Source organism: Thrips palmi, unplaced genomic scaffold (assembly GCF_012932325.1).
Source record: "Thrips palmi isolate BJ-2018 unplaced genomic scaffold, TpBJ-2018v1 HiC_scaffold_8, whole genome shotgun sequence".
NCBI lineage: Eukaryota > Metazoa > Arthropoda > Insecta > Thysanoptera > Thripidae > Thrips > Thrips palmi.
The window spans coordinates 3,509,191-3,578,757 of NW_023144635.1; the positions used below are offsets into that span (position 1 = coordinate 3,509,191).

General features: G+C 62.8%; 1 protein-coding gene across 1 annotated transcript; it reads left to right on the forward strand.

Annotated features, from left to right (window-relative positions):
* The first annotated feature begins 709 nt into the window (after positions 1 to 709).
* LOC117653412 (amyloid beta A4 precursor protein-binding family B member 1-interacting protein-like) lies at positions 710 to 50,865 on the forward strand. Its single transcript, XM_034399068.1, is given in 11 exon segments — positions 710 to 1,075; positions 41,486 to 41,582; positions 42,424 to 42,675; positions 42,865 to 43,004; positions 43,496 to 43,724; positions 43,948 to 44,138; positions 44,705 to 44,854; positions 44,856 to 44,897; positions 46,441 to 46,611; positions 46,803 to 48,365; positions 48,452 to 50,865. Coding segments are annotated over 11 exon segments (3,357 nt in total). The 5' UTR covers positions 710 to 865; the 3' UTR covers positions 48,764 to 50,865.
* Positions 50,866 to 69,567: the final 18,702 nt, after the last annotated feature.

Genomic DNA, 69,567 nt, shown 5'->3' on the forward strand with positions numbered 1-69,567 from the left:
CCGCGGTGTCGCCCCGGGCCACGTCGTGCTGCCCGTGCTGCCCCCATGCCCGTGCCTCGACGCCGTGCTTCGAGACTGTCATGACCTGCATCGACCGGGCCACCGTGTGATCGGAGCCGATCGCCTGGGACTCCGCAGGAATCCGGTCCGAAGTGTCCGAAACCGCGGCAAAACCGCGGGCCCGTGGGGCCCGGGCTGGCTGGCTGACTGGCTGGATGACTGGACCATTCATGCGAAGGACACGTCGGCCATGACAGGCGCTATGACGGGCCGGCGAGGCAGGCGCGCGCCGCGAAGGCGTCTGACCACGCCAGGAAGAAGGGCAGGAATGCGGGATGGTTTGCCTGGAGCGGCCTGGAGCGGCCTGGAGCACATGGCCCACGTGTGTGTGAGTGTGCGTGAATACACATTCAAACAGGTCAGTGGCAGGGTTCCAGCGGGACGCACTGCCGAGGGAGGGGAGGGGGGCTGAGCAGTCCTTTTGAGCGGGACAGCCGAGGCAGCCAGGCACCAGTCTGCCCGGCCGTCTGGCCGGCCGCCTGCCCGCTCAAGGTAGCACCTCTACCTGGGCACCCGGCATGCCTGCCTGCCAGCGTGCCTGGCCGCCTGCAGCTAGCGTTGCCCCTACCGCTGCGCCGTCGGCCTGGCGGGAGGCCTGCCTGCCTGCTTGCCTGCCCGCCTAGCGCCCGCCTCAGTGTGTGCGCGCAGCTGGCAGGCTCAGGACGCGTCGAGCCCCCGTCGGTGTGCTCCGCGATCGGTGCCGTGAACGGTGGAGCGGTGCATGTGTGTGACTCAGTGTCAGTGCCAGTGAGTGAGTGCGGCCCGTACCCGTGACGTCATCTCGTGGATAGTGACGTCATGTGACATGGCCACCCTGTGCGGCATGGCGGTGCCCCCCGGGCGTCGCTCGCGCGCCAACAGTTTGGACGGCGAGGCCGACTTCTACCGCATCGCGGCCGAAGTGGCCGCCGGCAACTTCATCCGCGGCACCTTCGCGACGGCCACGGGGCTGCGGAGGCCCGCCAGGAGCGAGGACGTCGTCCGCCGGCGCGCCACCACCCTGGGACTGCCGCAGGTACAGTACGCAGTACGTCACGAGGCATCGCGACGACGCAGCGACTTGAACGCAAGGCGCGAGCAGCGCGAGGCACTCGCGTGTCCTTGGCCGTGAGCGAAGAGCGAAGAAACAAAAGAAGCGCCGCCGTGATGCGCGCTCCGCGGCACTTCGGCCTGGATCCTGGCTGACGATGACGCCACCCGCGGACGGCCAGCGCGCAATCTCGGACCGTGGTTTATATAGATGAGTTGTTGCGCCAATGGCGCTGCGCGGCGCTGCAGATGGCGGAGTGGAGCGGCCGTGCCATCTGCGGGTGGCGGTCTCGCGGCAGTGCCTCCCCGCGCGGTCCGCCGTCGGCCTGGCCGGTGCCGTTATGCTGACAGCAGATAGGGGCCTGCCCGGTACACTCTGTACTGTGGACCGACCGACCGCGCCAGCGGCGTAGCCGCGTAGCCACGCCGTGGCCGCGCACGCGCACGCTCTGGGCGCGCTTGACCTCTTTCCCGGCGCACTCGCTGCCCGGCCGGCCTGCCTGCCAGTGGCCTGCCTGCCGGTAGCCGGGCCGTGCAAATGCCACGATTGACGGCGACCCTCGCTGACCCCGCCACGGCGACGCGGCTGCACTAGGGCTGCACTGCTGGGACAGTCAGCGCAGCGGACATGACGAAGTCAAAGGCCACGGCGTTAGTCACTGCCTTACTCACCAAAGGGGTGCTTTGGCCGGCACGCGGGGGTGCACGCGGCCAAACCGCCCGCCCGCTCACCTGGCGTGACGGTGTGACGTCACCGCGGCGTCGGCGTCACCGGGCCGTGTCGACGTGGGGGTGCGCGTCGGCGGCCTGGCGGGGGTGTGCTGATTGGCTGGGCCTTTTGGCCGCCTTTGGCCGTCAGGTCAATGAGCAACTGCCGCCGCATGCGACGGCGGGAGGTCGTCGTCGCCATGACAACCAGCACCGCAGTGGCATCATCATTGCACTGCAGTTCCGGCAGCAGCGCGGAGGACCGGAGAGGCCGACCTCGACGTCGGCGGCGACGGCGACCTTGGCGTGGCCGCGCCGGACGCGCGCGCTCTGCTTCTCTACGCCAGGCCGCTCTAGACTCTCGACGGACGTGGTTGGGAAACAATGAACCCCGTTAATGGTGTCCGCGACCCGCCGATGTTAATTTCTAGAGGTGTCTCGGACTGCACGACGCGGCCGGCACGACGGCCGTGCCCCTCCCCCTCCCCCTCCCCCGCGGCGCGGACACGGCCACACGGCAAAGAGGACTTGCCGCCATTCTGCCTTTTTATTCGATCGGGCTGCGCCGCTGGACTGCTGGACTTTCATCCCGTCGCCTTTACGGCGGTCACACTCATCTTCCGAGAATGGGGCAAATCTCCTGGCCTGCTCCTCCCCGCGGGCGTCCAAGGTGTGTGTGTGTTGTGCGGGGGGTCGGCCCGAGGCTCGGCCAGTCGGCCACGTTGCAGGCGAGGGGGGGGGGGGGGTCAGGCTACACAGGCTCGGCGCGCCACCCAAGCCACTTGGGCGTAACAAAAGAGCTGCCCCGGGGTGTTGTGGGGCCCTTGGTGGGCCCTTGGTCCTCGGTCGGTGGACGATATCGGCCGCAGCGTGGTCGGCTCGGCCCGGACTCCAGCCCGGCTTCAGCCCCGGCCGCACGGCCTGGCACCGCCCGCAACAGGCGGAATCGCACGCGCATTCCAGCGCACCGGTTGGCTGGGCTGCTCGGGCACGGCCAGGGCACGCCGTCGTGGTCTTGTTTCATTGTTGCGGGGCACAGCAGTGCGGGCACGCCGGCCAGAGCAGGCTGCAAGCTGCCGGACTGGACCTGTCGGGGAAAGGAGGAGGGGGAGTGCTTTCCAGGGTGGCCGATTTGGGGAGTCGCGGAACACGCTTCGCAACATGTCGCGCCGCCCGTTTTTATGCACTCGGCTCGCTTGGCCCGAAGCTTGGCCCGAAGCTTGGCCCGAAGCTTGGCCCGAAGCTTGGCCCGAAGCTTGGCCCGAAGCTCGGTGTGCTCGGGGTGCGGGACGTCTGGCGACCGCGGTGTCGGCTATCGCGGAGGTGCAGACAGCACGCGGCAGTCGCGGCACTGAGGGAGGGTGGGTGCAGTGCTTGCACAACGCGAGTGCGAATGTGCTGTTGAAACGCGGGCGACTTCCTCGCCGCGAGTGTGTGAGTGTGTGTGTGTGTGTGTGTGTGTGTGTGTGTGTGTGTGCATTAGGGGAGGGTGCATCCTGCGAGGCAGTCCGCCTGTCTGTCCGTCTGTCTGCCGTCTGTCCGTTCGTCTTGTTTCCCTTTGACCCCATGTGTGTCGCGGGCGTCGGGTTCCGGTGGTGTAGTCTGTCCTTCACAGGAAGTCGTCTGCAGTGCCGCCGTGGCCTGGGCCTGGCCTGGGCCATGGGCCCGGCGCAGCAGCAGCCCCCCAGCAGATTGTGTGGAGGAGGGTGAGATTAGAGGGCGTGCTGGCGGTGCTGGCTTGGCTACAGACCGATTCCGCTGTCTCTGTCGCACTCATGTCGCGTCCCGTGGTCGTGCGAGAGAGGCGGCACGGCGACGAAACGACTGAGTCGCTCGGCTGCACTGCACCCCCGCCGGCAGGTCGCCGCCGAGCGTCGCGGCGTCACGGCCGCCGCGTGATAACGTGGTCCTAACGAGGGGCGTGGCGGGGCGTGGCGGGGCCGGCGGGGACCTCGAGCTCGGCGTCGAGGACAATCAATCGCCGGACGCGCGCGGAGGTCACGCTGCGCGGGGGTCGTCGCTAAGCGCGCTCGTCGAGGCCATGATGGCGGTGATGATGATGGCGAGCGCAATAAAGGCGCGCGGCGGCCGCGTCAGAGGGGAGGACCAGATAATGGTATCTCGACCACCAAACACGCCTGATGGCCGCGCGACCGGTGTCGCTATCCTGGGGTCCGAACCCCCCGTCTGTTTTTGACAGTGCCTCGTTGCTGATGAACTCATCAGCATAGGGGGAAGGATGCTCGTGTGTGTGCGACGGCAGTGGTGGCAGTCTGGGGCGTAGCGGTGGCGTTCGGTGGCGTTCGGTGGCGGTTCCGGCAGCGTCTGCTCCCGCACTGCGCTCTGCCGCTCTGCGCTCCCCCAACACGGCACGGCAGCTGCGGCGCTGGGCCTGCCTGCCTGCTTGCCCTGCCTGCCCTGACGGCCGGGTGGAGTCGTGTCGTGTCTAATGAATTGGAGTGGCGACGATGAAGACGGCACTGATTGGCTCGGGCTTAGCCGGGGTCGACGATTGGCGTGTGTGTGTGTGTCCGTGTTTACGCCCCCGCGGCCCGGTCGGCCCGGAGCCTGCCGCGGGGAAGACGAGGCGACCGGGGCGCCGGGGAAGGAGAGAGTGCGCGCCGTGTATGGGTAATGGCCGGTACAAATAGACTTGCGTCTGTGTGAGTGTTTGTGTGTGTGTGTTTGTGCGTGTGTGCCCACATGTGAGTCCACACGGAGCGCCCACAACAACGCGTCCTGCGTGGCCGAGGCGGCCGGCGGTCGAAGGCGAACCGAGGCCCGCCGTCGGCTCTCACGAGGCCGCTATGCGCTGCTATGCGCTGCTTGGGGCTCGTTTACGGCCAGTCCGCGCCCAGGCCTCGTATAACTGCTGGTGTGCTGCACACGTCTGGGTCTGGGAGGCTGGCTGGCTGCCTGGCTGGCTGCTCCGCGAAGGGCCGGCCCCGAGACTTCCGGTCCGGCCGCGCTCTTGCCGCGCGTTTTTTGGCCCGCAGTATCCGTGACTACCCGCACCTAGGGCGTGTACTTACACAGTCGCGGCGCGAGTCGCGGCGGGCACGGGCCGCGCCGGATACACCGCCTTGCCGCCTTGCTGCCTTGCCGGCCTGTCGGTAATAATATGGTGAGCGGCGACGACGCCGCGACAGTCTGTTGACGAGGGTCCGCTGGGGGCCCTTTGGCCGTAGACCGTAGGCCGTAGGCCGTAGGCCCTTGCTCCTCGCATCAGCATATGTCACTCACGTCCAAGTCCGTCTGTCCGTCCGACCGTCCGCCGCCCCGTTGTTTACCTTTGCCCTGCACTTCCGCCCCTGCACCAGGGGCGGCACCAGGGGCGGGACCAGGCAGGGCTTGCTCGCCCCTTTGAAGTCAGGCAGGGCTTCCACTTCGTTACTGCTCTAATGGCGGCGCCGCACTGGTTTTTGTGGCTGTGGGGCGCGGGGGGCGCGGGGGGCGCCCGCTTCTTGCTGGCTGGCTGCGCCCCTACACCTGGGGCTGGGCGTGTGGGGCGTGTGACCGCGGTGGGGCGAGTGAGGAGCGATCCCCAGCCCGGCGACCGCGGCCTCGGCCTCCACGATGTCGCTCGCGTCACGCGCAGCTTTTCCGGATCTGGTTTGTGTTATTTTGTGGGCCGGCATGCCTGCGGTCTGCGTGTCCGCGCTGGCAGCGCTCGCCGACCACAGCGATGCCGTCGTTGTCGTCGAGGCCTTTCGCCCAGGATGCCGAGGCCTCGGCCGAGGCGGACACAATGGTCCCGCAGCCGCCACGGCACTGCACTGCCCTGCCCGCACGGCCGGGATGCATTTCGAATCATTATGTACCGCCGACAAGGTGTGCATGCGTGTGCGTAATGCGTGCCTGTGTGTGTGCGTCGCGGGTCCCGTTGCTGGCTCCGTGTACGGACGTACCTCGGCGACGTCGCGACGCCAGACTCCCCTCCTGTACTCTTTTTAGACGGCGCGGATAGGCCGCGCGAGCCTTTAGGAGAGGCTAAAGCCCTGCCGCCCTGACGCGTTGGAGCGAGAGAGATGGAGGGGTAATTTCCCGGAACGCGCGCGCTCACACACACACACACGCACACAGTGTCGTGCCAAGCACGATGTATCGCGCGGGGCGTGACGTGGACGTGTGGCGTGCGTGCATCGGGGCATTGGGGCCGAGAGAATGCGTGCGTGTGTGTGTTTACGTGCGTGTGTGTGGCGAGGCATTCAATCTCCGTTAACCTCACCTGGCCCGGGCCGTGCGGCGTGCGCGTCGCGGTGCCGCTGCTTGGCGCTGCTTGGCGCTGCCCGCTGCCAGGACAATCATTGAACACGACGTTGAGGCGCCCCCCCCCCCTCCCCCGCCCCGACTCACCCAACTCGTTCCAACTCGGGAGCCTCCTGGCCTGCTGCGCCATGGCTGCGGCTGCCCCCGGCGCGCGTGCCGCGGGTGCCGCGCACCGAGCCCCGCCCCGACGCCACCCCCGCGGCCTCGGCGGGGAAGTCCTAAAGCCCCCTGTTTATTCCGACTTGTAGGAACCGCGGCGCGACGACGACGTTGTCGGGGGAGGGGGCGGCCAGGGGCGGCCAGGGGCGGCCAGGGGCAGCTTAGTCGCCTTCCAGCGTGCGTCCCCGGCAGGCGCGGCGGTGGCGCGCTCGGCAGAAAAACTGGAAGACAGAAAACAGGGGTGGAGTGGAGGCTCTGACTTTTTAATCTCGCGCGGGGGTCGCCGACGACGACGACGAGGGCGCGCTGCAATCCGTTGACTGCCTGGGCGGCGTCTGTTGTCGGTCGGGGACTTGTTGATGTGGCGCGGGGGCGCGCAGAGGGCGGCCGGGATTCCGCCACCCTTTGAGTCGCAAACTTGCCAAAGTCCCGGAGCGGCGCAAGCGACGCCGTCGGCCGGCCCTCCTCGAGGTGCGCGTCGAGCGAGGCGCGCGTCGCGTCGCGGCCCGAAATGATGACGCCCATTTAAAATTCAAAGTAAGCGCCCCTCCAAGTGGCGTCGTTCACCGTTACCGCCGCCAATATACTTTTAGGTTTTTTCGCTGCCCGCCCCGCCCCGCCCCGCCCCGCTGCCGCTCGCGTGCCTCGACCAAACTTTTTCGATGTGATTTCCGGACGGTGGAAAAGAAAGCACTGTGGGCAGTGCCAGCCATTTGTTTGTCCGTCCCCCGTCCCCTCCGTCCGCCCGGCAGGTAGGCAGCCCCGCCGGCCAGGAGTGCGTGCGGGACGGCCCGCCTCCCCGGGGCTCCCGTTCCACTCCACTGGCGAGCGCTGCCTGCCCCGGCCGGCCAACCGAGCAAGCCGAGGGTCTCGCGCCACTGTGTGCTGCGCGCTGCCCTGCGGATTCACCTGTGGGACCGGCGGGGACCGGTTTGCGTTTGAGTTTGGCGCTGGGCCGACGGACCGAGCGCGCCCGGCTTCCGACGCCCTGCGAGTCAGCCCGCAGGACCGCCAGGACCGCGGGCAGGAGTGATTCCAGGAAGACGCTGCTCGCCGCGTCATCATACATGCTTTCCGTTCCTCGGGAAAGGTCGGCGTCGTGTGTGTGCGTGTGTGTGTGAGAGTGTAAGTGTGCGCGTGCTTTCGGCTCTTCATTGAGCAGGAAGCGGGCAGGCCGTAGTTCTGCAGGTCGGCGTGGTGGCCGCTGAGAGATCTCTGCTTGTGCCACTCGGCGAATAGAGGTGCCACTCTGCGAATAGAGGTGCCACTCTTCCCGGCCCGCGGCACTCCCTGCTCGCTCCGGCCATCAAGTCGCGTTGATCTGCACTCGGCGAACACTTTGCCTCGTCGCTGTGGCGCTCTGTCTCTCTCGCACCTTTGCAGGCCGACCCACGAGGGCGAGAGAGACGGAGCGAGGGCCTGCCGCCGCCTGCCGCTGGAACGACGGACGGCCTAATTGCTGTGATCAGTGGCGCTGCGAATAATGGCGGCTGGCCGCTGGACGCGCGGCTGGAGACTGCCCGGTCGCTCTGTCTCTCTCGCACTCGTACGGAACGCCCCGCGAGTGCGAGAGAGACAGAGCGAGCCGGTCTGCTGGCCGCGAACACGTCCGGCGTACCCGCGGTACCCGGCCGGCCGAGCGTTGTCAGATCGTTGCGAATGGCGCCGAGTTGGCCGCGTCGTGCGAATAATGATGAGGCTCTGCCTCTCTCGCTCCCCCGCGGAAGTCCCCGTGAGTGCGAGAGAGACGGCACGACGAAAGCGCCGGAGCGTCCCGAACGGGAATCTGGGTTTGGCCGGGCTTGGCCGGACGGTATTCGGGACTGCGTGCTGCCAGCTGATGGGCTGCCGATAATGACGAGGCCTTGACGGCCCCGGCCTGCCCTGCCCTGCCCGCCGTCTCTCTCGCACTCGTGTGGCGCCCCGCGAGCGTGTGAGCGAGACGGCAAGGCGGCCATCTGATTTATCCGACTGGAGTGATGCCAGATTAACCTAATTTTATTAGCCGCGGTGAAAATGGCGACTGTCGTGACGGATCAGGCCGCGTGATCTAGCCGTCGACGTGCACCGCGCTCCGTCTCTCTCGCTCCCACACGCGACGGGGAAGCTCGTGAGAGTGCGAGAGAGACGGAGAGCAGCCTGCCGGTGTGGGCCTCGCACCGCGCCTCGCGCCGGGCGTGTGGAACGGTGGAACGAAAACGCCTGTCAGGCGGCAGCAAAAGGCGCCGGCAGTCGTACAGTGAAATTTCACTTTCGAATTCGGTTAGCCCGGCTTACCGAGCGGGTTACCCTAACGCACGTGATTCGGAAGTTTACGAGGGACTATAGCGCCCCGAAAATGGGCACTTCCGACGCCGCGCTGTGGGGCCGACTGCCGACGTCCTGCCGGCCTGCGTGGCGTGCCCGGGGAGCGCGTTGGGTTGGGTAACGCACCGGTAACGTCTTGGCACTCTGTCCCATCCCCTCGCCGCGTGACCGAGTGTGACACCTGCCTGTGCCCGTCGGCCCGGACGGCTCGCCCGGACGGCCTGGGACTCGGTGCTCTTTGCGTCGCCCGCATCGTGGTGGTCGCGCCGCGTGCGCCGTGCGCGCCGCTCCGAGGGCGTAACTAACCGCTTAGAGAGTCCGGCCGCACCGTGAGGTCCTGCCTTGGGTCCCGCCGCCTGCCAATCGAGTCATATCACGGAGGCAATGGGCCTTTCACTTGGAAACGGCCACCGTCTAGCGTCGCCGGCGTGGCGGGGCGGGGGCGCGGCGGGGCGGGGCGGGGGGGGGCGGGCGGGGCGGTCGTGCGCGGGCTTTGATGTGATTGTCTTTATCCTGCCCGTCCGGCCGGTAGCCGCCGGACACCTTTCTTTCCTTCCTGGGCGGGGTGGGGCGGGGCGGGGCGCACGATTTGCTCCTTCTGTTGTGTCATAATGCAGCGAGGGCCCCCGCCTTCCTTGCAGCTTGCAGGTGTGTTGTGTGTCCGTCTGTGCGCGCGCTCCCACTGCCCGCGCTTGTCGACGGCAAGAAGAAGCGGATCCGCCGAGACGGCTGACGGCGGCCTGTCTGCCTCTGTCTCTGTCGCACCCGTGGGGCTCTGCATGCGGGTGCGAGAGAGACAGCGCTCGGCTTGCCGGCCAGGGCGTTCTTCTCCTTACGTAAAACGAGCCGCCCCGCACGTGTGCTGCGCGCCGCGCGCCGCGTCTGGTCGCGTCTTGTCGCGGTGTCGGTGCGGGCGTCGCCTCGGCGTCGCAGGCCAGGCCGTCTTGTTATGGACGGCGCAGCGCGCGGACCGACTTTCCTCGAATGCCCCCGGAGCAGGGCGCGTCGTTTTCCACACCAACACACTCTCAGTCACTCACACAGACACACACTCACACGCTTACACACAAACACAGATGCACCGAACGGAACACCGCGTGCTTAATTGGACCAACACTGTGTGTGTGTGTACACGTGTACACCGGTTGGTTTGATGGTGTTTGAGAAAGCCCGGGCCTTCCATGGGGCTTTCGCGCGTACACTGTAAACAGGTGCGGTGGGCCTTGTGTATGTTTGTGTATGTGTGGGGAGGAGGAGGGGGGCATGATGTGTTATTAGCGAATCCCCCCCCCCCCTCCCCCCGCACGCCCTTCTCCCTTGCGCCTTGACTCCTTTTTCTCCAGGCACCACACGTGTGGTTGATGTGTGTGTGTGTCGATGTGTCTGTGTGGTTTAGTAATTTCCTCATGCCGGCGCCGCGTGGGACGACTCGCTGAGCAAACCGTGTGCTGTGCGGCAGTGTGTCTGTCTCGACGAGCGGGTTGAGGTTAGTGCTCCATTGCCGCTTGTGCCTTACGCCCCTTTGGGGAGACGGGGACCGAGAAGAACCTCCGCGCTGAATCGCGCTTCTTGTTCCTGTCTTGCCTCGCGGTCATGCCCCCCCCCCCCTCTCTCTCTCTCCCGCAGGTGTCGCTGATTTTTCAGGAACACAGTGTGGCGGTGGTTCGTGGCGCGGCCACACGCAATCCATCTGAAAATCGACAAAGCGCGTGTGTATAAACGGTGAGGGGAAGGGGGGTCTGGTCGGCGCACGGAGCACTCAGAGCGAGCATCAGTCAGTCAACAGTATGATGGAGCGTCCCCTGCGCCCGTCGCTGGTAAATACGCCCCTGTTGTGACGTTGTGCCCCTCCCTCCCCTCCCCCGGTTTTCCGTCTCCATTAGCCCCCCCCCCCTCCCCCTTTCTCCTCGTTGTCGCGGACCTTATTCCGCTGTGCGTCCAATTATTCGCGTAGCATAAATTAGTGGGCCGCTCACTGCCTCCGCCGTAATATCGTGTCATCCGGCCCCGTGCCCCCCCCCCCCCCCTCTCGTTGGCTGGATTGGCACGGTTGTCAACTTGAAAGCGAAAAAGAAAGAGAGAGAAAAGTTGACGGGGTAAAAAGGGGGTTGATTTTTTTCTTTTTTCTTTGTCCCCTGTGTGTTGGATGGGAGTCGAAAGCGCGGTAGCAAAACGGTTTCGCTCAGCGCGCTGTGTTTCGACGGCGCGATGTCGATGTTTTTCTGTCGGGTTTGTCGTGACACGTGAGTGGCGGCAAGTGTCAGCGAGGAAGAAGAAGAAGGAGAAGAAGAGGAAGAGAAGGTGGCGAATTGTTTACCGCAGGGACCGCAGGTCGGAGGGCGGAATGTTTGGCGGGCCTCGCCAAACTTGTGCCTTCTCCCATTCCAACTGTTGATGAGATGCCGCTATACTTTTTATTTCATTTCCCACTCTTTCCTACTTCTCCTCCTTCTTCTTTTTCCCCCCGCCGCGGAAAAAAAACTTCTTTTTTCAGTGATTGAACGAGTTGGGGGTCGCGGAGGGGCGTAGTCGTCGGGTCGCGATTTCACGGCGAGGCGCGGCGGGGGAGCGAGAAGGACGAGAACGCGAACGAGAAGGCGTCGCGCTGATTCATTCAGGGCACGCCGCGGCACGCCGCGGCACGCCGGCCCCAAACTCGGTTGGTCCGGGTTCAACCCTCCGCCCTGCAGACCGATTCCGAGAGTCGTTTTCGCCGCTCTGGCTCTCTCGCACCTGTTCGGGACGCCCCACGAGTGCGAGAGAGACCGAGCGACGGAAACGACTCGCAGGGCGCAGCGCGTAGCTCCCTCCCCTCTGCTTTACGTCTCTGGTTTGACGCAAATACAGCGAGCCTTCCTTCCCGCTCCGCCCCGCTCCGCTCTGCCCCTCAAAGCGGAGGTAAACTTATTAAATTATTTGGCGGGGGAAGGGAAGGGTTGCCGGCCCGGCCCGGCCGCGGTGAGTAAGTCTGGCAATCGGCCCGTTTCCACCGCCTTGCTCCGCCACTGCCACGCTCGCCGCGCTTGGATTGCGGTTTTCCCGCGCACCGCGGCGGCCGGCGAGGTGAGCCTTGAGCGTTCTGGGAAGGCGGTGACGCGCCGGCAGCGGCAGCGGCGGCGGTGGGTTCGACTCTCCGCGTCGGCGGCGGCGTTTTCGGTGCCTTGGCAAGTTTGGCGGCGGCCTTCGCGCTGACGTCATCGTTGGCTTCCTCCCCGCTTCCTGTCACTTGCAAGATGCCCGGCCGTCGAAGTGGCGGGCCTGCATGCCTGCATCTCGACGTGCTCTCAGAGTGCAAGAAGACGGACGACGACGCCGGCCTTGCGGTTTCCCTTGGTACCCGCACACACGAATCGGCCGACGCTCGTTGGGATCATCCTTCCCCCTCCCCCTCTCGGCTGGATCGGAAGAAGGCACCTCCTTCTCGCTCCCACTGCGCGCGCTGCGCACGGACCGTGAAAGTGCATAATGTGTTCGCGTGTCGCAAAGTTTTCCCGGCCGGGGCCTTGGCCGGGGCGGCCGGCACGTACGACGCAGGGCGCGGGGATCACTTTCGCCGCTTTGGGACGCGGACGGGGCCCGCTTGGTGGCGGTCCGTCGTTTTCGTTGCTCTGTCTCTCTCGCCCTCGTGGCGCGTTCCGTGTAGGTGCGAGAGAGACAGAGCGACGAAATCGACTCTCGGAATGAGTCTGCCGGCCGGGCTAGGCTGGGCCGTGGCGGAGAGCGGCGCCAAGAGGGGGCAAACTTTTGCATTGTTAAATGGAGCGCTGCAGTTTGTTCCCGTCCCCGCGGCCCAGCCAGCAGGGCCGCGGCAGGGCGGCAGTGAGTCTGTTTTGTTTGTGTTGCTGATTAAAGGAAAGTGCACGCGCGCTCTTGGCCTGGTTCTCATCGGCCGGGCTTGACCTTAACCCTGGCCGCGCCCTGGCGCGGCGTGGCGTGGCGTGCAAACCATTCTTCCGCGGCGCCACGCGACGCCACGCCGCCGCGAGCCGCGGGCACTGGCCCTCGCGGCCCGATGCATTCGGCGGTTGCGCCGCGTCGCGTTCCGGGTGTCGGGCAGATTGTGGCTCGGGCTGTGGCCCTGCCACAAGGATGAGAAAAGTCATTAAATTTCGAATAAAAGTCATTTTAAGGTCGGTGTCTGTGAAGCTCGCCGTTTGGGACGTACGGCCGGCCGATTGCGCCGATCGTCTCCTGCGTTGCTTGGTGGTCTCGCGGGGCTCCGAGGTTCCACGACGCTGGCGACGGGCAGCCCTCGTCCCGGAACTGGCGGTCCGGGGCCAGAAGACGCAGAGGGCAGCGGAAGTGGAATGGATTGGCGGAGGAGTGGAGGAAGGGGCGCGCGGGTGACTCAGATTCAGGACCCGCGGCGCCGCGGTGGCGGAGCGGGGCGTGGCGCCTGGTCCTGGTCGTTGGCCGGCCCGGTGAGTCATCGGGACTCTCGCCGAGACAAGGACGCGCGCGGGGCGAGGCGGGCCACCAGGGCGGCCACCAGGGCGGGCGCCGCGCCGGCGTCGCAATGCACTCACGGGGGAGGCCCGGCTCTCCGTCTCCGCGTACATACACTGTGTACACTGCACCGCGGCGACGGGGCAGACGGGGCTGCAACGCCCCTGTCCCCGCGGGGGGCGCGCGCCGGGCCGCTCCGAGTAAAGCGATTTATGGACGGGCGGCCGGGGTTTCCTAAGGGGAAGTCCAGAAGCTGGGCCCGCTCCATTCCCCTCAAATTACTACAGGACGCTGGTTGCGCCCACCCCGCCCCGCCCCGCCCGCCCCGCCCCGCCCCGCCCGGCCCCTAGGAGACGCCTTGACAAACGGACAATGGACAGAGGGGAGCGCGGCCGGCCTCCTCTCCAGTTGGACAAGCAGAGCGTGATCCGCTCGAGGGGAGCCTCACGGCTTCATCTGATCGACTTGAGGGGGGGGGGCGTCCCGGTTGCGTGTCTGTATTTATTCTGCATAGCGATGAATACGGGACGAGATATAAATCGCGCCTCATCCACTCCAGGCTGCCTGCGCCGCCTGCGCTGCGCGCGCGAGGGACGACGGCAAGGGTTGCTTCGCCCCGGCCGCCCACCCCCACCCCCACCCCCACCGGCGGGGCGGGCTGGACCGGCGGCGTGGCCAGCGGAGCCAGTGGCGTAGCTAGCTGTGCGTTTCCGCGCTTCCGTACTGCTGCTGCGGCGGTGGCGGCGGAGCGGCAGATCTGAACCGAAGCGGCCGCCAGCGCGCCCGCGCCAGCCACCCCACTGCCGCTTGCCGGCACCGCCGCCTCCCTCCCAAGGGGGAAGCACGCCGAGGCGGGCGGAGCGGGGCGGGGAAGGGGCAGGCGGGGGCGGGGCGGGGCGGCGAGGCGTGGCGCGGCGTGGCAGCGCGGCCGCAGTCTGCGCCCCGACGCCGCGCGAGCAGGAGGGGACCACGCCGCTGCCGCTGTCGCTCGCTTCGCCGCGTGGCCCGCCGAGTCCACGGAGTGCCGGCACTGTCGGCGTGGATTGGATTCGCGCCGCGACTGTCTGTGTGTGTGTTTGTGCGATTTGGTGTCGGTGCGCGCGTCTGATGGAGTGCCATGCCATGGATTAGCGCCCAGAGCGCCCTTCGCTCCGACGTCCGACCCCGTCCCCCAGGACCACTCGGTGTGTGCGCGGGAGAGTCCTCCCCTTTCTCTGCACGTCTCGAAGCGCCGCCGCTGCTCTGGCTCGCAACTCGCACGGCCTCGCAGTCTCGCACGGGTTCTTTCTGGTCTTGGAGGGAAATCCCGCGGGGATTTTCGCGATGTGGTGGTGGTGGTGGTGGTGACGGTGGGGGGAGTCTGTTTGCAGTGCCTATTACTCTTGTCAATCGCCGGGTCTTTGGGGGCCGTTTGGCCGCTGAGTGCGGCTGAGTGTCGCCGGGAGGCTGCGGGCCGGCCGGCCGGCTCACTGGTTCACACCGCCGCGTCGATAACCACGACGATAGTCTGGACGATAACGGCCGTCTCGTCGATAACGCGGCCGGACGACGACGGCGAGATGACGGCGCGCCTGGCTGCAAGCTGCACGCCGTGAGTCACCGCCTTGACGCGCCCAAAGGCCGTTCCGCCTCGTGGAGGGAGCCTCGTATACACCCGCTGGATTTGGCACGAGCGCTCTTCTCGCGGACGGGCGTCCGGGACGCGGTGCGTTTGACGCGGAGCCGCGCGGGGAAGGGAAGGCCTCGGCAGCCTCGGGCAGATGGAAGCGCAGCCCAGCGCCAGCGCCGCCCTGTTTTAGAACAGCCTGCCGGTACACTGTGCCGGGGCCCGGGGCCGCGCACGGCCTGTGTCGCCCCGTCGTTCCCTTTGGGGGCCGTCCTTATGCCCCGGGGCGCCCTTTGACACCCCGGCCCCGGCCTCTCCTCCCCCGTGCAGGCCAGGAAACTCGCGGACGGCCCCTCGGGACCGGGGCCGGACCCCGAGACGGCGGTCAAAGACTCGGAGGGCGGCGCGCGCGCGCGGTTTTGTGGATTCTAATTGGATTTTATTGGAGTGGAGTGTGGTGGACGAGGGCCGCGCTGGGCGCGCAGCGAGGGCCCTGGCCAAAGGGCCAAAGGGCCGCAGTGCTGGCCGGGTGACTGGAGCCTCGACCGGCGCGCCCTCTTGCAGCACGTGACAGGTGTCACCGTGGCCCTCCCCGTCCCGCCCCGCCCCGTCCCGTCCCGTTGGTCGACCAGAGTCCCGGCAGAGTGACAGGCTGAGTGCCTTTCGGAACACAAGCCGCCAGCCCCGTTCCTCGTTCCCCGTTCGCCGAGTGCTGCACCGCCGCGTCGCTGCAGCAGGCTGATTCCAAGAGGCGGTTTCGTCGCTCTGTCTCTCTCGCACCTGCACGGGACGCCCCTTGAGTGCGACAGAGACAGAGCGGCGAAATCGACTCTCGGAAGGGTGGCGCTGCTGCTTCCCCTCGGACTTCGGGATGACCTCACCGCAGCGCATCGCTTCCGCGCCGTTTGCTCCGAGGGCGTACGTACACCGCACAGCGCAGTGGCCGCGGGCAGTGGCCGGGGCAGTGCAGTAGCAGCTGGGTGCGCGGCGCGTGAGGCGGCGCGGTGGCGGGGCGGCCTGCACTTACGCCGCCAGCGGGTACTTAATCTTAATTGTAGACGCAGGCCGGCCGGCCGGACGCCGCGCTGACGCTGGGCAGCGCGTGGCTGCGACACTGGAGGGCGAGGGGCGTTCGCGCGCCTCGAGCAGTTTGTCTCTCTCCTTGGCCAGCCTCAGGCATAGGCCCCAGCCTCCCTTATTCATGAGGGTCACTGGCCGGCTCGGCACGGCCCGGCGACCGCTAGCGCCACCAGCCTCGCCGGGGCGGTGCTGATGAGCCCCGGATGAGGATGGACGGTGCGCGCCGCGCGGTCCACCACCGGGCCACGGGGCAGACTGGCGGACTCTGGACGCCACCCCCGCGCCCCGCCCCGGGCCGGGGGGAGGGGAGGGGAGGGGAGCCGAGGTACGCACGTACCGAGGGATGGAGAGCGGGAAAAAAGTTATCTTTGTGTTGATTTGGCTGCCGGGGTTGCCGGGGGCCGCGAGGGAGGAGAGGACGGCGATGAAAGTCGCGTCGGCAAGTCGCCGTCATTACCGGCGAACCAGCAGACTGCCTCCGAAGAGTCGCCCTCGCTCTGTCTCGCTCGCACTCACGGGGCGTCCCGTACAAGTGCGAGAGAGACAGAGCGACGAGAACGACTCTCGGAATCAGTCTGCAGCGGGGCTGCGCGCTGCGTAATGGATTCTGGATTAGCGGCTCTCGTCTCGTTCCTTCTCCTTTTTCCGTGATGCCTTCTAGTCCCCAAAGTTGGACGCTACGCTTGCTCCAGTCTCGCTCCCCCGCCTCCCCTCTCTCCCGCTAACGAAGCCAAAGCTGCGAGGGCGGCCGATGCACAAAGCAGGCACTCCAGCGTGCTCCAGCGGCACCCCTATGCGAGCGGCACTGGAGTCGAGCAGGGGCGCAGTGCACCACCACACTGCGCGCTGCGGCCATGCACCTGAATGGGGTCGTTGTCCTGCCCTCTCCGCCGCCATCCGCGCCACCATCGCCCTCCATGGCGCGGCCCTGCACGGCCCTGCACGGCCCCGGGGCGGTACGACTTACTGCAGCGATGCGCGCGGCGGTGTTCTACGTGCGGTATGTGTGAGAGTGTGCGTGTGCGGCGTGTACACGTTCCTGACGCTCACACACACACACACACACCGCGGCGCGTCTGTGGGGGTGAATCCGATTCCCGCGCCAGGCCATGATGAAGGGCCGTCCAAGTTTGCCGGGGCACGCTGCCGCCGCCGCGATAAACTTTTGGCGACGCTCGTCGTCGTCTTGGAGTGTCGTCGCTTTGGCGGTAAGAGACGCTTTGGCGGGGCGGGGCCGCGGGGCGGGTGGCGGGCGGCGGCAAGCGCCCCGAATAATTTGGTTAGGGCGATATCCACTGGCTTCTGGCCGGACAGGCGCGGCGCGGGGTGGGGGTGGGGGCGCGGGGCGGGGCGCGGCCTGGCGTCCAGATGGAACTCGGGAACGACATTACACAGAGGGGGCCGTTTCCGCCCGCCCCGCCCCCGCCCCGCCCCCGCCCCCGCCCCCGCCCCCGCGCTCGTGCTGTGGAATAGGTCGGAAGTGGTCAGAAAAATGGGGAGCATGAACGGCCTGGGGGAGGGGCGGGGGCGGGGTCCTGAGGGGTCTGGCCCGAGCCCGGTTTACACAAATAGGGCCAAATAGGCTCTCTCGCTGTGTCCATTCTATTCTTTCCCGCTCGATTTGACGAGGGCGTTCGCTTTACGAGGGGCCCGGCCGCGAGGCAAGGGTCATGACACCGAGGGGCGGCGCCGACGCCGGCGACGCAACACCTTTGAGACACCTGACAGGCGGCGCGGGGGCGCGGCGGGGCGCCCTGTCAGGCGGGGCGGCTTGGCGGCGTGGCGGGGGCGGCGGCGCCGCGGACCGGGGCCGTATCGCGCTAATCCCGTCGGATAGGCCGCGGATTCAATGAGCCGCCGCGGCACGGCGCGGCACGGCGCGGCACGCCACGGCCAGGTAATTAGCGCGACGCTTTTACTCTCGGCGGAGGTCAGAGGGCCCCGCCGCACTCCGCCACGCCCCGCCACGCCGGGGGCCCCAGGTGGGATAGGGGGCGGCGCCGCGCCTCGCCGACCGCGGCCTCGCCTCGGCGCCTCGGCGCCGCGGGGGCGCTCATTTGGAACCTGAACCGGTGGGGGCCCTTCCCTTCCATCCGACCGCACCCTAACGACGTGGACGAGACGCCTTCGACGACGCCGACGGGGAGTCGCGGCGCGGCGCTGTCGCCACGCTCAACGAATCCGCTCGGACAGCAAGCCTTAGTGTAGTTGACCGCCGCGCCTCGGCCACGCCTTAGCGGCCTAGCGACGCCTCGGCTGCGCTTAGCGACGCTGCCACGCCGACGCCGCGCTGCGCTCAGCAGGCGCACTATTTTTGACGCAGCACGCACGGAGTTGCAGCAGGAGCCGGCGCCCCCTTCCTCGCTTGCACCGCGCTGCGTGCGTGTGTGTGTGTGTGTGTGTGTGTGGTGTGTGTGTGTGCGTGCGCGTGCGCGCGCGCGTGTGTTCGGCGGTGCAGCTCCCGGTCGGCCGGCCGTGAAAAACGTCGGCACGCGTTTCAATTCGATGGCTCAACCAGCCGCGGAATGGAGGCGGGGAAGGGGGGAAGGGTTGAAAAGGGGGGGGGGAGGGGGACCGCCGCGAAGTCGCGCTGCGCTGCGCTGCCACACCCGGTGCCGCGGTGCCGCGGTGGCGCGCACTGCAGTGCTGCAGCACCGCGCTGTCCCATTAGCCCGGCGAGAGGGAAATAAAAATACGACGCCTCGCCGCGGCAGTGTAGTGTGTACACGAGTCTTTGTTCCGAGGCAACGCCCAGCCCACCCCTCGCCAGACTGCCCCCCCCCCTCCTCTTTTTGATCCGGCTCGCGACTGCGCTGCTAAATGAGTTCCATCGATCTCATTACGCGCGTGGACCGGCCAGCAGCGGCCGATTCCGAGCGGAGTGCGTGCGTCGCGCTGTCTCTCCCGCACCCCCGCGGTGCGCCTCGTGAGTGCGAGAGAGACAGAGCGACGGCTGCCCACTCGGCCGAAAAGCAGTGGCGGCCGAAAGCATAGCCGACCGCGAGCAGGGCGCGTTCGAGGTTCGAGGACTTCCCCCGCGGCCGTTGTTCGCGCTAAATGAATGTTCGAACGCACCCCGGGCGGGCCGGGCGCCGGGCGGGCCGATGGCTCGTTAGCGGGCGATCGGATCTAGAAGTGGGGCAGTCGAGCGGGGAGGGAGGGTCGGCCTCGGCCCGCTTCGCTCCGTGGCGACAACGAGACCCTCCCTTCCCTTGTAGGGCCGTGTAGGCACCGCGGCAGCAAGGCAACACCCTCATTGTCGTCGGGTCAAGATCCCCGATTCCATTCCAATTCCGGCGCCAAGGGTCGGTTACGACGGCCCTGGCCCTCGGTCCTCGACCCCAGCCCTCGGCCGGCCCTTGGCCCTGCGAGAGGCCCCCGCCGCCCCGTGACTTATGCCCTCTGCTGCGCGATGCGCGATCGCCCCCGGAAAGACTCGGCGGGCCCAAGGGCCTCCCCGGCCTCCCCGGCCGCCAAGGGTTGAATGGGCTGCGAAAACGGCATTATACGCGCCGGACGGCGCGGCGCCTTTCCGCTGAGATTGTTCGTTCTGTCTCTCTCGCACTCACGGAGCGCCCCGCAGACCGCGAGCCCCGTGCTGACGGCGCCATCCTGGTCGACCGGCCTGCTCGTCGCGACCGGGAGTCTGTTTTCGTGGCCGTCATCGTTCCGGGCCGCGTGGCAGTGTACACCGAAAAAACGTTAGACTTGAATCAACACTTTTACAATTGATTCTAGTATAAAATATCCTTACAATAGCGCCAAGAATATTATACTCAAAGCTAGTATAAAATATCCTTATTTTATACTATTCTTGTTTTGAGTATTTTTATACTTGTTTCCACGAGATATTTTAAAATTTTTGCAGCTTGCACTCACGTGCCTTTCCTTGCCTATGCCTTTCCCCACTCCTTATTTCGACCCCTCATGGTGGTCGGACTGTGTGCCTTGCAACATGGCTGCATCCCCGACCGAAATTTGCCGGGATCGACCGGGACTTGAACCCGGACCACCCGTTTTGGGTGCCGTCGCCTTGCCAATTGCGCTACCTGTGCGCGATGGAAGGACGACCGTCGGGGACGAAACATGTGCTGATGCGGGTCTGCGTCGCTGCGTCTGTCCCGCCGCCTCCCCCACCACCCACCTCTTAGAGGTGGGGGGAGGCGGTCACTCGGTCCAGCACTCAAGCATACCTTTATACTAGTTTCGAGTATAGTAGACTTCACGCGAGCATAACTTGCTTGTTTCAGGTATAGCAAATCTAAGTATAATTTATACTTAATTGGAGTATGGGCAGAATCGCTATGCTTCCGTCAAGCATACATATTTTTGGAATAACCATAAATTATTTTTAGTCTTACCGTATCATACTTCAAACAAGTAAAGAGGTGATATTTGAGGGTTTAGCATAACTTAAACTTAAATTCAAGTATAACGTTTTGCCGGTGTAGGCGCGTTGCACGGCAGCGATTTACAGCGCTGCGAAGGGTGGGAAACGGGAAGCGAATCAGTGGACTGTTTCCGAGAGTCGTTTTCGTCGCTCTGTCTCTCTCGCACTCGTGGGCGCTCTGTACAGGTGCGAGAGAGACAGAGCGACGGAAACGACTCTGGGGATGAGTCTGCCGAACGGGAAACGCGGCCGGCCGGTGAGGCGGTGCGGTGCGGTGCGGTGCGGTGCGCGAGTACCCGGCCTGCAGTTTCTGTTGTTTACGGCGTTGGAGTTTGGAAGCGGGGAAAGAACGAGCGCGGCACGTTTCGGCGTTTTGGGCGTGATGACGGGGAGGTGGGGCAGGCCGCCGAGGTGTGTGACTTTGCCCCCGACAAACATCTGACTCAGCGCGGCGGGCGCGGCGGGCTGGCCGGGGCGTAACTGCAGTGCGCGCCTCGCCTCGCCGCCCCTGCGGAAAGTGGAGCCTCAAGGGGCGCGGAGGGCGCGGAGGGCGAGGCCCCCTCGTTGGCCCGGCCGCGCCGCCCCGCCGTACTCGCGGTGTTCCGTGTTCGGCTCGAGTTACTAAGCACCACGGGGGCCGTCGACGCGGGCCTCCGCCTCGTCCTCCCGGTCGATAGTCGGCGGGCTGCTCGGTCTAGTCCGGCGGCGGCGGGTCGCTCTTGACGGCCTCCCGGTCCATTAGCGACGCGCGACGAGCCAACTTGGAGGCCGGCCCATGCGTGGCGCTGCACTGTGGCGACGGAGCACGGAGGGCGGGGCGGCGTGCATCTCGTGGCATTGTTTGGGGGAGATGGCGATAAGCAAAGGATTGGGGCGCAGCCATGGCGCAGTGGGGCCACGCCCCGCCCCGCCCGGCGCGCTGGGTGGCGGGCAGGCTGGCTAGGCCCCTCTGTGGGAATGGAGGCGTCATGGAGAAGTACTTGTCGGCGGGGCGGGGGGTTCAGAACCGTGCGAGGCGAGAGGCGAGCCAGGGCGGCGGGGCGCGAGCGCGCGTGCGGGCGACGCTGACGTGCGCTGTGCCCCAGGTGCTAGGCCGGCGAGGCTCCAGGCGAGGCCATGAGCGCCCCCAGCATGGCGGCGTGGATCCGGCGCTCGCCCAAGATGTCGCGCCTGCTGGGCGGCCGGCGGTCCCCGCAGCTGCCGCACCTGGCCGACGACGGCAGCAGCTGCAGCTCCTCGGACGGCGGCGCGTCGTCGTGCTGCGGAGACAGCCTGGACCTGGACGGCCATTCAGAGTGCGAGTACGGCCCGCTGGTAAGGAGCAGGACGCACGGTGCTTCGCAGTGGGCCAGAAGACCGGTGGGGGCGGCCGAAATCCCGGACGCGTTTCGAGCGCCAGAGTCGCTAAATGGGACTCGAATGCAACGTGTGACCCCACCGATGGATTGCTTTCCTGACGAGGAATCCATTGGTGGGGTCACTCGCTCGGTTCGAGTCCTGCTTCTAGCAACTCTGGAGCTCAAAACGCGTCTAGACTTTTGGCCGTCGGCGCCGGTCTTCTGGCCCACTGTGGGCCGATCCCGCGAATGCCGCGCAGTGACGGCAGCCTGTAGAAGTAGTTGGCCTGCTTGTTGTGCTGTAGAGTTGCAGTAGAGTGGTTTGCAGTATGCACGTAGCAGCGTTCGACGAGCTTGTCGCGGCGCAGAGTGCAGTTTGTGTGTGTGCGTGTGTGTGTGAGAGCGCCCCGCTGACTTTATGGCGTGTGAAGCGTGGCGGACTGACGCGGCGACAGCGCGGGGCGCAAGCCTAGCGTCGCGACGGCGTCGCTTTTGTCCGCGGCCGCGGCTTCGATGGACTCAGATTCCTCCGCGAAGGGCGTCCCGAGCGTCCCAGGGGGAGGAGGGGGCGGAGGGGGCACGCGGAATAGATATATTTATGACCGCGTCGCGCCCTCGCGCCCCGGCCCGCCCCGGCCCGCCAGCGTGCGGTCATCACGTGAAGAATGAGGTGCCAGCAAGGGGCGTGAAAAGGGGGAGGGGAGGGGGCACTGGCGGCGCACTGCTGCAGCAGCGTCCCCGCGGCCTCGGCCCTGTCCCGGTCCGTCCCGGTCCCCGCCGCGCGAGCCGCGTAGCGCGCCAGGACCCCAACGACCCCGGCGCGCTTGCAGGCTCGCAGCAGCTGCGACGGTCCCAGAGCGATGTTCGTCGCGTTGCTGCCCCGCATGCCCTGCCTCGCCCTGCTTCACACACACACACTCGCGCAGTCTTCAAACAACCCCCACATGCGTCCCCTCGACGTTCCCGCTCTCTTATACTTCTTTTCCACGCACTTGAGCTCCTCTCTGTTTGCCTGATCTCTCCGGGTCCGCCCTCCCCCCTTCCCCCCTTCCCCTCGCCCCTCCCCCTCGCCTGCACATTTTCCGAAGTCCCCGCGTGATATATTGGCGTCCCCGGCCTCCCACACACGCCCCCGCGCCCGATTGCCCCCTCCCCTCCCCCACCCCGCGCCCCGTGGAGCACGGCGGAGCACGGACAGCAGTAACTTCCCAGTTTGAGGGCCCCTTTATACTTGCTGCCGAAATTTTGCCTGAGCACGCACCGAGGGGGCAGTAACGAACTCTGCAGAGGCTGGCTGCTCGGGCTGGCTGCCTGGGCCGGCCGGCTGGCCGTCTGCTCGGTCTGGCTGCAGGGCAACGAAACGCGGAAACAATCTCTCCCCCCCCCCCTTTCTTGATTATTGTTGCAACCCCCGACGTCGAGTAGAGTAAAGTCGCGCACGACGAATGGGTGCAAAGGGAACGAAAATTAGTCTGCATCTTTTATATGGGGAATTAAAAATAAAAGGCCCAGGAAAGGAAGAAAGGGGTTGTTTCCAGCTATATCTTGACAAAAAAATTAAATAGGGGCCTGCTTGCTGGGGTGCGGCGAGCACAGCCGCCCAGCCAGCAGCCAGCCAAGTTGACTGGTGTAATATCAAAACGAGGGACTTTTGGGGCGGCTCGGAACGGCCCGGCAAAGGCCCGGCAAAGCAGTGAGGGAAAGGAAATTAATTACTGTGTTGGAGCACAGTCGTCAGATTTACGAGCTTTCCCGAAGAAAGTGTAAATGGCCGTTGCTGCTGCTGTGTTTGGCCTGCCCGTCGGCCTGCCCGTTTGCTTGTGTGCGTTGCATTCCGATCGGCTTCGCCATAAACCACTGGGTCGCACCTCGCCTCGCGGCCCGGGGGCTGCATGGGCTGCATCTCGCATCCCGCTCGCACTCATTGCGAGTTGTTGCGTCACACCGTCACAGTGATGGCGGCACACTGTAGTTTACAGTGGCGTGGCAGCACCCCGTGCAGCAGCGGCACCGGTTTATGGCCTTGGCAGTGTAGTGGGCCGCCTCGTTTTTGGCGCGAAAAGCGGTCCGCGTTGTTCTCGGCCGCCAATTCCCGGTGCTGCTTCATTAGGGAACGGAGCCATTGTCGCCTTCTTGAAGGGACTTGGAGGGACTTCCAGGCAGGCCGCCTCCGAACCCGCGCTCTGTCTCTCTCGCACCCACGCGGGACGGCGCGCGAGTGCGACAGAGACGACACCAGTTTGGGAGCGGCCCGCTGCTGGCTCGGAAATGCAAAGTGGCCGGCCATTGGAGCATTGTGTGTTGTTGTTTATTTATTACGTGCCTTCCAGTGGAGTGACCCCGCGACGCGCGTTCGGTCGGCCCGTTTGAATGGTGAGGCGGTGCTTTGGGCGCTTTGAGGATGGGTCGCTAACGAGGCGTTGCCGTGACGACGACGCTGTCGCTGTCTCTCTCGCACTCACGGCGCGTCCCGTATAGGTGCGAGAGAGACGGAGCGACGAAAGTACCCGGAAAGTGAAGCCGAGCCGTGTGGATAAGCATCGCTCTGGTTCAATCTGCCTGTCGCAATCCGCGATCCGCGCGTCGAGTACGTACACTGGTCGGGGTGGCGCGGCACCGGGGCAGCGCGCGGCGCGCGGCGCCATCTGATACCGAAACTAGTAAACTGCTTTACAAGTTTGCGGCACGGCGCGGCCGTGACAGTAGGCTGTCTCTCTCGCACTCGCAGGGCGTCCCGCGTGGGTGCGACAGAGACAGAGCGACGAAGCCGACAGGCCGAGACGACGGCGTGCTTGTCCGTCGCGGCCGTCGATGGGCGGCTAGGATACGCCCCGCCGCCCCGCCGCCGAGCGCCTCTCTCTGTCTCTCCCACACTCGCAGGGCGTCCCGCTGGAGTGCGAGAGAGACCGCTCGGCTGGCCTGGCTGCACGGACAATGCGCGGCTCTGGTTGTAATTAGCCGGCGACTCGCGAATGAGCGGTACTACACCGCGTGCGGGTATCAAGGCTCAACAACAACAACATCACCACCACCATTATCACCATCAGCAGCAGCAACAACAACAACAACAAGAACAACACGCGGCCGCGCTGGCCGAACAATGACACGCCGCTGCGCGCATGGACCCCCGAGAGCATCCTCATTGCATTGCTGCATTGCACCTCGGTGACACTGCACTGCACGTCGCTTTCTCGGCGACTCTGGCCTGGCCCGCCCCTCTGGCTGGACGGCTGGGCTGCTGGACCCGCTCGGGAGGTCTCGCAAGGCGGCCCGGCTTCAAACTACCTCCAAATACGGCCGAGCCGCGGACTTAACGTGGCTTTTGAAATTTTTATCGGACGACCGCAGAGTGGACCGCGGCTGGCACACACACACACACGGTGGACTCACACACACTATGAGAGAGGGGAAGGGGGAGAGGGCTCCACTGTTGACACTCCGCAGTCTCCGCCCGCGAGCCGCTGCGCCGCCGGCTCCAGGGCCTTCGGCTTGCTTGTGTGTGTTTGAGTGCGTGTGTGTGTGTGTGTGTCGGAGATAGCATAGCACGGCCGTGGTTTGCTTAGGAAGGGGAACAGAGACCAGCTGCCGCCCGCGGGGCGTGGCGGGGCCGAGTGTGGTCGAGGCAGCTGATTGGCCGTCAAGGACAAGTAGCGCACTACAAAGGTCCACTTGGGCGGCCTGCATGTGCGTGCCGGCCTCATGTTTCGGGGAAAGCTCTCTAACGGAAGACTTTGTCTCTGGCGCGTCGCCCCGCTGTGCTGGGCACGCCGTGCGTGTGCCCCGCGCCCCGCCCCGCGACCTTTTGTGCCCGTAACGAAGTGGATTCGATGAATGAATGAAGGACGAACGAATGCATGACTGAGTGGCCGGGGCGGGCCGGGGCTGGGGGCGTGTCGTCCGGAGGCTGGTTCAAGTGGCCGTGCTTCATGGCGTTGTTTGCTCTGAATTAGGGCTTTGGAATCGATGTGGCGGCGCCGGTCGCACGCCGCGCGGCGGACTGCCTCCGTCTCTCTCGCACTCGCGGGGCGTGGCGTCGCGGTGCGTCGCGGTGCGAGAGAGACGGAGCGACGGTGTGAGGAGGCGCCGCTCGCTTCCGGCCTGCCTTTCGGGAGCATTCCAGGCGGCGTCGGCGGGGCGGGATGACCAAGTTTAGACCCGCCCCGCCCCGCCCCGCCCCGCCCCCGCCGCGTCTCGAGCAAAGAATGCAAAGCATTTTATTACTTTGTTCCCCGAATCCGCCCGAGGGATTAGGTTGTCGCTCTTCCTTGGTGCCCCCCCCCCCTTTCCCCTCCCCGCTGCCGCCCCTCATCCCCGAGGTGGGTGATTCCACGCCAACTGAGTCAGTCACAAAACGGCATGGTCTCGGATCGGGACGAAACTTACGCAAATCGTGGGTCTAGTAGTGGGATGACTAAATCCAAAAGCGTTTGGTCGAAAAATATCTAGAAGCCGAGATATTGAGAGGTTAAATATGGTGCCGGGACAGCGACACGGAGACAGTTTTTCGCTCACAGTTTCGGTAATATCCATCGGATCGAGAAACCAAGCATACCGTTGGAAAGAGGAGAAAATTTCACAAAAAGTACTTCCTTTACTTTCTTTTAAAAAGTAAAAATAGTGTTTGATACGAAATAACCTTACCTTTGATTTATCGTAGAAAGTTAGTTGCACCCCCAAAATTTTGCTGGGAAACGTCTTAAAAAATTCCCCGTGAAAAAAAGATAAGAAAAAGATCAACCACAAAAAGTACTATTTCTCGTTCCCGAGATATCTGCATTTAACTATCTTGAAGTAGCGTTGCGAGTTCAAGCTCGCGCGGCGGACGAGGTATGAGAAATCCTGCGGCACACTGAGTTGTTTACAACCGTTGCATTTGTGATTTTGACCGCATCCACAGCTATGTCCGCCTCACACACTCTTCCTTGCACGTTTCGTACGCTACTTTGTCAGTATTGTGGCTCAAAATGTACGTTTTGCTCTAATTCGGGTCATTTAGCGACGTGCCTACTGATGCGCGCGCCGCAGGATTTCTCATACCTCGTCCGCCGCGCGAGCTTGAACTCGCAACGCTACTTCAAGATAGTTAAATGCAGATATCTCGGGAACGAGAAATAGTACTTTTTGTGGTTGATCTTTTTCTTATCTTTGTTTCACGGGGAATTTTTTAAGACGTTTCCCAGCAAATTTGGTGGTGCAACTAACTTTCTACGATAAATCAAAGGTAAGGTTATTTCGTATCAAACACTATTTTTACTTTTTAAAAGAAAGAAAAGGAAGTACTTTTTGTGAAATTTTCTCCTCTTTCCAACGGTATGCTTGGTTTCTCGATCCGATGGATATTACAGAAACTGCGAGCGAAAAACTGTCTCCGTGTCGCTGTCCCGGCACCATATTTAACCTCTCAATATCTCGGCTTCTAGACATTTTTCGGCCAAACGCTTTTGGATTTAGTCATCCCACTACTAGACCTACGATTTGCGTAAGTTTCGTCCCGATCCGAGACCATGCCGTTTTGTGACTGACTCAGTTGGCGTGGAATCACCCAGGTGCCCCCCTTCGCACGTAAGCGGGCGGATTCCGCACAGTGTCCCACCCTGTCTCTCTCGCACTCGCCGGGCGAGCCGCCGCGGTGCGACAGAGACAGCGCGACCCTCCCCCCGCAACAATGCAGGTGACTCAGCAGCGCGTCCTCGTCTTGGGGGAAGGGACGCAGCGGGACGCGTCAGGTGTGTCAATGTTTTGCTTCCATTCCGCCGTGCGCGATCATGCCACGCCGTGCCGCGCCGTGCCGCGCCGTGCCGCGCCTCGGCCATTGACGCTCTAATTGGAAGTGCTGAGCCCTTTCTCTGTCTGCCTGTCTGCCTGTCTGTCTATCCGTCCGGTCGGACCGGACTACGGCTCTTTTATACACTACTTTATAGTGGGCCTTACTGTTGGGGGCGGTCCCTGGGCGTTATCGCCGTCGCGGCGGAGCCGGTGGAGTAAGACGTGGAGCCGAGGCCGTACCGGGCTGGCGGCGGTGTGACTACTTTCCTCGGCGCGCGGCTTATGTACTCGCAGAGGTACTTCTTCTCGGGGGCAAGCAGCAAGCGGGCGGGCGGGCGGGGGTCACCGCGTCTCGGGTTACCTCGCCGCCGCGCCGCCTCGCCCCCTAATGGCGGGATGCTGCTCATAACTCGGCGATTTTCTATTTTCTCCACTTTATGGTGTAGGGTGAGAGTTCCCCAGCGACCGGGCCGCGGCGACAGGCCGAGAAATCCAAATTTTACTTCAATCTCGTGTGCGTCACGGACTCGTCACGGCGGTGGGTCGCGACTGACACACAGTGGGCCAGAAGACCGGCGCCGGCGTCCAAAACCCTAGACGCGTTTTGAGCTCCAGAGTCGCTAAACGGGACTCGAACCGAACGTGTGACCCCACCACAATGGATTCCTCTGTCGAAGAGCAATCCATTGGTGGGGTCACACGTTCGGTTCGAGTGCTGTTCAGCTACTAGGGTTCTAAAAGCGTGAAAAATATTTGGAAAAATTGCGAAAAAAACGGTTTTTTTCGGTTTCTTTTCATCGCTTTACTTTTCGAAAAATATGAAAAATATAAAAATGGACGTAAATTGAAGCATTTGAGGTTTCCAATCGACTCGAATAGAAAGGTATAAAGCATTGGAGCAAGGGACCCACTTTGAAAAAGGCATGGAAGCATGAGGAATAAGCGATAGAATCGCTCTCAATAAGTCTTCTACTGATTAAGAAAAGCGAAACAATTAAATAACAGCTTTTTTCACATTTTAAGTGCAATTCAAGTAAAATTTAATTATTTTCCGGGATGGGCTCACATGATATACGCACACTTTGCCGAAACGTATTTTTCACGTTATTCTGGCTTTTTGATTAAGCGTGCATAATTATCACCGAAATAGCGCAATAAAATTAAAATAAGCTATTTTATTTTTCGGTAGAGCGTGCGTAACTCTGTTTAAATAAGATCGCAAGTAAGCACGATTGCCCGAAATAGATGCGAGAATGATTGATTTATGCGCGTTATTTCAATTATATGGAATCAATAAGTTTCGTCATCCCGTTCCGAAACGGGCCATGTTTTGTGATTTATGGACGCTTAGCCGATAATTGATAAACTATTTCGATGAAGAGTGCAACACATCCATCACCTAATTAAAAATTCAAAAATTAAAAATTTAATTAATTTAATATTTAAACAAATAAATCACGTTTTTAAAAAGAATGTTTACTTTTTCATAGCACGCTGTGTATTGTGGTCTCGTATGAGAAGTTGACTCCACCATATCTAACACTCAAGGGGTTGCCCTACCCTACCCTCCCTCCCTAACTCTACAGAAAGCGAAATTTCTCATCACGCCCCTTGTCCCTGCAAACAAGCCTTGCCGCGGGTACACTCGTCGAAAAGTGAAACTGAGTTTTGAATTGTAAAGGTCGCACCCTCAGGACGCCGAGTATAGTTGGTTCAGTCAAAGTGGGCGGGACTAGAATCAAAGCGACATCGTTTCGAAGTAAGCCTCGTGTGAGGCGAGCACAGCGGAGCAAGCAAACGGCGGTTTACCTTAGTAGGGGCGCAGACGGATCGGGTATGCTCGGAGGGGAGGGCAGTCCCCATGCGTTTCACCCATACCTGCCACTTGTACATTGCTCCCCAAAGATAACAGGAGAGGAGATGGGCTACTGAACAATTAGATTATGTCGAGACTGCAATAATAAAGTCATGTGGGCGCACCGCACGCACGCACGCATGCTGCTGCACCAGGACACAACACCTCACCGCCAACAGGTGCTGGGGGACGGCCAAGCCGTCTTGCCGAAGTGTGCGTTGGCGCCCTTCTCTAGCACGGCCGGCACGGCCACGTCAGTGCGCCGCCGGCCGCGCAAGCAAAGGGTGACTTGGGCAGCGGGGCCGCAGCACGCCGGCAGCGGCCTCGGCCATCTGGGATCGTCCGCGATTACCGCCACCTGTCTGCGGCCTCGCCCAGGGGCAGCGCAGTCCGGGTACCACTACTACCCCGTGCGCCCGGGGGAGCGTGTCAATGGTGCCGACGACGCCATCGCCTCTGAAGTGCGGTCTGGGCCAAGTGGGGGACCATGGGGAAGTCAGCACATCCACGGAGAGCGCCGCGCATCGCTGCACGGCGACGCCATGGCTCCCTGCAGCGGGGACCACGACGGCGTCCCACCTAGAGAACGGCTTTGGTCGGATCGTCGAGCATCGTGCAGCGAGGACCGCAACGACGCTGGTCCCCCGGGCGCACAGCTCCACGCCGCGCACGCGGAACGACAGCGAGCACAACCCCCGGACGTGTTCGTTTTGACGTGTCCGGCTGTGTGCAGCTGAGTCACTACCAACCTTCACCGCCCCGTCAAGGAGAGCGCGGTTGCCGCCTAGAGTACGCGTCAACGCGCCGTAGTCCGCGAGCGAGTGCCCAAGCGCCGCAGCACGGGGGGGGGGGGGGGGGGGGGGGGGGGGGCGACCCCCCCCCCCCTTTGGCCACTAGACAGCCGCCTGGAAGGTAGGCAAATTGCGTCACTTTTTCCCCGTAAGTAGGCAAAAAGCGTGGCCGGACCCCCCCCTTTCTAAATTTCTGCGCACGCCACTGTGCCTAGTGCGTGTCGCATCGGTTCTCCGACACCGAGGTGCACGACACGGCCTTGGCGTGGCGAGCTGCTTGGATGCCTTAAGCAAGGACCACGTCGAGACCCTCGAGCTTTGCGACTTTACCACGTGCGCGTCCTCGGGCGGACGGCAAGCCGCGCTGCCTTACTGCCGGACTTCCCCCGCGCGCGGTCATCTTTCTTGGGGAGCCGAGGAGGCTGTCGCACACCGTCGCACTGGATTTCCGTCACACTTTTGCCAAGTCCCTTTGCCTCGGCGTAAAAGCTATGCCATGAGGTACCCATGCCATGCCATTCGCTGCCAACTGCCGGCCGTCGGCCACCACCCGCCGACTCTCCCCGAGAAGGGCGGCGCCGTTTGCACGGTTTGGAACTACCTCCACACGGTTAGTCTCGGTCCTGAAAGATTCAGGACCGGAACGGGTCCTCGAGTAACCAGGACACCTGTTTCCAGGACGGGGGTGGCGCAATTCGACCAGTTTGCCGTTTGGTCCTGGAAACGGGTGGCATTGGCGCCTTCTGTCACCAAGATCCAGGACGGTTCGGAATGTTTGGCGCTCTCGGTCCTGGAAACGAGTCTTCGGGGCTCCAAGACGTCGAAAAGAGACCAGATCGGACCAGAAAGCTTGCGCGCCGCACCCAGGTCGGCCACAGACCTGGTTCTTTTTTGCTGCCCCTGGCAGGTCACGGCTGACAGTCCCCCTGCGGTCCAGGTCGGCCGTCATTCCTGGATCGGGTTTTTTGCGCACCTGGTTGGTGTGGCGCCGCCAGTGTCAGTTCCATCCAGGTCGGCCGCCAGTTCTGGCTCTGGTTCGCAGCGCGGCGCCTGGAAAGCAGACCCCCCACGCGAGGGGGGTTGCCTACCATGCCCCTTCCTCCCCCCCTTTTGCCCCATTTCCCTTAGTGGACTGCGCCAACGAGAGGATGGGTTAATCATTTCCTGAGTCGCACGACCCCCAAAATCGAGTTCTCGGATTTCGACCAAACTCGGTAAATTCTTTCCTTGGGTGCCCAAGAATCCCCAAAAAATTCTCAGAAAAAATATTCTGTATTGGGTTTGATTATTTGCTACGAAGACACCTGAAAAAAATTTCTAAATATTGTAATTCAGTGAAAATTTTCCAAAAAATGACCCCGAACTCCTGGCATATCTTTGCATTATGTCATCTACTTTTACTGAGAAATGGCTAAGAAGCCCCGAAACTTTAAATTCCACAAAATAAGGGCTACGTTTTTGGCTGAGCGATAGCGAAGCCTGTTACTCCAGTGGGGTTGAAAAGTTTTTTCCCGTCTGTCTGTCTGTCTGTCTGTCTGTGTGTCCGCCACTCCTCCCGAACAGCTCGGCCGATCTCAATGAGATTTTGCACACTTTTTTGGGGATGTCCTTGGCTCGGCACACGCGAAATTTTACTATCCTAGCTCAACTGGTTCAGTTTTATAGCCGAAAAACACCTAAAAAACGGCGAAAAATAGAGCTTTCTGCAGATAGGTCACTTCTGGCTTGGAGAAAGGGGGGTCTGGGGGGCGGAGCCCCAGCATTCAACAAGTTAAAAATAATCGACAGTGGACGAGCCATTGCCTGCCCCAGGCAGGCTAGCGCCGCAGGGCCCAAAGGTAGGTACGCCAGGCGTGGATTGGAGGAACAGGCAGCGAGACATCGCGAAGCCTGTTACGACAAGACGCGATCTGGCGTAAACCTACCTTGTTTAAGGGGAGGTTCTGGTGAAAATCTTGCTATTTTCCAAATGGATCCCACTGTCATGATTTGTTCGGAATACAAAATCTTTTTTGAGGAGACTAAAATTTGACTTTTGAAGACACATGTCAGGCTCTGAGCCCAGTCGAAGAGACTTTTCGGGCCTACTTTGGCTGTATCTGTAAAATCTTCTTGCGGATACTACTTTGTCGTAAATGGATGACCTTGACATTTTTCACTTCTTCGATTCATTTTCAAAAAATTCTGCATAGCTCAAAATTTCCATTATATTATTAATTGTAACCTTTTCAAGCTGAAAAGTCCCTCATATTTGTCTATTTTCTAGGCCAACCTTTTACGACAAAATAGTCTGCGCAAGAAGGTTTTTAAAGTAAATGCCTAAATAGGAGAAAAAGGCTTTGTGACTGGGTTCAGGGCATTGTAAGTGCCTCCCTAGTGACAAATTTTAATAGTTACTTAGTAAGAGGCTATTAGGTGTATCATGAGGTAATCAGAGGTTTACAAAGCTACATTGGCGGTTTTAACCATATTTTTATACATTATTCCTAGTTTTGAAGCTTTCTAACTGTTTGGGAGGAATTTTAGGTATGTTGAACGGAGCATGAATTTAACCATAAATAGTTGCTATGTTTAAAAGAACAACACAATTACCGGTTCTGAATGTTGCCAACCTACAATAAAGAAAGGCCGCCTTTACAGGTATAGGGTTCTCAGATGCGATATTTGCTTTGCCAGGTTGGCTGTCCTGTTTGTTTACTTTACACTGTGGCTGAGCTACACTCAATCAAGTAAACGCTAAAAGTATGTCACTCTTATTTTCCGGAAACTCAAGTTTCTGGACTTCTTAACCATTTCTCAGTAGAAGTAGATGGCATTTAATGCAAAGGTATGCCAGGAGTTTTGGGACTTTTTTTTGGAAAATTTTCACTGAATTACAACTATTTAAGGATTTTTTTGGTGTCTTCGAAGCAAATAATCAAACCCAATACAGAATATTTTTTCTGAGATTTTTTGGGTATTCTTGGGCACCCGAGGTAAGAATTTACCGAGTTTGGTCGAAATCCGAGAACTCGATTTTGGGGATCGTGCGACTCAGGAAATGATTAACCCATCCTCTCGTTGGCGCAGTCCACTAAGGGAAGTGGTGCAAAAGGGGTGGAGGAAGGGGCATGGTAGGCAACCCACCTCGCGTGGGTGGTCTGCTTTCCAGGCGCGCGCGCTGCGAACCAGAGCCAGAACTGGCGGCCGACCTGGATGGAACTGACACTGGCGGCGCCACACCAACCAGGTGCGCAGAAACCAGATCCAGGAATGACGGCCGACCTGGACCGCAGGGCGACTGTCAGCCGTGACCTGCCAGGGGCGCAGCAAACCAGAACCAGGTCTGTGGCCGACCTGGGTGCGGCGCGCAAGCTTTCTGGTCCGATCTGGTCTCTTTTCGACGTCTTGGAGCCCCGAAGACTCGTTTCCAGGACCGAGAGCGCCAAACATTCCGAACCGTCCTGGATCTTGGTGACAGAAGGCGCCAATGCCACCCGTTTCCAGGACCAAACGGCAAACTGGTCGAATTGCGCCACCCCCGTCCTGGAAACAGGTGTCCTGGTTACTCGAGGACCCGTTCCGGTCCTGAATCTTTCAGGACCGAGACTAACCGTGCAAGTTTGGACGTAAATTCTTTGGAGGCAATGAAGCGACTAAAAAAGTAGGTGTTTTTTCCTAACGTTTTGCTGCTTCTGAAACTGTAGGCGGTGCCACTGCGCTCTGTCCTGCTACACCCGCACCAGCCCCCTCCGCCCCCGCAAGGTGGACGGTTTCACAGTTGATAGTCTATGCCAAATTGTAGAATTGAAGTGGCTCACCTTTAGCGAGGCTACGGTGGCCTCTACGAGAGATTACGCGCACCGTGTAGCGGTGTAGTAAACTTCTCATACACCCCACACGGTGGTATGCGAAAATGAGCATCCCGCAGAGATACTTCAGGTGGGGTGTGCCTAGAGAGCCACTCCAAGCACTCTAGGTGTGCTCCTGGATAAAATAGCACGCATTCCAAAATAAAATATTTAATAAAATACAATATTTTAAAATACATTTTTTTAAATTCTCTATTTTATTTATTAAATGATTTAATTTCGGTCAATCGAGCAGGATAGTCCCTGGCTTTGTACATGTCTGACGCAATGATCATAAAGTAACATTTTTCATTTAAAATTAAACACTGATATTAACTTGGTAGTTTTGCACGTCTCATCGACATGTAATTGGAATTTAAAAAAACTCAAAGTACGAAAGTGTGAAGCAGGTTCATTTTCGGTCAAACGAGCGTAAATTTCATCTAGCTCTGAGCCTATTGTGCACAGTTCATCGAAATATTTCGGTCAAGCGTGTTAAATCAGCTGAAAATACGTCTATTTTGGCACATTTGGTAGAAAAATGAGGAATTAGTAATTGTGGGGTAATTTCGGCCAAGTGTGCGTATATCATGTGAGCCATGCCCTATTTTCCGACAGGAGCTCTGTTTCTGCAACCATTTGAGTCTTATCTACTCCCGCCACCGATTCAAACAATTTTCAAATCAAAATATATTTTTCCGTTTTTTTCGGAAAAAAACCGTTTTTTTCCATGGTTTTTTTCATCAAAAATAATTTTCACGTTTTTTTAGAACCCTATCAGCTACTCTGGAGCTAGTTTTGGCCGCCGGCGCCGGTCTTCTGGCCCACTGTGTGCACCAGTGCGCTGTGCGCTCCGTGCGACCGAGGTTTCTCCGGCTGGACGTTGAGTCCAGGAAGACAGAGCCTGGAGGCTGGGGCAAAGCCCTTTACCGGTGTTTGCTGTCGGCCCTGCAGTGTGTTGGCCCGTCGGTGCCCGTTGGCCCGGGGGGCAGGCATAAATCTCTGTGGCGCCGCATCGCGTCGCCCGCGACCGCGGATCGGCTGGCTGCAGGTTGACTCCGGGCCGGGGCTCCGTCGCTCCGTCCCTCTCGCACCCCTTCGGCCTTCAGGACGCGCCGTGAGTGCGAGGGAGACCGTGTCAAACACCACCGGTTCGGAATCAGTCTGCTGCCTCGCACCGGTGTAAATCACGTTTCAGTGCTGTGCCAGTGTGCCAGTGCGCTGTCCGTGGCGTGGCGCGGCGCACCTGCCCGAACGGCCCGATCGGGACGGGGCTTCCCATGCCGGATGGCGGTCCAAAGTCCAGCCCTGCAGACCGATTCCGAGAGTCGTTTTCGTCGCTCTGTCTCTGTCGCTCCCATAGGGAACGCCCCGTGAGTGCGAGAGGGACAGAGCGACGAAAGCGACTTTTGGAAGCAGTCTGCTGGGCCGCTCCATGGGCCGGCCGGCCGGTCGGCCCCACGATAAAACAAACACTTTTCAATTCATCGGGCTGGCTCTATGCGATGCCGCGATGCGAGCGACACGTCACGGTCCCGTGCGGATGGAAATGACGAAATGACACAGACACACACACACACGTCACCTACACCCACACACACCAGCGCACGCTCACTGAATCAACTTCAGCATTCATCACTGGCTTTTCAGGCCGCCCGAACGCCTTTTGTGCGTGCTGGTGTCGTGACAGTGGCGTCACCCTTTCTCTCCCCCCCCCCTTTCCCCCACTCCCCCACTCCGGGAATCATTGATGCGCGAGGACGCGCGCCGCGCCGCGTTGAAACCAATACGGTGAGAAACGATGGCAAACAGGTTTTCGTTTCGTGTGTCGGAACTCGGAACGAAAATAAAAACATGGCGGCTGGGTGAATGCGCTCATCCGCGTGAGTCGCTCCGCTTGTGCTGCGCGCGGCAGGTTGCTCGCTTGCTTTGGAGGGTCATCGCGTTCCACACCCTACTCGACTGACTGGTCGGGGGTGGCCCCGCTGTGATTTTTTCACCGTTACGTTTTTTCGTCGCATTTATTTAGGGTTTGTTTGTCCCCCCACTCCTGCGACAATATTATTAGTCGTCGGCGCTCTCTCTCTCTCTCTTTTTTTATCCGAAAAGGTTGACCGTGCTGCGGCGCTGCAGTGGCGAGCGACCGCAATCTGCTCTGCTTCCGTTCCGTGCTTCCGCGTGTATTTGTTGTTCCGGCCGTGTTTTTACTTCCCTTTTCCTCCCTTTTTACGACGTGATGTGCGTTTCGCGTTGCGTTTCGGACCTCGCAGTTTCCCGCTTCTCCGCTTTTATCGCGCGGCTCGGTCCTATACGGGCCTGCAGCCCATGGAGCCTGGATCGACTCGCGGACTCGCGGATGACGGGTTTCCGCTGCTGCCGTTCCGAAGAGGCGCGTCGTCGCTCTGTCTCTCTCGCACCCTTACGGGGCGCCCCGCGAGTGCGACAGAGACAGAGTGACGAGGCGACTCTCCAGCGCTGCACCGCCCGCGGCCGTTTGCACTTCCTTTGTCCGTCCGCCAATAGCGCTGCGACGTGCCAGCCACTGCCAGGCCCTGTCCAGGCACTGTAAGTGCGACGACGCTGTAAAAGCGGGACCCCGTTCGTTCCTGCAGTTCCTGCTGGCTTTCTCCGCGGCAGGGCGGCCGCCGTCGTCCTCTTGACGGCGTCCTCTTCGACGGCGTCCTTTTCGACGGCGTGCTCCTCCCCTCAACGACGCCGTCTTGACGGCGGCACGGCGGCGTCCGCATGACGACATCCCCACGACGGCGTGCTCATGCCGCTCGGCCTTTGTGGGGGCGGCCACCCCCTGCGTGGGGCTGGAGGCGGCTGGAGGCCTGGAGGCCTGGAGGCCTGGGCTGGAGGCGGCGCGGGGGTGGCGGCGGCGCGCTGGCTGGGGCGGGCCGGCGGGCGGTGCCGCGCAGGGGTGGAGAAAGAGAGAGACGGAGAGAGGGGCGCCACGTGGATGACTCACCGCTCCACTGCCAGGAAAAGAGGGCCGTGTCTCTGCCGGCCTTTGCCCGCGCACGCGCTTGACGCGAGGCTTGACGCCCCAGACACCTGTCGTGCCGCCAGAGCCGCGGCTAGCCGGCCAGACCCTCTCTCCGTCTCGCTCCCTCTGCCGCCGTGGCTGTGGGGGTGGGGGAGTCCTAATTGTGATTTAAATCCACAGCGTGCAGGTGAATGGGACCGCCGCATCAGCATGTGAAAGGCGGGCAGGGCGGCCTGGCGGGGATGAATGCGCCTCGCGTGTGCCGCCGCACGCCCGCCGCGTCTCTCTCTCTCTCTCTCGCACTCGCGGCGCGCCCCCCAGGGCCGTGGGCAAGGCCGAGAGAGAGAGAGAGACGGCGTGCAGCGCACCCTCGCCGCGGTCCTTGATCCGGACTCTGTCCTTTCCCCGGCCGACCCCCCGGCCTTATCGCTGGAGCGCGGCTGTGTGGCAGTGTGGCAGCGCGGCCCATGTCGCCAAGGAAGCGGCGGGTGGCTCTCTCTCTCTCTCGCTCACTTGCGTGAGGGGTTTAGCGTGTACGCGCCGCTGGATCCGCGGTCGACTTTTGGACCGCGGGGCCGATGCGTCAGCGTGTCGTCGGAGAGACGTTGGCAGTGCACACCGACACACACCAACACAAACGGCCTGCCTCGCGCAGCTGCGCGCTGCGCGTCGACATGTTGCCCTGCAGCTGCCTCGCTTCGCGGCGGCGTCCTTGGGGCCTTGACGGCTGCCCCTCGCTGCCCCCGTTCGCCTCCGTTTATTGGGGCTGCCACGGGAACGGGGTCGCCGATCTCGGTTCGGTTTGGCACTTTGAGGACGAAGGTGCGGCGCCCTGACGTGCGTCTCTCTCTCTCGCACCCCAACGGCACGCCCCACAGTGCGAGAGAGACAGCGCCTCGGCACCGGGCACGGATTGCACGGGGTGCTTGGGGAGCGTTCCTCCCGGTTGCTGCTCCCGCCGGGCATCCCGCGCTGCGGTTCCTCTCGCCCGGGAGGTGGTGTACAGTGCAGGCGCGCTGCTGGCCGTGCTGGCGCCACCGAGGCCGCAGCGTCGCCGCGCCGCCGCGACGCCCCGCCGGTTGTTGAACCCTAAAAGTGCACCGCGACGCCACGCCTCTGCAGCGGCGGGGCGCGGGGCTTGGGGGCCACTGGGGCGCCGGCCAAGGACTACGCGGCGCAGGCCAAAAGCAAGGCGAAGCAGGCAGCGAGAGCACGGCCCCCGAGCCGTGGCGTGGAGGCGGGGGTAGTACACCGCCTGGCGCCGGTCTTGTTGTCGGGGTCCTGCAGGCTGCCAGCCCCGCCAGCCCGGCTGGCTGGCTGGCTGCGCGGTCTGCTCCATAATCCGGGCCTAACGCCACTGTAATGAGGTGCCTGCATGCCGCTCAAGTGGGCGACCGCTATCATGGCGCCGCCTGCCATGCCGCGCCGGAATGGATGGCTTTAATTTGATGCACCCCTCGTGTGGCGCCTCCTGACAGATGCCGCGGCCCGGCCACGCAGCGCCACACAGTGCCACGCACGCCCACCCCGTGACGGACGGACGGGCCGGGGGAGGGGGTGGGGGTTGGGGGGCGTGCAGCTGGCGCGGCGCATTTCGTTTAGTTGTTTGAGACTAATAGCGTGACTTGTACCACTCCGGAGGGCGGGGTCTGTGCGGCCTTTACCTGCGCGGCATTTGTGTAAAAATGTGTGACTGCGACAGAGAGGGATTGGCTGCCGTGCTGCCGTGCCTGGCGGTCGCTGCGCGCTACCCCTTTGCCGCGCGGGACGACGACGACGACGTTGTTTCTGGGAAACACGACGAGGCGAGGCCCTGGAGGCCCTGGAGCGAGCAGGCAGCCCTTGCCTCTCCGGTGTCTCTTCCGTCGCCATATCGTGCCTTTCCGCCCCCAACCCCCGCCCCGACTCATGATTAGACCTGGAACGAAATTGTGCTCAGCTGAGGTGGAGCAGGCGCCCCCTTTTGCTTTTATTCTCCAGGCCACTCACTTTCTCCAGATTAGGGGTGGCTGAATTTTCCCCTCTGCTTTTCCTTTAGGAAAAAATAGAGGCCCGAAAAAAAAAAGGTGATGTGATAAGGCTCGTCCGCTAATGGCTTCGCGCGCCATTTCATTATCCCTTCGACTTGTCGCTCGCTACCTCTGCCGGCCTTTAATTGAAATGAAAAATAAAGCAAGTTCGGCTGCCTCTCTGCAGACCTGCCTGCCTGCCTGCGCGGCCTGCGGGGGAATTGAATTGATCCCCTTTGATTGGGGATCGCCGCCGGGGGTGGGGGTAGCTGCTGGAGCCTCCAGCCATGCCTCCAGGCGCCTCCAGCAGCGAGGCTGAGGGGCTTAGCGTTATGGCCGACATTTCCCTGCGGTGTTTCCCCCTGGAGTAGACTACTAGTGGCGGCTGCGGCTTGCTGGGGGTGCTCCCCGCTCGCCCCCGTTTTTGCAGCGGCAGCGCCGCCTCGCGCTCGGCGTTCTAGAGTTCCACGGCCGCTGGTTTTAGCGGCGCTGGTTTCGCGGGGTCGTTATCGCTTGTTGCAGGCGCGGCGGCGCGGCACTCCCCGGCCCTCCATGGAGGCCGCGAGGCGCGCCGCTATCGCCGCCCGCCCGCAGGCTCCCTCCGAGAGTCGTTTTCGTCGCCCCGTCCCTCTCGCACTCACGGGGCGTCCCGTTGACGAGCGAGAGAGACGATGCGACGAAAACCGACTCTCGGAATCAGTGTGCTGGAGGGCCTGGAGGCAGGCTGTCGTACACAACGCGGCCGCCACGCGGAAGGCCGCCGGGCTGATGTCGGCCCTGGCCGCGCCGCGCCCCGCGCCCGCCTCGCGCCTTTGTCTGAAGCCATTCTTACAGCGCTGCTACACTCTAGCCGCCCCGCCCCGCCCCGCCCCTCGAGGCCGCTATTACGGTCGCCAGTCGCCACCCCCGCGCCGCGTTCGCCGAGACGCGCGGCTCGTTTAAATTTATGAGAATCGCGCGCCAAGCGGAAGCAAAGCGGCCGGGAATCGCGGGCCGGGGATGATTAAAGATTTGTTTGGCGGCTTCTGCGTGGAAATTCGCGGCGCGCTGTTGGTTTTTTGCGGGTTTTCCGCCTCCCCTTTCCACGCTGGCCGTGTTTGCCGCCCGCCCCCAGTTTGTAGCGTTTTGTTGATTATCAACCCTTTTGGCGCTGTGTGCTCTGCCGCGGCCGTGGCGCCCCCCGCGGGGTGGCGCGGCGTGGAACCGGATAAAAAGAGTGTAGCGGCGAGGGGCGTTTGTCACGCCGGACGTCCGGGCCGCGCGGCCGCCTGGCCATGGCGCCGCGGCGGCTTCATTTACTCCGCGTTAATGACGCCCGCGTCCCGCTTCGGCCGCGTCCACCTCGGCTTCGTTTTGGCGGTCGTATTTCGCCGCGATCTGCAGCGGGCGGCGGCCGAGGCCCCGGCGTCGTTGCCGTTACCGCCTCGCCCTTTTTGTTATCGCCGTGACATATTCTATTACGGGGCGCCCCCACGGGCCCGCGGCCTGGCGGCACGGCCTGGCCGAGGGAGGCTTGCCGTCGTGCTGCTGCCGGGGGCGGAGCGCGTAGCCTAGCACCGCGCGCCGCGTCCCGGGGGAGCGCATGCCGGTGAGTCTCGCTCTGTTGCTCTTGGCACGGCCAGGGCGAGGAGGCGCACTCACTCACACAAACACACACACACTCGCAACGCGCACGCAGCCTAGCCCAAAGTCAGCTCTGCCTGCGCCCTACCCTTGACGCCGCCCTGGCCGCTCTGGGGGCAGTGACCTCACCCCCGGGCCGCCCGGCCTGCACGGCCTGCAGGGGATGCGTCGGGTGGATCAGTGCTGCACTCGCTGGCGCCGCCCTCCCCGGCCCGGCCCGCCCCGGCCCGCCCGCATGCAGCCAGGCTGTACAGCGAGAGGGCTGTAGTGGCTGTTACAAGCGAGGCCCCGCGGCGAACTGCTCGGGGGGGGGGGGGGGGGGCATGGAGATGCGCCGCGTGCGAACGGCGCCAACTGTCTCTGTGAGTGTGTGTGTGTGTGTGTGTGTGTGTGTGTGTGTGTGCCTGTGAGCGTGGGCGCTCCACACCGCACTCACTTTCGCCACCTCAGCCCAGGCCCCGGCGTGCCCGAGGCCCGAGGGCTGTGCTCCCTCGCACAGCCACGCACCGCACTCGGCTCCCTCCCTCGCACAGTGTGGCAGCACTTCATGCAGGCCGCATTCTGATTGGCGGGGAGATGGAATGGAAGTGTGAGCGGGTTTGGCGAGGGGGGCGTGCCGGGCCGGCTTGCCGCTCCGTGTGCCGTGTCGCATCCTTTTATCCGGCCGTCGCCGCAGGGCCGCAGGGGGAGGCCGCGGTCTCTATCTCTCTCCCTCTTACTTTCACTCAAGCCTCCCCCTCCTCCTCCTCCCCCCGCCAGTCATACCGGAAAAGCCGCTCTGCTTCTTTGAGAGCGCATTGAGAGTCGTAATGCCATTCTAATCCTCCGGGTCCTCCGGGTCCTCCTCTCCGGGTCCTGTGTCTGTGCTCTGTGCTCCGGGCGAGGCGAGGCGAGGCGCGGTGCTGAACCGAACCCGGAGTCAACTGGAGTGTCGCGTCGTCTGCATTATGAATAAAATTACTCGTCCGCCCTTGGCTGGGCCGGGCTCGGCCGCTCTGTCTCTCTCGCACCGACACGGGACGCCCCACGAGTGAGAGAGAGACAGAGCGGCCAGCTGTCGGCGCGCTTTGTCGGTCCGCGTTTGGCGCACCACGTCGCGACATGCAGTGGCCCTGCAGCGCCCTGCAGCGCCTCGTGAATCGCAATGTGGACGAGGCGGAGTCGGCGGCATGCGAGTTGCAATGTGTATGTATGTGATGCTCATGGCCCTCTTCTGTCTGTGTGTCTGCAGGGCCTGGACCAGCCCGTCCAGCTGCGGCAGCCGTCCTCGGCGGACCTCAACACGCCGCGGATAGACAGCTACCGCTTCTCCATGGCCAACCTGGAAGGTGAGTCGAGTGCAGCAGGTGCAGCACGGGCAGCAGGGGCAGCAGGGGCTCCTGGGGGAGCGGAGACAGACTGCCGGGCGCCACCGCCTGCCTGTTATGAAAATCGGGCATTGAAGAGGCGCGGCGCCGGCTGGAGGGGAACGCCCCGCCCCGCCCCGCCCCGCCCCGCCCCGCCCCGCCCCGCCCGGCGGACGTCTGAATTAATTTGCGTGGCCTTTACGGCAAAGTATTGGACAGAAGGAGAGGGGAGCGCGCGGGAAAATATGAAAATTGTTTTTGATGGGGCGTGGACAATGAGATCTTCCTGCCTTTAACACGAATAATGAAGGAAAAAGTTGGATAAAACGGGGCGGCATGAGGGTTTGCTGATGAAAAAAGAAAAGAAAATTATTTATTCAGGGGGTGGGGGCTTTGTTTGTGCGACGTTTTAAGGCGTCGTCCGTCAAGACACGTGTTTTACGGCAGTGGCGTGGGCCGAGCGAGGCGAGGCTCCGTCTCTCTCTTTCTCTCTCGTGTCAAGTCGGCCGCGCTGTCAGGATTCTCCTTGCCCGGTTAAAATACGATTTATTGTCCTGGACGCTGCACTGCGCGACGAGAAAAGTGTGCCAGCCGAGCGATCCCGGAGCGTCGTTTCGTCGCTCTGTCTCTCTCGCACCCCCACGGTACGCCCCGCGAGTGCGAGAGAGACGGCGCTTCGGGATCGGTCCGCCGAGGCGAGGCTCATTGTCCGAGCGCGGCCCGCGGCGATCCTCCCGCCGTGCATTACCGGCCTCTGCTTTCTCCGCCCCGCCGGCCGAAAACAACAACAGGAACCTAAGGAGACGCCTGTGTGTTTTTGCAGACTCGCAAGATGTCGACCTGGACGCCATCCTGGGCGAGCTGTGCGCGCTCGAGTCCCAGTGCGACGAGGCCATCGCCGAGGGTAGCGGCCTCGGCCTCGGCCCCGCCGGCAAGCGCACCTCGGCGCCCGTCCACGGCGCGCCCGGCCTCGGGTCGGGCGGCCAGACCGGCCTCGGCCTGGGCATGGCCCTCAACAGCCACTCGCGGTCCAACTCGGACGGCCACCGGGACTTCATGTGCAAGACCAGCTCGGGTGAGTAGGTTGCCGACGACGCCCCGTCGGGGAACGGACGCTCAGAACTGGACCGCCGGCCCATCCGCCGAGCGACTCCTGTCCAGGCGAATCGCTGCGTCTCTCTCGCACCCTCGCGGGACGCCCTCGCAGTGTGGCAGAGACAGAGCGGAGCGGCCGTGTTGACATGCCCCTTTCGCCCCGTTGCAGTGCGGACCGACTCCCCGGACAACGACTCGGCCTTCTCCGACAATGTGTCCATGCTGTCCAGCGAGAGCTCGGCGTCCAGCGGAGGCAGTGGAGGCAGCAGCGGCCAGAACAACGCCTGCCTCGCGCCCTCGCCCACACAGGTAAGGCGAAGCTCAGTCGCATTGTGTCTGTGGGAACCCCGAAGGACCCACAGGGCCCAAAAGCACCTCCAAGGGCCCAACGCCCAGTCCATAAAGTAAACCAAAACGTGTCGCTGGACTGGCACCGACTGGACTCGGCTCGCTGCAGGGTATTTTATTATGTCATTCAACTCGGATGCTCTTTCTCGCGAGCCAGGCCGCCGTGCTGCTCAGAGCGCTCAAAGGGACAAGCGCGGGGCGTGGTGCCCGGGGCTGGCCGCGTGGGAGGCCTCTCAGGCCATCCCAAGCCATCCAGGACGGCCCGCCGGAGCAGCCGTTCACGTCTGTCCCGAACGGATTCAAAGAGTCGAATCTGGGATGGGAAATATTGAAATATTGGATTGGACGGGCGGACGCGATTTACGGTCGGCGTGGGCCGCACACTGTAAGGGCCCACGCCGCGGTGATGGTGATGGAGGCCGTCAAGTACTAACCGGTGCGGTCGTTCGCAGATGGACGCCGCCAAGGCGGAGAAGATCCGCATCGCCCTGGAGAAGATGCGGGAGGCAGCCGTGCAGAAGCTCTTCATCAAGGTGTTCACGTCGGACGGCTCGGCCAAGTCGCTGCTCGTCGACGAGAAGATGACGGTGGGCCACGTGACGCGCCTGCTGGCCGACAAGAACCACGTCAACCTGGAGCCCAAGTGGGCCGTGCTGGAGCACCTGCCCGATCTGCATATGGGTGAGTTGCTTCGCTTTGCTTGCTGCAGCTCTGCCAAGCGCTGCAGCGAGGATGCATTTGTGTGGTTCCCGATTCCGCCACCGGGGCGCTGCCCCCTCCCTTCCGGTGTAGTGGCCGCGTTTGGCGCCGTGCCCGGCCGTGCCACCACTCCGTCGTGTCTCCCCGGCCGCGCCGCGCCGCCAGTGTGCTTGAGCCATGCTAAAGCCCGGTCCGCGTGTTGCAGAGCGCGTCTACGAGGACCACGAGCTGCTGGTGGACAACCTGATGATGTGGACGCGTGACTCGAAGAACAAGCTGCTGTTCCTGGAGCGCGCCGAGGAGCGCACCCGCCTCTTCCTGCAGCCCGAGGCCTTCCTGCTGGGCAAGCAGGAGTGCGCCGACTTCGACGACCACGCGCGGGCGCTGCTGCTGGAGGTGAGTGGGGCTTGGAGGCCTGCATGGCGGCGAGGAGGAGGGCCGTCGTGGGAATGGAGCGCGCAGTGGGCCAGAAGGCCGGTGGAGGCGGCTGGAACTCTAGACGCGTTTTGAGATGAGTCTCTAAACTGGACTAGAATCAAAAGTGTAACCCCACCAATGGATTCCTCGTTCGGAGAGCAATCCATTGGTGGGGTCGCACGTTCGGTTCGAGTTCCATTTAGCTACTCAGGAGCTCAAAACCCGTCCAGAACTTTGACCGCCTCCACCGGTCCTCTGGCCCACTGTGGAGGGGGCCTCCAGGGCGACCGAGTTCCACTCCACGGCGGCCTTCTTTTTGATTTACGCCGTCGAGCGCCGTTTTGTCTGCCAAGTCCGCGGCCCTCCCTGCGAGGCCCGGAGCGCGCTGCGGCGCTGCGGTGGGCCTGACGACAGGCGGGCCTGGCTCCAGACTTACGGGCTCCCCGAGGCTCGGGGCTCGGCCCGGCCGGCCGCTTCACCCTTCACCCTTCACCCTTCACCCGCAGGCGCAGGGCTCACGCCTTTATCGTTTTGTTTCCTTCCAGGAGTTCTTCTCGTCCCCCGGCGTCGGCGTGCCCGAGGTGGAGGGCCCGCTGTACATCAAGTCGGACTCGAAGAAGGGCTGGAAGAAGCACCAGTGCGTGCTGCGCGCCTCGGGCCTCTACTACCACCCCAAGGAGAAGGCCAAGGTGTCGTTCGCGCGACCTCGTGTGCCTCGCCACGTTCGACGTGAACCAGGTGAGTGTCCTCCGCCGCCTTGGCGCGCCCCGTGAGTGCGACAGAGACAGCGCCGCGAAGCAGCAGCTCTTTGGACTTGCCCGGCAGGTGCCCCGGCCCGGCCGTCGGCCCGGCCCCTTACGACGGCCGGTAGGCCGGCCCGGGTGCCGCCGTGTCCACGGGTCTGCCTACCCGCGCGCCGTGCCTGCCGTGCCGCGCGGAGTAGAGCGATTGCGAGAGCGGGGAGCGCATCCCCGGCCAGCCCGGCTGCACGCAGTCACGCAGTGCAGGCGCGAAGCGTGCGCCGCGATGATACGGCGACGGCATGGCCTTTCCGGGGTAATCGGATACGTGCGGGTCCGCGGGGTCACGCCCGCCGCTTCCCCCGGCAAGCGGGCCGGCCGGGCGGCATTCGCTGCACTGCACTTTTATATCGCGAGGTCCGCGTCCGCCGCACGCAGCGCGAAGCACGCCATCGTGTGCCTGAATCAGCCCGAGACGCATCGGCGACGTCGTAAAAGCCGTCTGCGTGTGTGTGTGTGTGCACGTCTGTGTGCGCGTGGGGCCGTCACCTTCAACTCCGCCGCCGGCACGCACCTAAGCCGCGTCGCGCGGTGCGGTGCCGCGGGCGCGCATCGCCGCATCGCGCCCCTGTCCTCTCACCTCACGCCCCTCGTAAATCTGGCCCATCCTTGGAGCCGTGCTCGCGGAGGCCACGCCGACGCCGAGGCCGGGGTCGCCCTTAACTCCGCCGTGCTGCTATTCAAACAAGCGGGGCACCTGCGGGACCGAATCGAACTGTCCGTTCGTGTCTCTCTCGCACACCTGCGGGGTGCTCCACGAGTGCGACGGAGGCAGAGCGACGAAAGCCCCGTTCGGAAAGCAGCCTGCAGCCCGCGCCGCTCGCACGTCGTGCGATGTGTGATCCCGGATTTATCACCACCACCGCGGCCTTCTCTTGTTTTCCCCCGAAAGGCGCGTCGTCGCGCGGAAGGCAGGAGGCGAAGGCGCGGCGTATTTCGGGGCGGCCCCCCGAACCACAACCCCGTCGCCGAGGACAGGGCCGCGGAGAGGAGCGGCAGCGCGGCCGGGGCTTCCTTCCAGCCAGCTTCGCGTCGCCGGCAGCATGTGGTGCGGTGGTGTCGCGCGGGGCGGGGTGGGGCGGGGCGCCTTGTCAGAAAGGGGGCGTGGAGGCCGGGCAGAGAGAGACAGACAGAGGCAGCGCGCTGTCGGCAGGAAAAATGGAATCGCGGTGTGCCTCGCCTCGGCTGGCGGGCGGTTCCGTCCCGTCTGTGTGGTGTGGTGGTCCTGAGCCCTCTCAAGCCACCAAGTCTCCAAGGGGTTCCCCCGGCCCCGCCCCGCCCGGCCTTGCCGCGACATTTCATTTAGGCCTGCTGCCTCCGCTGTGGCGGACAAGTAATTTTTCCTCGCGGCTTCTCCTCTCCTCTCCGCCTCCAGCTCATTGTTTCCCCGGGAGGGCGTTGTGGGGCGGCTAGCGGGGACGGTATGCGTCGCGCGTGCGTGGCTCGGCGGAGTTTTTAATAAAAACGTTCAACTTTTACAGGTGTACTACGGCGTGGGCTGGAAGAAGAAGCACAAGGCGCCGACCGAGTTCTGCTTCGCCATCAAGCACCCCAAGCTGCAGCAGCCCAAGTCGGCGAAGCACATCAAGTTCCTGTGCGCCGACGACGCGGACACGCTGCACCGATGGGTGGTCGGCATCAGGGTGGCCAAGGTAAGCGAGGCGGGGTGCGGCGGCGCGCAGCGGGACTGTCCCGCTCCGCTGGCTTCAACCCTTGCACCATTGTCGTAGGCATCCGCGCCGACCGGCCGGGCGGTGCGGCCCGGATGTGGTCTCGATGACATGAAAACAGTGAAAATCAATGCCGGTGGGAACAACCTCCTGACGCAACCTTTCTTTGGCAGTACGGACGCCAGCTGCAGGAGAACTACCGGTCGCTGTCGGAGGAGCTGGCCCAGGAGGAGCTGGACCGGCTGGCCAAGGCGCGCAGCTGCTCCGTGGCGTCCATCCACGCGTCGTCCATGTCGCCGGCCTCCATGCTGTCGCCGGCCGGCCTGGGGCTGAGCAGGCTGGGCAGCATCGTGCCCTCGTCGGGCGCGTCGTCGTCGTCCTCCAGCGGCTGCCTCAGCGACGCCGGCCGGTCCTCGTCCACGGAGCAGGACAACGACCTGGACGTGCGCAGCATGGGCGGCTTCGAGTGCGAGTTCCCGTCGGGCACCATCAAGAGGAAGCCGTCAGCCATCCCGTCGCTGCCGCTCACCAGCACCACGCGGCAGATCATCGAGAACGGCGAGGACGAGAACGACAAGGCCGGCGGCGGCACGCTCACGCGGCGGCTCAGCCGGCGGCGGTCCACCATGGCGGACGCGGACGGCGCCAGCATCGGCAGCAGCGGCAGCAACTCGTCGACGCTCAAGAGGCACACGACGTACAGCGCGTGCCGCGGGTCGCCCAGCCACGCCAGCCCCGTCGCGTCGCCCAGCCACTTGAGCCCCCTGGACGCCGCCACCCCCGTGGCCATGAGCCCCGCGTCGGCCACGCCGACCGCCTCGCCCGTCCCGAGCATCGGCGCCGTGCCGCACAGCCCCGTGTTGTACGCGTCAGTGGCGTACGCGTCGCTACCCGTGGTGCCGCAGGGCGTGAACGGGCACGGCCTCGGCCACGGCGACGAGGTTGACGGCGCGGGCTCTGACCTGGAGAGTCTTCCCTTGCCGCCGCCCCCGGAGCTGTCGCAGAGCACGCTCAGCCTGGACTCGCTACCGCCGCCGCCCGCCCCCGGCGAGCTCTACAACGGGGAGCTGAGCGGCAGCTCGCTGTCCCTCGCCTCGCTGCCGCCCCCACCTCCCAGCCCGCCGCCCCCAGCCCCCGCCAAGAAGATCTCGTTCAAGTTGCCGCCCAGGAGCTGCAGCCCCGAGGAGGTGCAGTACGACCAGCCCCGCGTCCAGTACGGCAGCATGCAGTACGACAGCATGCCCAGCATGCCGCCCGAGATGCCCGAGCTGCCGCCGCACCCCATCCTGCAGGCCAAATCCGTGCTGAGGAACGGCACTGCCAACGCCACCAACGGCCACGGCCCCGCCTACGCGCACACGGGCTCCATGCCGCACCAGAACGGCCACAAGAAGATCAGCTTCAACCTGGGCGAGGACGGCATCGTGAACGGCGGCCGCGACGACCGGAAGACGGCGTCGCTCGGCCACCAGAAGCGCATCACCTTCAAGCTGCCGTCGCCCAGCGACGAGCGGCCGCCCATGAGGGTGCCGCCGGTGCCGGCCTTCGCGGGGGAGGCGCCGCCGCTGCTGGCCAGGAAGCCGTTGCCGCCGCGGCGCAGCGAGAACACGAGGCTCAGCTCCGGGCCCCTGCCCGAGCCCGAGCCGGACTTCCTCAAGGACCTGCAGAGGGTGATGCAGAGGAAGTGGCAGGTGGCGCAGAAGTGCAAGCAGGAGCCCACCACAACCCCCCACGAGGTGAGTCAAGTCACGCCTCTTTCACACTCCTTTTGACGTTTGTGCCTCGATGTTCAGAATTTTAATCCATTTCTTTGTCCCTTCAGGTTCTTGGTTTCCGGGACCCGCCTCCGCCAGTAGCGGACTACAAGGAAACGAATGTTAGTAATTGGGTACAAGAGCATTATGGTACCAGTGAGGATGAATTGGACAATTTGTATGAGAATGTTCTGAACCGAATACCCGAATTAAGCTGTGATACAAGGACTGTGGCACAATATGCTATGCCAGCACCTGTGCCAAATCAGCAAAGTGCCATCGCCCTGGCCGCCGCCAAAAAGCGGCCGCCCCCACCTCCTCCCAAGCGCAGTGAAACAACACACCTGACTACGTACAGTAGTCCTCAGAGGATGCACTGATGATGTTAGGTGATTTTTGTTTTTTAAATAGCCAAGAGACTTTTTCTTTAAATATTCAGAATTTGTTGAAAATACAGTACTGAATTTTGTGACAAGTGGTTGATGTACCATTGGTCATTCTCAAGATGCCATGTGAACTTTAATGTAAAGTGAATGTATGTGTGAGCTTGTTAATGATTGATTTATTTGGGTATGAGTAAGATTGCCCAGGTCTGGCATATTTATAGTTTGTTATACTGCCCTTAAAGTGTTGCTGATAGCTTTGATAGTGTGTGATTGTTGAAGCTTCTGTTTTCAAATGTTTCAAAGCCAAAATTCAGATATGTTTTGTATAAGAGACCTCAGTTTTCTCAATGTCTTTATTGTACTTTTTTTAAATTTTGAGCTTGAACAACTTTTGTTCAGGCTCCAAACCATTTTATAAAGTTTGAAACATTGCCGAACATTTGATAATCAAGTTTTACGACTGTTCTGTACTTCGAGCTTAATTCCAATTGTGTTCACAAAATTTCTTTGCACTTCATGTGCAGTGTCAAAAAGACTTCCTGTTTCGTTAGCAATTTCCAAAATCCATATTTGACTGAGTTTTGATTTATCTATTCTTTCGTACTCCTTTTGCTATGAAATTCTTTAACCTTGTTCAGGCAAGAATAATACTTTGTGATCAATGTACTTATATGTCTGTTAACTGTCATTAATCAAGGCCATTAGAAGATTTGTAAACTGGACTTACTGTTATACTTTTTGTTTTACCATAAAGAGACCAATTTTTACTCAAAATTGTTTAGGCTCTTGTTTTCCTTGTCTGATTTTAATGTTCATGTCAATATAGTATACAATCAGCAACACTAAGTGATATGTTATGAATAAAAATTCCTTCTTGAAATAGATCATTAAGAATGGGAGACCCCTTTGAGGTAATGAAATATTGAAATCCTCAACTTAGTCATTAATTTTTAAACAGAAAATTGTATATTGATGGAGACCCCATTCACTGATCTCTGTGAATATGAAATGTTAATTTATAGTGTAATGTAGTATGTGTTCAATTATCATTTCTTTTGTGTCATTTCATGTAGATTTATTAGTAACCATCCCAAAGATAAATTTCTTTGTTTTGTACTGCTGTTTTAGATATCTCTCTCGTTTATTTAACAAATTGATTTTGAGTTGTGAAAATCACCTGCAAAATTTTATTTTATTTTGTTTTTTTTTTTCTGTTTGGTCTTAAAAAATTTTAGGTAGCCTAAAGGATATTTCTTTGCTGCATATACAGGGTACGTCTACATCCAAGTGAGCTTGGTTTGGAGTGCAATTATTCATTGTGTTCCTTTAAATAAAACCAGTCATTTGTTTTGTAGATTGTTGTTTTGATCATAAGAAATAATGTTCACATGGAATGTTAAACAACACTGTCTTTATACGACAAAGTTCAAAAAGTCTAAAAATTGACAACTACTCCAAAAGGGGAGCAAAGGCGTTTTTGAAGTTACCTGTTAGTTAGTATTGCAACAGCATGAAACGTTTAGCACTACAAAGAAATGTGTGAAGTAATTCACAAACCTGCTGTTTGTTCAATAATGTTACATTTTGCACGTTTTAGGACCTCTTTTGAATCAGGAATATTTTTCCTCATGTCTGATATCCTTATGTCTGAATGTGACTGATAATAATCAATTTATAAATCCTGCCTGTATTGAGATAAATGTCTGCAAACTGCTGTTCTCATATTTTACACTGGTAAAGTACTGATTTTCCAAAAGCTGATGTTTGATACTAATTATTATTGTGTTATGTTTATGACAGTGCCTGTGCCCTTTTGACCACAAAATGTTTCCAATGTAGTGTAGAAAAACGTTTTGACCAGCCCTATTTGACTTAAGATTCCATTCCGCCCAGCAGCTTTGCATGAATTTTACATTTGTTTTACCAGTTTACCCCTCAATTTTCCAAAGTTGTTACAATTTAACTTCTATCTCACGATAAACGTTGTCATGGACTTGTGTACTTCGAGCTGAAACCTGTAAATATGAATGATTTATGTGTTATATGTATAACGATACATAAAATGTACAAAGCTATTAAACAAAATTACCAACGAATTGCATCCTGTTGATTTTTACTTCCCCTTTTCTGATTGCGCATGATCATGCCATAAGACCAGAACAGAACACAAACATATCTAATAATTAAGGCTCGACCATGAAACAGCCTTGCGGGTTGGACTCCCAGTCGTGACAATGCTCTGATGTCTTGTTTTGCGCGTGTTCCCTGTGACGTGCCAAAGGGATGGTCTATTTTCCCGGCGCTATGCAACAATACGGTTGGCTGCCTAATCACACGGCACTGCGCGGCACTGCGAACAACGAGCGGCGGTGCGGCCTCACACAGGGGAGGGGGGATCGTGAATACACCATCCTCGAGAGACATCCACAAGGCGCGCGCGGAGTAGTGACGAGCCCATGTGCGTGGAGTATCGGCGCTGTCGGGGCGACGCACCGACGCATCTTTCAACCATTGTCAATGGGACTGCTTTTCATACATCGGAACATAATTCATTTAAATAATTTTTTTTTAATGTAAAATTGGAACAGACATCTCATCCCAGAATGAAAGTTAATTTGAAAATGCAAAAGCCTTTACAGAGTTTACAGCGCTTTCGCTGACTTGGAGCCGAATTCGACTCGATGGCCCTCGGCAGTCGGCACCGGTCAGCACGCGGTGGGCGCTGGAAGGCAGGAGGCGCTAGGCCGATAGGCCCAGCGGGAGGCGGTGCCACCCTATGACACACAAGCTACTGTGCACATTAATTGTGTACCCATGTAATATCCTCCAGTGTAGCCACTGCAGCTTCTCATTTCCTGGCCGCAATCTACGGGGAGGGAAAGGCAACGGAGCGGGGGGTGGCCCAGCACCTTCACAGACACTTTACAGACGACTTACAGGCGCTTTACAGACGCCCTACTTGCTTTGCTAACTTTATACAAAAGCTTTCTTTCTTCTTTTCTGCTTAATATCAGATTCAATCAAGAATATGGTTTAGTTTAAAAGGTAACACACCATTTCACATTTCACTTCTGCTTGAAGTAGCTAAAGGTGGACATGTGGACTAGGTGGACCACGGATCGACACCCGCTGCATCCGCAATTTCTGACTTGAATTCTGACTTGAAAATTCTGTGTCGACAGCCTTTAGTTGACTGCAGTTGCTTACATGAGGCCTAGATCCTCGTTTACATCCCTGGTCTCCGTTTTCATCTCCCACCGTTGTCACATCCCACGACGACCACCACCACCACCACAACTACCACCTACCACAAAGACGACCACGACCACCACCACGACCACCACCACGACGGCGGGCCCGCGCTCACATTGGCACGCGTGGTGCGGCAGTGCGGCCTCGCTGGCTGTGCGCTGTACCCAACGGGGTAAGGACGGCAGAGGAAGGGAAGGCAGGGGGCGGGGCGCGCGCGACCATCTCACCTACAAACCACCACAACCCCAAGACAAGCGGTATGACCACGAGGCCGACAGGGGGCCGCCGCGCCATGGCAGGCCATGGCGGGCCATGGTAAGGGCCGGCGCCACGGGCTACCATGGGCAGGCCATGGGCAAGCCTGGGCCGGGAACATGGCCACGCAGCCACCGCCACATCTCGCCATATCCTCTCTTATCTCCTTTATTAATGGTGAACAGCGTAGATGGGACCATAAATTTACTAACACTTGGGAGGGTTTTGCCAGGAGGTGGAGAGCTGGGGGTGGGGTGGGGACGGAGATGGAGAGAGGAAGAGAGAGTGAGAGGGAGAGAGAGGGAGGGGAGGGGATGTTGCCCTGCTTAATGAGAGTCACAGGGCGTCCTGAATAGATTCGAAGGTGAGGCTCGGCCACAAGAACGGAGAGGAGGGGGAGGAGGCGGAGGGAAGGACGAGGAGAGAGCCGGCGGGCGAGGGTGTGGGTGGGGACGGGGTGTGGGCGGGGTGGGCGGGGTGTGGGCGGCTAGACCGTGGTGCGGCGGCCAGCCAGGCCAGCGCGTCCTCTTCGCCTTATCTCGCTGTAATGGAATACATAATGATGATTTGCAGGCCACCACAAAGCTTCCAGAGCGTTCAAATTAATTTCGCCTAACGTTAGAATGGCTTTGGGCTGTGCTTAGCTGCCTCGGCCCCGCCCGGCCCCGGCGGGCCCGGCGTGCCAGAGATGTGTGGCGCCTGACGACATATATGCGCTCGCCACACACCCTGCTCTCGGCTTTCCCGGCTTCCGCAGGTGGAGAGGAAGGCGCAGGCCCTGGCCCTGGCCGATTGCGCGTTTGAGTCGACTCGTCTCGCGACGCGTTGGTCAGATAGCGCCGCGAGCCAGCGGACGCAGCGGACGCAGCGGATGAGCCGGCGACGGACTGCGGGGCGCGCGGCGCGCGGTGTGGGTTGGCCGACCCTCCGCCAGATGCCGCCACCGTGCCGGATCGACGCCGCAGTCGCGCGGGGCCGCGGCCCGGAGAGGCGGCCTTTTTGAAGAGCGCGCTCATGTGGCGCCGCGACCCGGAACCGGAGGACCGATGGGTCAAACGGAGAGGCGCGCGGCGCGCAGGTACGCCGAGCTCGAGATATTCCGAAATACATTAAAGGGGTGGTCGTAATTTTGGCCGAAAGGGTGGCGGCGGCGGCTCCTTCCGCGGACCGGTTTCCGCGGACCGGTGGAGCGCTTTGCCGCGGCCGGCGCCTTCCCACGCGGAGATGATTGCGGCGGTGCACTGCCGGGGCGCCCGGGAAGGAGGTCGACGGCCACCTCGCCCTGCTCGCGGCTCGCCCTCTGTGGGGCTTTCATTTGCAATAAAACCGCACGCGCTGGACCTCCAGCGGCAGGACGCGCCGCCAGCCGCCACCCGGGACTGGAGAGTGCACCCCGCGATACAGTGCTCCGCACTACTTGTCGGAGGGGAGGATGATAAGACGGCTCGCGCGGGCAGAATCACATGTCCGACATCACCAAGTTCAAATTGAAAGTCACTTCTCATTTCAATGTCGTAAAAACAAACTAAAACCTTTGTGTTCAATTACAAAGGGATCCGTGTCGGAACTCGTAAAACAACACGATGTTTCGAAACTCGTAAAAAAAGCGGAGGGGATATTTCTAAACTCGTAAACTGGGATGTTTCCAAACTCGTAAAAAAGTAGGTCCGGGCGTTGGGCCGGGAGGGAAAGAGGAGAGTAGAGGGAGAGGCGCGCGCTGACCGGTCAGAGGTGCTGCTCTCCGTCCTCGCCCCGTCTCTCTCGCTCCTTCTCGCCCCGACTGACCTCTGTCGTTGTTCGCCCATGGCTGCCCATGGCCAAGCACTGTCCTCCTCGCCGCCCCGCCTCCCCCGGCCCGGCCTGCCCACCCGCTATCCGTTCCATCCTCTTCCCTCTGTTCCGGCGTTCCGGCGCCGATGGAGTCACGACGTCATCGGCTGGCCGAGGCGCCGAGGCTGGCAGCGCGTCGTGGACGTCGTGGACTCGACTCGGTGTCTCGACGGTCTCGGCCTCGGCGCCGCGGACCCTGCGCGCCGCCAGTTCTGTCGCCAGCCGAGTGATACGGAAGAGCGGTTCGTCGCTGTCTCTCTCGCACCCCTACGGAGAGCCCCGTGAGTGCGACCGAGGACGATGAAACGACTCTTCTGAATCGCCCGGCCCGGCAGGTGCTTTTCATTGGAGCCGGCGGCTTGTCGTGATAGCGGACTGCGAGTTGCGGCGGTGCCGGCCAAGGTGCCGGCCAAGGTGCCGGTCTGGGCGGTGCATGGATTTGCCTCTCAGAGGGAGTGCGCGTGTTTCCGTCTGGCCGTTTTCGCCGCCAAACTCGCCAGGCTGCCGGGCCCCACGTGCGCGGAGCGCGGCGTGCGCGGCGTAGTAGTGGGATTGGACTGCGAGCACGCCACGCCCTGCCCCGCCCTGCCCCGCCACGCCGCGGGGTGGCTGTAAACACGGCTTGTCCGTACAGCCCCGCGAGGGCAGCTCAGCCCTTACGGCGTGGGGCGGGGCGTGGCGAGGCGGGGCGTGGCGTGGCGCTAGAATTGAGTTCCCCCTTTATTTGGGGGCGCCGTGCAGGTATTACGTGGGGCCTAATCCTGTTGGTCCCTAATGTAAAGAGGGGCGGTCGCCGCGACCCCCACCGCCACCGTGCCACTCCATCAGCCCCTGGCCCTTGCTAGCCCTTGCTTGCTGGAGACTGATTCCGAGACTCGTTTCCGCCGCTCTGTCTCTCTCGCTCTCCCCGGCGCGGCCCGTTGGGGTGCGAGAGAGACAGAGCGAGGAAAGCTCCGTTCGGCATCAGCCTGCTGGAGGCCCTGGAGGCCCTGGAGGCCCTGGAGGCCAGCGTCTTGAGGCTTTGACCCGCTTAATTACCAAGGGCACGGCGTTGCACGGCTCAAGGAGATGCACTGCACGCGTGGCGACGGCGGTACACTTGCAGTGGCCCAGCGGGGCCTCGCGCGAATGGACAGTGTCGTGTACCTGCAGCGGACACACACCAGGGGACGACGACGTCCCTGGGAGAAAGGCGGGCGTGAAGCGCGGGGGCACCTTGGCTGCCTTGGCCGCCGGCCGCCTTGGCGGGCACGCTCTGCTTGTTGTGGGTGCGACACCCCATTGTCCTTGCCGGCCTGCCTGCCTGCCTGCCTGCCCGGCCACAGGGTCGGCCGTACCGTACCGTACCGCGGAAGTGGCATGTTGATGAACCTGGCCGGATTATCGCCGGGGATTACGTGTACGTTTGTGTCGTGTTTGTGATGACCTGCTGCCGGGGGGATGGCTGGGGATGGTCAGGCTGCTGGGCTGGGTCGGGTCCAGCGCGGACAATGCAGCGCGGCGCTGCGCGATGCAGAATGCAGATCAGGCATCAGACAGCTGGCAAGGCATGCCATGGCACGGCATGGCCACACGGCATGGCCACACGGCATGGCCGCGCGACCGCAGTCGTCGCCATCCGCATTCATTTTTCAATCACGCCCTTTGAGATGGGTGTGACAACGTGTCGCGGCGGCGCAATGTTTACCCAGTTCTCGGTTTTGCTCCGGACTCCGGACGCTGCTGACGGACGGTCCCCGGCGGGGCGGCGGGGCCTCGCTGGCCGCGCCGAGCAGGTAGAGAGCGCATCACCACGCCGAGCCCGGCCTTGCGTCAGGTGGAAATCCGCGCCGGGGTGACGCACCTGGTGGCCAAGGGGTTAGGTTAGGTTTCGGCTCGGATTTCTCTGGTGGCAAGAGCGGTGGACGTCGCGAAGGCGAAGGCGTCGGCCGGTGCGAAAGGTGCCTGCGCGGGTGGAAAAATAGAATCTGTTGCGCGTCGAGCGAGGAGGTCCTCGGGGGCTGCATACCGCGGGAGCCCGCACCGCAGTCTGCGCGGAGGGTGGGGGTGGGGGTGGGCCCAGCCGTCGGCGCTTCGCTGGGCTTGGCTGCGCTAGGCTGCGCTAGGCCAGGTTGCCAGGTTAGCACCTTTACACACCTGAGCGTCCCTCGTCCCATCTCGTCCCTCTCCGTCGCTGTGCGCTGCGCCTTGCACGGCGAGGAAGAATAGGCGGTCCGCGTCCCTGGTGTTGCTGTTGCAGTCCGTGCCGGCGCATAGCGCCCCGTCCCGACCTGCCCGACCGACCTGCCGCGCCTGCTGTCAATCCACGGTCGAACTTGACTTTCAATCGCCAGCCGGGCAGTCGGCCGGCCAGCCGGCCTGGCGTCCTGGCCGGCTGTACGAGAAAGTGACCCTCGCCGTCTGACTGACTTCCTCGGCGGCGGCGTGCAAGAACAACTGCAACGCCAGCGAGCGCGAACGCCGTGACGCCGTGGTCCCGGAGCGGAGAGTGGAGTGCTCCGATAGCCGCCGAACTGCACTCGAACAAGAGCGCGCTGCAAGGCTGCGTGGCTGCGTGGCTGCACCGCGGTGCTCGGTCATGCCACGGTCATGCTGAGGCAGTTGTTGGGCGTGACGAAGCGCCTTTGGTCGGCATACCGCCGCTGCAGCAGCCCAATTTCAGCAGCGTCCTCCAGCCGGCCGGCCACGTTGTCGGCGGCCAGGACTCCCGGCGGCCACGGCGGCCACGGCGGCAGCGCGCCGCGTCCTGCCCTTGGGCCGACGCCGTCAACTCCGCGCCCCTCCCTCTCCGCCGTCGTTTCTTAGGGCCGAAACGTGGACTCTAAAATAAACAATTATGGCCCTTATTAGCAGCTGGAGGTTCTGGAGGTGAGTGCGTTTTATGTGTTCGACCTTGAACGCGCCTCGCCCTGTCCTGCGGCGAGGCGAGGCGCGGCGCGGCGAGGCGGTACCGTGCCGCCATGCCCGGCGTTGCTGCTGCCTCTGCCTCCAGGTATTTGCGCGCGTTCGGCGTTCCGTTCCTCCGTTCGTCGCGCAGCTCGCGCAGCAAGGCGTTCCAGGGTTGCAGGCATCCCCGGCGTCTGGCCGCGCGCCGCGCATGCACCGAGGCTGCACTTGGTTCGGCCCCAGCGTGCGTCCGACCGGCCGGCCTGCACCCAGCGCGTTCCTGCCGCAATCTAGCGGCGTTTCAGCTGCGACGCCCTGGCCGTGCTGGCCGCGCCCCTGCGCTGCACCAGCCACTACAACACCACAGCCAGCCACATTCCCCAGAGTCCGCACCGGTGAAATGCACACCATCCCCTGCCGAGGATTTCTAGCATTTCCAGGATTTCTACGCTCTCCTGGCGCGGACCGACCGGACCGCCCGGGGCCTGTGGCCGTGTTTCCAGGGTATGCAACCCTCCGGTGCACTTCCACTTCGTGAGAAATCCCCCACGCCCACATGTGCACATACCCGCGCACCCTTTTAGATGTCATCTTTTGACGCACAAAATAACTTCTTCTCCCCCATTCCCCCCATCTTGGTCGCCGATTTTTTCCCTGACCTTCGCAGCTGCACCGGCTGATGGGGCGATCATCCCCCCTCCCCTCGATGTGATGCGATGCGATGTAGTGTTGTCCGTGTGTGCGTGTGTGAGTGCGTGTGTGTGCCTGGCCCGCCCTGCATCAAGTCCGATGCCGGCGAAAAAACAAAACACGACAGAGAAAAAAATGGCAGAAATGCAGCCTCAAGCCTCAAGGTGGAGGAGCTGGCCGTGGGAGACTAGAGAGGCCCTGCCCGCCCCGCCCCGCCCCGCCCCGCCCCGCCCCGCTCCCAGCCCCAAAACTAGCGAGGTAGGGCTAGGCCTAGCTGGGCCAGGACGAGCAGGTAGCGGGCCAGGTTGCCAGGTATGGCAATGGCGAGGCACAGCGAGGTGCAGCGTGGCGCGGCACTCGCAGGGGGAGGGGGGGGGGCCGGGCCGGCCGTGCCGTAGGACCCACGCCGTCGACGCACCTCGGCGGCGCACCTCGGCGACGACCAGGCTGCAGCCAGGCAAAGTTACACTTGCACTGTGCGAGGGAGAGACACCCTGCAGGGGTGGTTCGGTCCAAGGACACGTGGGCACCGCGATGGGACCGCGGAACTCCCGCAGGACGCGGGCGGATGGCCTTGGCCGCGAGCTGGTCTGGCAGCGGGGACATGCCGCCGCTCGTTGTGGGAGTTGGACGGTGGCGGTCGTAGAAATAAGCAGAGATTTCGCCCCTGAGCCAGCGTGCTCCCGAGCTGTGTTCGCACCTAGTCTAACCTAGCCTCGGGGCGGACCGCCGACGCCGACGCCGGGCCGGCAGCTTGTGAATTTGCGATGTTGGCGGGCGGCGTGGCGAGCTGGCACCACGGCATGGCATCACGAACCTTTGGAAACCTCGGCCCGGCGGAGGCCCGGCCCGGCGGAGGCCCGGCCCGCGCGGCCCCGTGCAGAGTGCGTCCTACGCCGGCCTAGCCCCCACTCCGGACAAAGCCCCTGATGGCTGATGGCGCGGCGCGGCGGCGCGGCCCGCCGATGCACCCCCCACCCCCACCCCTGCGCCCCTCCCCCCACAATCTTTCTCTCGCTTTCTTCTTTCTGCTATTTACTTGTTGCTGCGCTGCTTACGCCGCCTGCGCGCCACGGGGGGAGGCTTTGAGCGCAGCGGCGCGGCGCGCGGGGCGGATCCTGCTCCATCGCTCCCCGGACGCCGTCATGAACCCGCCGGGGGCTCCTCGAACCTCGAGTGGCAGTCCAGGCGCTGTCCAAGAATCGACGCAACAGGGAGCACTAAATCCGTCGCGAGCCCCGAACGACACAAAAGTGTTCTTGATTGAAGCTCGTTTGAAATCCCTGCAGCAGTCTGTCCAGTCCCATTCCGTCTTCTCGACTTGGCGACAGGATGCACCTGGAACCCTCCGTGTGTGGGGGCGGGGGCGGGCGGGCCGGCGTCGCAGAGACAACGAGGGACTCTGGCGCCAGGGTCGGGGCGGGCTGCTAGGCACGCCACGCCACGCCACGCCACGACAGCCAAGCAAGCATCACACTGGCATCGCAGCGATCGGTTCTCGGAAGAGGAGCGCCCCGCCCCGCCTCGCCCCGCCTCGCCCCGCCCCGCCTCACCCCGCCTCGCCCCGCCCCGCCCCGCCACGGTCCACGCAACGCAGCGCAGCGCCGCGACGGGCCGACATGGCCAACACGGGACGGCCAAGCAGCGCTGGCAATAAAGCTCTCCAAAACGGCCGTCATTAAAATCATAGCCGAAATGGCGGTCCAGCGGTCCAGCCTCCCGCCTGGAGAACTCCAGGAACACTCAGTGGGGCACCGCAGGGACCCGCAGGGACCCGCAGGGTGGCGCCGCTGGAGCCCCGGGGCCGTCCGCAAATTAAAACCGGGCAAAAAGGAGAAAACGTCGCCGGAAAATGGAAATGCCTCGACTGGACACATCAGCGCCACCGCCGCGCCGTCCCTCCACCGTCTTGGCGTGTTCGAAGATGTCGCCGCGGAGCTGCAGCAGCCGTGGTGCCATCGACGGCAGGCTCCGATCGCCCTGATTTACGAGCTTTCTCTCCCTCGGCGTCCTCGGCGTCCTCGGCGCGCCCCGAGCCCCAGGACACCGGGACCGCCTACCCCAGGCCGCCAGGCTCCGCCACTCCGCCAGGTAGAGCCGCGGCCGCGCCGCCACTGATGCGTGCCAGTCTATTTATAGTGGCGTGGCGTGGCCTTGCTCCCTGGACTGTGTCTTGGACTCGATGCCGACGTATAAATCACGTTTCGCGATCGATTTGACGTTATCTGGAAATCGCGTTGCTCGGCGGAGCACAGCAGAGCGCGGCGGAGGAGCCAGGCCCTCTTGATCCGAGGTGGATCCTGCAAGCACTTTCTCTTTGCTCTAAATGAATTCCATAGATAATCTGCTCTCTCGCTCGCCTCCCCTTCAGCGCGGCGGCGCTCTCTTTTTTCTCCCTTTCGTTAGCTCTCTCCCTCTTCCTCTTTCTCCCAGGTAGGGTCCGTCCATACGCTCGCCCGGAAGGATGTGGAGGAGGTTGCCGAGAGGAAGGGGTTCTCTTCTTTGATTCGCCCCTCGAGCTTGTTACAAACATATCCGGCCCGGGGTTTGGGCTCTCCTTAATTCCTTCCGTATCAACTGTGCATTGTTTCAACAATCCCGTTTAATTCTTTTCTCAAACACTTGACAGCGCCGTCCCGCGAGAGCCGCATCGCTGATCCTCATTGTCCTACTTTTTGTGTGTTTCCTATCACCATATTCCTTTCCCCGCCGGTTCCTCGACGTTCCTCGTGTGAACCTGGGCAAATCAGAGTGCGCCCGAAATGATCTCGAACTGTTGAAGTTTTCCTTCCTTCTTTCTTTTCGAAGCGACTCGCGGCGTCCTGGCCATGCGGGCAGCAGTGCACTGAGTGCACGGAGGGCCTGAAGATCGGGTGAGGCGGCAAAAATTCTTACACGTTTCGAGCTCCAGAGTCGCTAGATGGTACTCGAACCGAACGTGTGACCCCACCAATGGATTGCTCTCCGGACCAGGAATCCATTGGTGGCGTCGCACGCTCGGTTCGAGTTTAGCGACTCTGCAGCCCAAAACGCGTGTAGAATTTTTGCCGCCTCCATACCGGTCTTCTGGCCCACCGTGCAGTGTAGTGGCCGCCTCGCGAATTCCGATGCTTGCCATGCCAATGCCCATCACCCCGCGACGTGAGAAATTCACACACACACGCACCCCTCGAGCGCCCCGCCCCACCCCCCTCTCCATGCTTAATCCCGACCCCCTTGTCTTCGCTCTCTTTCAATCCGCGTCCCCACGCACGCTTCCTTGCCTCCTCGCCGATCCTCATTGTCTCTGGCATTGTCATGGCACCTCATGTTTCCATCCTATTAACCTGGCCGGCCCATTCTGCTGGAGCCAGATCTCGCAGCCAGGAGAGGGCCAAAGGATTGCGCGGTCCTGGAGAAGTGGCTACTAGACACGAGCACGTTCAGGAATCTGATCCGAAAAACGTTGGCGTCACTCAATCGGCTGAACAGTTGCTGCTGTGAAGGGGTGGCCAGGGACTGGAGAAAATCCTCGCGCTTCCCTTTCGTCCTTGGAGCACTTCCTGCAACGTCTCGCAGTGACACTCGAGGCGATTTGCATAAAGCGCCGAAATACGTCAACGCAGGTATTCGGTCCTTCATTACGCGCCCTCCCGGATCATCCTCGCGACGGACAAGAGAGTCTGTGTCTCTCGCACCTCAACGGGACGCCCCACGAGTGCGAGTGAGACAGTCTCTTTTCCCCGGGACGCCTCTCGTGCGGCTCCTCGGCCGGCCGGGGCTTGCGCTGCTACCCCTGACTCCTGATCGGCGAGGCTGGGCGCGTGCTCGACGACCAGTGGCCAGGAGGCCGCCTGATATATTGATGAGGTTCTCATCGTGTTAAGAGGCCCTTCCCCGCCCCGCCCCGCCCCGCCCGCCGTCCTGACGGCTCCACGTCGCCCCGCCCGCGCCGCGCCCCGCCCGCCAAAGAGCCGGGCAATCCATTTGGACGCGGCGCGCGGGGCGGGCGCGGCGGGCGCGGCGGAGCATGTTCGCGGGTTTGAAACGTGGTGTTCCGCCAACTACACCTGCCGCCATTTCATTCGGTGCAGCGTGAGCGGCATGGGCATCGCCCCATCGCCAGCTCGGCCTGGGTGGGCAGCCTCGCCAGCCTCGGCCGGCGGTGTTTTGAAAACAGGGCGGCCAGCGCTGCCAACTACGGCACTACGGCACTACGGCACTACGGCGCGGTACCCACGGCCTCGCACTTTGCAGGGTGAAGGGTGAGGGGCGAGGGCCTGCAGGCCGTGGGGTGGGGCGGCAGGGCTGAAGTAGATCGGTCGAGGAACGAAATCGCCGGTACGTGCTAAGGGTTCTTTGGCGCGAATTGTCAAGGCGTCGGACAGGCGGCGCCGCGCGAGGTGCGGCGAGGGGGAGGGGGAGGGGGCGTCGTCCCGGCGTCCACCAGCAGGGCGTGCGGGGCGACGGTGACCTGGATAGGGCCGTGGAGGGGCTCGGGGGCGTCGCTGCGGCCGAAGCCACCGGCGCTGTGGCGCTGCGGCGCTGTGGCCAGGCGTCGGTCCGAGGCGTCGCTCCCGCACGGCCGCAGCGTCAGTCAGGGTGGTTACCCTACACTGGAGTCCCTCGCTAACGGCACGCCTCAATCCATCACCGGGCCGCCCCGCCCCGGCCCGCCGCGAGCAACATCTTTACTCCTGACAAGCCTACCCCTTCCCAGTTTGCCAGCAGTGACCGCGGCACGCCGGCCCTGCGCGGCCTCCTCCTCCTCGTTGCCCGGCCTCGGACAAACCCGGCGACTGGCACTGCACCCATTTTTCACCGTTTTACGGCGCCATATCTCGCGGGGCGGGAGTTACGAGCGACGCGGACAAGTGGAACTTGAATTGGCAGCTTCTTTCTCAAATCGAGCGTCTTGTAACGCACGCACTACAGCTCGGCGTCGGCCGGTTGGGACGCGGAAGGCGAATCAGGCTGGTGCAAGGGTTGCTTCTCCAATCAGGATCCGGAGCGCGTTATTTGTCGAGCCAATTTGAGGCGTGGCACGGCGCGGCGCGGCCGGCACGGCACGGCACGGCACCGTTCCGCGTTGCAGCTGTCACACTGCCGTGCCGCTATCAGACATTAATCTGAAGATGCTGCGGCCCTCGGCCCCCTCGCCCGCGACCGTTACGGGGAGGCTCATGGAGGCTCGCTCCCCTCTGGCGTGCCAGGCCACTGCCAGGCCACTGCCAGGCCGTGCGAGCTGCTCTGCTTTACCTGCGTGATATCTTTTCAATGGCCGTAATGGGGGCGAGTCGGGCGAGTAAAGAAGCCAGGCCGTGCACACCGCGCCCTGGCCCTGGCCCTGGCCGAGCCTGAGCCGCGCTGATCCGCGATCAGCCGTCCTCGCCTCGCGGCCGCGGCGGCCGAGCCAAGCAGCCAAGCAGCACACGGGGTGCCTGCCTGCCAGCTTTCGCGCTTCGCACCGCGCTGCAGACTCATTCCGAGAGTCGTTTTCGTCGCTCTGTCTCTCTCGGACTCGTGGGGCGCGACGCCCCAGAGCGACGAGGACGACTCTCGGAATCAGTGTGCTGGCCTCGGCCACACCGCCCTCGCTTCGCTGTGTTTCGGTGGGGACCTGCGGGTTGGCTATCAGGCGCCTGGCGGCCCGGCGGCGTCCGTCCGCCAAGTTATTTCTATCAGCACTCACCAGATGACCCCGTTCGCCGGCATGCCCGCGTCAAAGTGCCGGCCGTCCTGCTGCCCCTGCCGGTCCCGGAGGACGGCCGCCCCTCGGCCTGGGCTGGGCCTGCCTGGGCCTGCCTGGCTGGCTGGGGGCGCCGCGCCGGCCCGGACCTCGGCCCCAGGCGGCCACATCCCTTCTTATTTACGCCCCTGCCGACCCGGCCCGACACCTGTGACTGGATCAGTCCGGGCCGGGCCGCCGGGCCGCCGGACTCGACTGGCCGAATTGCGATTTCATGAACACGTTGCCGAGGAATAAAGGTGCGCCGGCCGCCCCCGTGGACGCCGTGCACGCCGTGCACGCCGCGGCCCAGGACCCACGCCACGCCGCCGTGCCCGCGCCGCCGTCGTAAAGGAACTCGGGGACCGTGAGCACGCGCGAGGCGCGTGTCGCGGCGCCGCACGACGTGACGAAGGCCCTCCGTGAGCATCACGCCCCGGACGCACACCGGCCGGCGGCACCGCGTCGAGGACACGCATACTGGACTCACGCTGCACTTGCAGGGCGTGAACCGCGGGGCGCGGGGCTCGGTGTGTTGAAGAACAACCGGCCGCCACAGTGATTCCAAGTGGCAGTATGCGGAAGAGAAGCCAAGGCGGGCTGGGCTGCGTGAGCGTTCGCTATGCCTACATGACGGCGGCCCGGATGCTGCAGGCCGGCGCGGCCAAGGCAGGCCGGCGGGGCGCCCCTCGGGACGCGCGGGTACGCCGCGCACCGCCACGCCCCGCCACGCCCCGAGACCAGACCGGCGGCCACCCCCGCGCTGCTAAATAACATATCAGGTCTGTGGGGGGTTCGGGGTTCGGCCAGGGGGCTGGGGGGAGGGGGTGGGGGAATATCGCGCAGGCGGATTCGGGGGCTGATTTCGCTTTATGTCGCCCGGCAGCGGCGCCGCAGCGGCCGACCGGGAAACGAACCGAACCGCGCGTGGCGGCGAGGGCGAGGGGCGAGGGGCGTGGCCATCCGGCGGGGCGTAAAAGAATTTGACGACGCAGCGGTGCCCGGCCTGGCCGGCCAGCATGCACCGGGTATATATTGACAACGCCGCGCGCCTTGCGTCGTTTGCCAAACACTTTTTGCCTCGCAGTCCGTCCGGCGGGCTTGCGCCTCCGACTGCCTGGCTTGCCAATTATCCGCGCCCTTTTTGCAATGAGAGGATTATTTATGAAAGGCGCTGCGCGGCCCAGGGCACGGCACGGCACGGACAGCCTCCGGTAGGCCGCCGTCGTGGTGCTAAAACCAACCAATACCGTCCGCGTCCGTCGTCCGTCCACGCAGGCCGACGCAGTCCGACGCACTCAGTCCCTCAGCCAATCGGTCGTTAATTTTAAAAAGCTGGCGAGGTGCTTCACGGCCGCCGTTATGGAGCGCGCCGAACAGGACGAGTCCACACACACTCACACACGCGTGCATTTTCGGCGGCGCATTGTTCGCGTTTACTGCAGTTTAATTACGACCGCGTTATGATTCCGGACGTAATTTCTTCATTTACAATTTGGCCTCGTTATTATTTCTAGCGCGCGAAGTAGTTAGTAAGAAAAGGAGAGAGATGATGGGTTCGGCCAGGGGGAGGGGGCGAGGGAGAGAGACAGGGAGATAAGGGGGGCACCCGACCAGTTTGAAAGGCAGCATAGCGCGCCATTCCCACGTAGCCCCGCTCCGCGAACACGCCGTGCTCGCCGTGCTCGCCGTGAACGCAGGGGATGTTTGTATGAAACACAAGCCGCAGGCCCGCAGGCCCGCAGGCCGGAGGGGCGAGGGTCGGCGGGGTCGGCGAGAATGCTCTTCTTCTGGTGCTGGCAGCGCATGCAGCGCATGCAGCGCACTGCTCTGCGACGCGCATGGCCTTTTCCTGTTTGTGTGGTAACTGAAAACTGCAGTGCGGCCTGCGGCCCCGCCCTTGCCCGCAGTATGGGCACTGCCGCTTCGAGAGAGAGAGAGAGAGAGAGAGAGAGAGAGAGAGAGAGAGAGAGAGAGAGAGAGAGAGAGAGAGAGAGAGAGAGAGAGAGAGAGAGAGAGAGAGAGAGTAAGTGTGTGAGTGTCCGCAGTGCTGAGTCGTCCGCCTGCCTCCAGTGGAGGGGAATTGGTCCGGTCGCGAGGTCCTGCGTGCCAAAGGCAGCCAAAGGCAGCCAAAGGATATGCTGACGTTCGGCGGAGCGCCCCCTTTGCCCCAAATGAATGGAGCGCGATTTCTTGGGGGATGGCGCCGAGCTGCCGAGCTGCCGGAGACCCCTAACCGGCCACCCCGAGGTCGAGGCCTCGCCGAAGGCCCTGCGGTAGAAGGGATGCTCCGGGTTCAACATCCTCCCGGCGAGGGTCCGGGTCCGGGGGGCAGTGGTTGTGTGGTTGTATGTGTGGGTCGAGGTCTAGTCGGCGGCACGCTTTCGCTGCCAGCCACTGACCTGCAAGGCGGCCCGGCAGGCGCAGAGGGTGTTTGGGTCTGTTCCGCGGCCGGGCCTCTGCCACGCCCTGCCGCGCCCCGCCACGCCCCGCCACGCCCCCCCACGCCCGCCCGCGACAACGGCAGGCCGGGCAGGCCCATACACTGATCCGAGGATGAGGTCCTTGCCCGACCCAACCCGACCCAGACCCAAACCCGCGGCCCGTACCCGGCCGCCGTCCCCGCCAGCTGATCGGGGAGGGTGACCCACCCGTCCCGGACCTACGGCCACGGCCGGTAGAGCCCAGGGTGAAGGACACGGCCGTGGTCAAGAAGGCCGTGTACCTGCTATGCTGCCTCGTGTCAACCGGCCTGACGCAACCTCAACGTAAACAAACAGGCGTGCCTGACCTGCCCGACCGGCCGCCTCACTGCCTGACCAGCACATCCCGTACCGCATTATGGTCCGGACAGGTCCTTTTCACGTGCATGGTGTGACCTGGCCACACCGACCTGCATGCCGCACCCCGCCTTACCCTGCACTGTCCTGCAGCACCGTCCGCCACCTGTCGCAGGCCCTTTCAACCGAGACTGAAAGTGCAGCAGTCTGGCCGTCGCGCAGCCCGGTCGCCAGCCCGGTCCTACGCGGAAGTCTGGCTGGACAGGCGTGGTGGGTCCCCGAGCCCCGAGCCGAGTCCCTCTTGGCAGGCGTCCTCCTCCACCGCACTTCCACCGCGGCGCCGGCCTCGAGCTCGTCGCCTGACTGCCGTCGGCGGCCCACCCTTCTGGAGACGCCGGGCAGGAAAAGGCCGCCTGCTGCTTATCGCGTCACGTCGCTAAAACTCGGGCCGCGCGGCGCGGCGGCGCGGCGGCGCACCCTCTGAGTTCGCCGAGTGCGGCAAGTTGAAGGTCGCCAGGTGGGCGGTGGCGGCGGCGGCGGCCCGGAGTGCCACGCCACGGCCACGCCACCCATCCCATAATAAAGTGAGAGTGTTGTTTTATCTCGCTATAATGCCGCCACCCTCCCACCCGCCGCGCCGCTCTCCGCCCTCCCGGGCCGTGGCGTGGCGTGGCGTGCCGTCCCCCCGAGTTGGCGGACTTGTTTCCACTTTTTTCCTGTTGGCTCCTGATCTACCCCAAGCGGAGCGCGGTGAGGGTAGCGAGGCGGCCAGAGGCGGCGCGGCAGCGGCAGCCCTTCGCCCTTCACCCTTCGCCTGCCCTCCCCGCGGCCCAGCGCCCGGCCCAGCGCCCGGCCCCAGCGGGCCCAGGGCCCCAGCCCCGGCCGGGCCCGGCCCAGGGCGGAACGGCGGAACCCGCCAGACAGAGTTCATGCCGCGAAAGGGAAAGGGCTAGACCCGGCGGCCCTGGGGCGGCCCTGGGGCCTAGGGCACGGGGCCCAGGGCCTTGAAACCTCGGAAACAAACCCGCCAGGCCCTTCGCAGCCCTCCGGCGGCGCCCCGGGCCCTTGTGGCGCGACCCACGCCCTGCCGGCCCACGGGCCGCAAACGGGAAATAAAACACTTACTTGGTGTCGCAGGGCGCAGGGCTTCCCCGCCGTAGGCCCGGCCGGCCGTCGTCCCTGCGTCCCTGCGTGTCCCCGAGGACGGCAAAAGAAGGCAACCAGTCTGAGGCCTGTCCGCCAGTGCCCTCCCCGGACCCGGGTGCACCGCGCTAGACCGTAACGGCTGACAAGTGTGAGACAACAATCCGCGCTGGCGGGTCCTGGCGGGCCCTGGCGGGTCCTGGACGGTCCTGGCTCCTGGTGCCGATGGGGGACTGGGGAACCACGCCACTTTCACCAGGGTCACTGGGTCGCGCGGCGCGGGGCGGCGCGGCGCGTCTCCGTGCGGCAGGCTGCCCCGCCCCGCTCCTCCACGCAGTGACTCATCGCGCATCGCGTAGCATCGCGCCGCCGAAACGACTGTCGGCCACAATGCGAGATATCCGGTGGGTCGGACGGCCAGCACAGCAGCCGTCAGCCTGCGTCAGCACCGTCAGCACGTCCACGGCAGGGATTTGGCTGGATCCTCCAGGGTACGCTTCAGCAGGGCACTGTGCCTGTCGCACTCAGCGCCTCGATGTACAGTACTGCCAGCGTACCTCTCACTCGCACTCTCAGGTGGCCCCGTGGGCCGAAAGCCCAAAGCAAAGACGCGCCGAGGACGGCCTTCCGCGCGCTTCGGCGGCGGGCTGCGCGGCTGCGGGGAACCAATATGAGGCTGCATGCCGGGGATGCCTTTGACGCCGAGGAGCGCCGCAGCGACGCCGCTGCACCTCACGGCACACCTCGCCCTGCCTGCCCGCCGAAAGCGAGAGAGAGAAAGAGAGAGCGAGAGCGCATGCGCCCTCTTTGTTTTATACCCGCGCCAAATAAAGAAGTCCGATCGCGTGGCCGAGCGCCGTGCCCGCCGTCGCCGCCGCCTCGCCAGCCACCTCCAGACGGGCCTTGCCTTTGTCCTGGAGGCTGACCCGCGCGCCGACGGCGCCGACCCCGCGGGCCCCGCCGTTGACGGCGTCCTGGGGCGCTGCGCGCGGCGCGTCGTCGCCCTGGAGTCCGCGGGGGCCCGCGCTGGAATCCGCTATGGCGGTGCCGCGGCGAGCCGCGATTGCGCGATTCGCGCGAGCATCTCTGACCGACAGCTGCCATTAGCATTCTCCCAAATTAGCCAAACATGGCGGACCTTATAATTTCGCACAAATTGCCGAGACAGTGGTCGGCCACTTCGGCCGCGGGGTACGGGGGTACGGGGGCGCGGGGAGGGGGCAGCGCGGCGTTGCCAGATTTGCCTCTCCGGCGTCCTGGCGGTGCTGGCGGCCCGGCTCGGCTCGGCCCGGCCCGGCCCGCCCGGCTTAGCTCGGCTCGGCTCAGCTCGGCTCGGCTGGGCCACGCCTCGTGTGTCCTGCACGAAAAGAAACAGGCGAATTTGGGAAGAGCAAGAAGGCGGAGGCGGCGAGGGCGGCAGGAATGCGACGCGCTGTGCTTTGCTGTGCCCGGCCGTCCTCTTTGTGCCGATCCGTCCACCTGATCATCTATCTATCCGCCCATCCGCCCCTACCCATCCACGCCGCCACTCCGCCTCCACTCCGAGTAGTGCAGCGCGCAGCCTAGCAGCCCGGCCGCCACGCCACCGTAAGGACCGTGGCCACCCGACCGACCGCGCCGTGCCGAGCCGCGCCAATTGGTGACCCGCATTCTATTTCCGGTACGCCTGTCGGTCCTGCCGGTCCTGTCGCCGGCCAAAATTATGCCTGATTGGTTCCTGTCTCCTCAAAGGAAGCCGCGGCCGTCGCGACGTCTGTCCGTCCTTGTCAGTCGCTACACTGCAGGCTCATTTCGAGAGTCGTTTTCGTCGCTCTGTCTCTCTCGCACTCGCGGGGCGTGTCTTACAGGTGCGAGAGAGACAGAGCAACGAAACGACTGTCGGAATCAGCCTGCTGTTCGGCTGGCAGGGGCGAGGTAGGCAACCGGCGGCTCAGACCCGCCAGCAGACTGATTCCGAGAGCCGTTTTCATCGGCCTATCTCTCTCGCACTCGCGGGGTGTCCCGTAAAGGTGCGAGAGAGAGACAGAGCGACGAAGACGACTCTCGGAATCGGTCTGCAGTGACTGACGCGCTTCGACGCCCGACGTCATTCATTCATTCATTAGTAATCTCTGCAGTCGGCTGCTTTACCTGCTTCACCCGTGTGCTTCGCCCGGCGCGACGGCGGGAGGAGGCCAAGCACTAGGGCAAGCCGTCGGCAAGCCGGCAAGCGCATCCGTGACCTGTCCGTCGGTCGAGCGACAGGTACGCCGCGG